This window comes from Anguilla anguilla, chromosome 15 (genome assembly GCF_013347855.1).
Source record: "Anguilla anguilla isolate fAngAng1 chromosome 15, fAngAng1.pri, whole genome shotgun sequence".
In the NCBI taxonomy this organism is placed as follows: domain Eukaryota; kingdom Metazoa; phylum Chordata; class Actinopteri; order Anguilliformes; family Anguillidae; genus Anguilla; species Anguilla anguilla.
This window is the reverse complement of record NC_049215.1, coordinates 6,133,697-6,205,785: the sequence shown is the minus strand read 5'-3', so window position 1 is coordinate 6,205,785 and position 72,089 is coordinate 6,133,697. Positions and strand designations below refer to the sequence as shown.

The 72,089-nt window shown below is 41.2% G+C and overlaps 2 protein-coding genes and 1 long non-coding RNA gene across 7 annotated transcripts; 1 reads left to right on the top strand and 2 right to left on the bottom strand.

The window, feature by feature from the left end:
- Positions 1–409: 409 nt before the first annotated feature.
- Positions 410–21,245, bottom strand: LOC118213922 (collagen alpha-2(VI) chain-like). 5 transcript variants are annotated; one of them, XM_035393154.1, is made up of 28 exons: positions 21,138–21,245; positions 18,171–18,289; positions 17,088–17,695; positions 14,239–14,259; positions 13,806–13,871; positions 13,649–13,702; positions 13,371–13,415; positions 13,235–13,261; positions 12,940–12,966; positions 12,781–12,825; positions 12,635–12,688; positions 12,340–12,402; positions 12,038–12,100; positions 11,597–11,650; positions 11,444–11,479; positions 11,261–11,323; positions 9,729–9,791; positions 9,385–9,447; positions 8,503–8,565; positions 8,180–8,230; positions 7,925–8,023; positions 7,493–7,555; positions 7,287–7,322; positions 7,130–7,175; positions 6,827–6,979; positions 6,162–6,617; positions 6,000–6,038; positions 410–1,766 (listed from the first exon to the last, which is right to left on the bottom strand). In XM_035393154.1, the coding sequence occupies exons 2-28, from the start codon at positions 18,268–18,270 to the stop codon at positions 1,165–1,167; spliced, it is 3,060 nt and encodes a 1,019-aa protein (XP_035249045.1). In that variant the 5' UTR covers positions 18,271–18,289; positions 21,138–21,245; the 3' UTR covers positions 410–1,164. The 5 variants fall into 5 exon arrangements, with proteins under 5 accessions (XP_035249045.1, XP_035249049.1, XP_035249046.1 ...); XM_035393158.1 differs by having other exon boundaries at positions 18,171–18,284; positions 21,138–21,225; XM_035393155.1 differs by having other exon boundaries at positions 21,044–21,197.
- On the top strand, positions 1,708–6,209 carry LOC118213925. Its single transcript, XR_004762552.1, has 3 exons — positions 1,708–1,787; positions 5,367–5,510; positions 6,126–6,209. It is a non-coding gene; the product is annotated as an uncharacterized LOC118213925 (long non-coding RNA).
- Positions 21,246–39,795: 18,550 nt separating the features above from the next.
- Positions 39,796–69,538, bottom strand: LOC118214208 (collagen alpha-1(VI) chain-like). The gene is made up of 35 exons (XM_035393922.1): positions 69,256–69,538; positions 65,048–65,177; positions 64,648–64,848; positions 64,047–64,206; positions 63,743–63,856; positions 63,604–63,624; positions 63,486–63,506; positions 63,230–63,274; positions 63,057–63,110; positions 61,892–61,936; positions 61,767–61,793; positions 61,038–61,064; positions 60,878–60,922; positions 60,521–60,574; positions 59,576–59,638; positions 59,242–59,304; positions 59,033–59,086; positions 58,872–58,907; positions 58,653–58,715; positions 58,369–58,431; positions 55,770–55,832; positions 55,352–55,414; positions 54,456–54,506; positions 54,294–54,329; positions 53,839–53,901; positions 47,071–47,136; positions 46,066–46,101; positions 45,749–45,785; positions 45,102–45,110; positions 43,569–43,702; positions 43,349–43,458; positions 42,852–43,038; positions 42,589–42,763; positions 42,046–42,075; positions 39,796–41,509 (listed from the first exon to the last, which is right to left on the bottom strand). The coding sequence occupies exons 1-35, from the start codon at positions 69,338–69,340 to the stop codon at positions 40,908–40,910; spliced, it is 3,033 nt and encodes a 1,010-aa protein (XP_035249813.1). The 5' UTR covers positions 69,341–69,538; the 3' UTR covers positions 39,796–40,907.
- Between the last annotated feature and the right edge of the window lie 2,551 nt (positions 69,539–72,089).

Below are 72,089 nucleotides of genomic sequence, written 5' to 3'. Positions count from 1 at the left end.
GACTACAGACTGAGTCTCCTGAGATTTCTTTGATGCTTGTTCATGCTTATTTGATCTACGTTCCTAAAGCATGTTTTTGTTGCACAGGGTCTGTTTAAAATACTAGTCTCTCACACCAGGATTTGCCCTAACCATGGACTTCAATTGTGTTTGACGCATACATCTTAAGGAGTATAATTTGGTATTCTAGGGTTCCCAAAATGAAATATTTGAACAACTGAACAGCACTGTTTTTGCATAAAGCACAGGAGCTCTAATTGAGTCACCCAGTGCTAAGGGATCTGCGTTCACTGTTATTTTCAGTTACCAAAGGATTTTTAGTCTCTCTCTCATATATTTCTCAATACACTAGTGAAATACTAAATGGGGTAAGATATTGATATCACAATAAATGTGACACAATAAGTTCAACACTATGACAAAACAACACTTTATTACCACAGATCATTTTATTAAACTTACAACTGGAATCTGATGTCAAAAGGACTTGGTCTCACTGTCCAGACGCATCAGAAAAAAATCGCTTGATATTATTATAAAGTTCCAATTTGCAAGTTGACAAATTCAAATTGATAGTGCTAAGGAAAGTGACTTGTATTACTGTGGTTACATTTTGTAAATCCTTATTTAAATGTTGTTTGACAACACTCCATTACATTCTATTGTGTGTGAATGCACCAGTCTTCAGAATAGACCATTAGTGTAACAGTCCCCTTAATGACCTCATTAAAAGCTAAGGACGTGACTGGTCTGTTTCAGTGTATACTTTAAATCCATTACTGTTAACTAGTTCATTTCCTGCCTAATGGCAACTTTGACTTGAAAAGTGGGTACGGTCTCAAAACTCTTAGCTGAATCATCAGCAGCAAAAGGTATCGGAGCTGTATATGATATGTCAAATATAGTTGTGTGTTCACCTTGCCAAACAGATTATGTGCAATCTATGAATGGTTCTTACAAAGATATAAAGGTAAAACTCAAAAATTCCCCTACATTAGCACCTTGATGAGGATACATTATTCAACTGACTTTCATAACCCCAGAAAGTCTTTGAAAAAATAACAAACAAAAAAAGACCCCTTGCTTTGCAATTATGTAGAATTTAAACATACAAAAAAAGCCTGCCCCCCCCCCTCCCCCTCCTGGTACCCAATAGGATCTTCTTTAACATATCCACCTGATGAAGCGCTCGAAGAAGCTTTGCTTTGAGAGGTCCGAGAAGTCTTGCCCTGTAAAAATGGCCGACTGGTCCCCCAGCGCGAGCTTCCTCAGTACCTCCTGATCCATGTCGCTGCCCAGCGCGATCACCGTGGGAACGCCCTCCGCCCTGCGCATGGAGTTGATGCCCTCGTCCAGGCTCTTGCTGCCCGTGATGCCGTCCGTGATGAAGACGAAGGACAGCTCGGCGTTGCGCCTGGCCAGGCGGTTGTTCCCGCCCTTGACGATGTTGTTGACGGCGTAGATGATGGCCGTGCCCACGTTGGAGGAGGAGTCCATGTAGGCCATGCGCGACAGGCCATTGAGGATGGCGGTCATGTTGTAGGAGAGCGGGAAGGCCACGCGCTGCTCGTTCTCGTTGCCGTACTGAAGCAGCGCCACGCGGGTGTGCATCGCGTCGTCGTTGCTCTCCGCCAGGATCAGGCGGTGCGCCACGGTCTCCACGAAGTCGCGGGCGCGGCGGAAGTTCTCCTCGCCGATTCGCTCCGAGCCGTCCAATAGGAAGACGAGGTCCACGGCCCTCTGGACGCAGTTGGCCACCGACGGCTCTGAGAGGAGACGGAAACATGGTGAGTTTGATCGTGTCCGTTAACCACAAATTAGCGCTTCTGTCTAAACGAAGCAAAGGGCGTGGTCAAAACTTTTATAATTATAAAAGCAACTCTTAACAACTGTCAATAAGAGTAAGACATTTCATGGTAGAATCACAGGCAAATATTTGTACCTAGTTATGTCGTTGTTAGTCCACCCTTGTGTGATCTATGATGCTACCACTTTTTGAAGACTACCTTTGATTTTTGTATATTTTGTTCCCTTCTTACTTATTTGTGAACATTTATGTTGGCACCAAGTCAAGTGACCCCAGAAATGTACAAAACACAGTGGCTCAAGCTTGGTTTATGCTAACATTTATTTCATACAGAAGGTTATTATACAAATGTGGTTAGAAATGTACAATTACACATCTGCTTGGGCTAAATATTTGTTGACTGCTATGGACATTATAGACCACACAGTAAATGCACCTTTGATAATAAATGCCAGCTCCTTTCAATGTTGCAACATGTTTTCAATAAAATATGTTTCACAAACATGGAAATTAAAATAAGGGATTTCTCTAAGATTTAATGTCAATGTAAACATCATAATACTGATAATTTGACCAGATGCATAACTTACAGTGATGCAGTCATTGGCATTTATTTTTCAACACATAGACATAGCAAACTGCCACAAATAATAGACATAATGTATGCTTTTATTGTTCATTAACATTAGCAATATCCTTAACCAGTAATCATTGCCAGTATAACACTGTTCAAAGAATCAGAAACTAGCAGCCTCTGAAATATACAAGGTTGTGCAAATTGCAAAACTATAAATTATGGCTTCGGACAATCATTACGCTGATGTATTACGAAAACAGCCATATGTTATTTAGATCCTTGAGATGTTTATTTACAGTTGAGGCCAAAGGATGAATGACTCAGCATTCATTTCATATGTCACATGATAAGACTGCACATGTTACTGCAAGTATGGAGTTCTCAGGTACAGGACAATTTTGTACAATTTTGATTTTGTTCTGTACTCCACAATATTATATTTGTGATCAAGCAAATCACGTGTGGTTAAAGTGCACGTTCTTAGCTTATTTAAGGGTATTTTTATACTTTTGGTTTCACCATGTAGAAATTACAGCACGTCTTATACATCGCCCCCCATTTTAGGGTACTATAATGTTTGGAATATATCCATATTAAGGATATGTAAATGAAAGTAATCATGTTTAGTACTTTGTTGCATATCCATTGAATGCAATAACTGCTTGAGGTCTGTGACCCATAAACATCACCTAGTGCTGATTATCTTATCTGGTAATGCTTTGCCAGGCTTGCACTGCAGCCATCGTCAGCTCCTGCATGTTTTGGGGACTGATTCAGATTGGGTGAATGACTTGGCTAGTCAAGAATAGTCAAGTTCTTGGTTTTGGAAAAACTCATTTGTTTCTTTAGCAGTATGTTCGTTATCATTGCCTTGCAGTAGGATGAAGCACCATCCAAAGAGTTTAGAAGGATTTGCTTGAACGTGAGCAGATGCTTCTTTACAGTTCAGAATTAATTCTGCCATCAGCAGTTATCATCAATGTAGACAAGCCAGTACATGTGTCAGTCAAACATGCCCAAACCATAACTCCCCCGCCACCACAGTTCACAGATAAGGGGGCTGCTTTGAGTCTTGTGCAGTTCCTTTTAGCCTCCACACTTGGCTCTTGCCACTCTTGGTTTCATCTGTCCACAAGGCATTTTTCCAGAACTCTGGAGGCTCTTTTAGGTACATCTTAGCAAACTGTAACCTGGCCCTCTTGTTTTTGTGGCTAACTAGTGATTTTCATCTTGTAGTGTAGCCTCTGTATTTATAGTTGTGAAGTCATCTGCAGCTAGTCACTGACAAAACCATGCCTGCCTCTTGAAGAGTGCTTCTGATCAGTCAGACAGGTGTTTAGGGGTTTTTCTTTATTATGGTGAGAATTCTTTGGCCATCAACTGTAGAGGCCTTCCTTGGCCTATCAGGCCCTTTGCGATTACGGTGCTCACCAGTGCTCACTTTCTTCTTCACGATGTTCCTAACAAATGCTTTTGTTATGCCTAAGGCTTGGCTTATGTCTCTGACAGTTTTTTTTATTATTTCACGGCATCATAATGGCATCCTTGACTTTCATTGTCATAACTCTGGTCCTCATGTTGATAAACCCCACTAACAGACAACAAAAGGCAATCAAAAGCCTAGATTCAAGACTAGATATTGAAAGCTCTTACCTGCACTAAAGAAGCAGTTGAACAAACCTGACTACTCAAAAACACTTGTGAAGCGATTTGTTCCAAACATTATGATGCCCTGAAATGGGAGGCTATATATAAAAAGTATAATTTCTACATGGTGAAACCAAAATGTATAAACATGCCCTTTGATGAAAGCTGAGATTCTGCACTTTAACATCATGTGAATTGTTAGATTACAAATCTAAAATTGTGGAGTACAAAAAGTATGTCTTTGTCCTAGAAGTTATGGAGCTTCCTGTAAAAGGACCAAAACCGTTTGGGTGTTAACTAGTGATACCCCATTATGAGCAGACGTAATGTTTGTCGTCAGTCTCTGACTGGTATGACATTTATGGACATTTGACCTGTGACAATAACCATCCTATATATGACGTCTGTTTGCTGGGGGCCACTGACATTGGATGGAGACAACAGCTGTTTGTTCTGTGCTCTGCTAATTTAGCACAACCCCAGAGCTCTGTTGGGGTCCTCCACTAAATTGCCATACACCACTTTGAAAGAGTCAACAAACAGCTGAGTCCACTTCTGCCTGTCATCCCCACTGGCAAACTTGGCTCGTTGGGCTGTGTAAGCCAGGCTGGCCAGGGCCTTGCCGTAGATATCGGGCAGTTGCTCATCCTTCAGGAGACTGAGCATGTGTGTGACACCCAGCAGGGAGCTGGGGACAGGGGTGTGGATGCCCTCCTCCGCCAGGGTTTCAAACAAGGGGTACCCACTCCAAGGGGGTGCCACATCTGCAAGTGAGCGTTAAAACAGTAGTTTAAAGTCTCCAAGCAGCTGGCTCCACCCACAGAGTACAGTGGAAGCTGGCCATGTGGTTTTTTTTTTTGTAAATTTTATGAATGGAATCTGTGACACACCAAACACAGTGTGCTGAGGTACACCCAAGAGGAGGATCAATATTAAATTATTTACACGGATGAAAATTTGGTCACAAAGTGCCCTTGGCACACACAATTCTCCCTACACATTACATTTTTGTAGATAAAAATAACATTGAATGTGAAGGACACTAATTTTTCAGCTGTAGGACCGACATCTTGTCCAATTAGCCAGGGCTAGTGATATTTAGGAGCATGAGACTTAAAGCTACAGCCCAATTCACCCAGGTCAAACATTACTCTTTTTCTAAAGATGCCACTGCCCGAATTTTAGTCTACACTTGGTGCAAACTGAAAGAGAAGTTGTGCTTTGACGTTTCTCTGATCTCTGAACCCCCTTTCTTATCACCACAGTGCACCGTGCTGCATGCTCTCACTGTTGCTCGTGTGTGGTGGGCTGTTGTGTCCTCTGTGTTCTCTTCAGGAGGGCCCACACTGACACTCGTGCAGCTCGCTGCTGCTCCATCCCGCTCTAAACTCCACCAACTCAGCTAAAGTTATTGTGACACAGGACTCTGCAAAAGGCACAGTCGGCACAGGCAGAACACAGGCATCATTTGGCCTAAAGGTGATTGAGTGATGGGGCAGGGACCCAGCTAACGAGGAATATCTCAGGAACGTTAGGGAAGATCCAGACATACGTTAGCAAGGAGTTGTCAACCCAGAAAAACAGAAAATGAATACCTGGCAGTAAATGATAGATGGGGAATCTGTATTGTATATTGGACTGTGTTGTATATATTCTGTACTTTAATGTATGATAGATTTTGTGTATGTACCACTACCATTTTAACGTATTATACACTTTGCATATGTACCACTACCATTTTATGAGGATCTTGTGTTCTCATGTGACCAGCACCAACAAGTTATGTAATCAAACCCCTAAAAAAATTAACCAGTGAAGTACAAACAGGCTTGCAGCTGACTTGACATTCAGAGAACTAAAGTCTTCCATTATGTTTAGCGTTCCCAAATAAAAATCAGACAGCGCTTCTGTGCCCACCGAACGATGTGTCGCAACAAAACAGTTATTGAACCACACCATACTTCTTACCTGTTGTGCAGGGGAGATCAGGACAAACGGTTATGGGATCTAGGATGCAAAGCAAAGAACCAGTAAATTTCCCACACAAGGTTATTATTGATAGTGTTGTACATTTACAGCTTTTTTGTTTTGCAGCTTTACTGGCGATGGTGCTGAAGATCGACGGCTCACCGGGGCAGAGGACGTCCTCGATCCTGTCGATGAACTCCTCCGCCACCAGGTCGGCGAAGCGCCTCATGCCCATGATGCGGTTGCTCTTCTGGCAGGCGATGGACTTCAGGCTCTCGTTCTCCTCGGGCTGGTCGAACATGTCGCCGATGCCGATGGCGTTGACGTCGACGCTGGCGTCGTTGCAGAGGTACGTGAGCAGGGAGTCGTCGTCGCGCGGGTCGAAGCGGCCGTCCGTGATGACCACCACGGTCACTTGGGCCTTCGAGCGGCGGCTGTCGCGGATGAGGTTGTCGTAGGCGAACTTGAGGGCTGAGGGTGTCCAGGTCCCCCCCGCGATCCACTCCAGCCGCTTGACTGCGTCTTTGAAGGCCGACAGGGAGTCTATCTTCGAGTCGTTGAGTCTAATGGCTTGGAAGGTTCCGCTGTGACTGTACTGTACCACGCCCACACGGGTTCCTTAGGGAAGACACCAGCAGAAAAAGAACACAGCTACAACTTGCACATCTACATGCTCGTCTCTCTCTTCTCTGTCAGCCGATTCATCTACATCCTTTTTTCTATGCAAATTTGTGTTCAAATGTACATATCTCATTAGGAAGTATCTTAAAGATACGAACACAGATTTACTACTAATATACTAATGTGTCTGTTTCCTGGAGTCAGACCTGTTTCAGAACTGGGGTCTTTTGCAATGGAGCCCATTCTGTTAATGGTGTTGATGACAAAGTTCTTCTCCAGAGTGAAGTTAGTCAGCCCCACGCTCTCTGAGCTGTCGATGACAAAGACGATGTCCAGAGCTCCACATCGCTTCTCGCAGTCTTCAAGAGGAGACAGCAACACAGTCAGGCGTTAGGAATGCGCAGCAGCCTAAATTCCTGAAACAATTATCTAGCATGCTTTTAATCCCTGTATTTTTACATTTCTAAAATAAATGCCGCCCACACCAACTTCCTGACACCAGTACTCACCACAGCAACCACAGGTTTCTCTGATGTAGTTCATGACATCACAGTCCTACGAAAGAGAGCACAAAGACCTGGTGAGCTTGAAGAATGGTGATTTTATGTAAGATATATGACTAAGTTTTCTATGAAAAGGCTGTATTCTTAAAAAAAAGAGGCTTACAGTAAGGCCGGGGTCACCCTCAGGACCAGGACCACCCTGAAAAGCAACATAACCTTAAAATGTACATAATGTTCACAATGTTTATGTTCAGTGCACATAAACAAAATGGGCGCTTGCTGTGATGTCATATTATCTCTACATGAGATGAAAATATATGTAGAATAAATGTTTCAGATAATATTTAAACCATCAAATTAAGCACATACATCTTTTCCACCTTCTCCTCTGGGACCTCTTTGACCAGGCTCACCATTAGGTCCTGGCTCTCCCTGGAAGACAACAGCAGATTTTTTTTTTTTTTTTCTTTTCTTAAATGGTACATTGGCTAGGCTAAGTAAGATGACACTAAAGGGAGCTTGCTAACTCACAACATAATCATAGTTGTACTACGGGACATACATGAGCCAGGGTGGTGGATAAGACATCATTAGATATTCATTCATAAAACCCATGTGGACCAACTTGCATTGGATAGAATGCTTTTCACATAAACTCAATTTCCATAGGAGATAGTGGATAGTTAATTGTGACTGCAATCCTCCCATATGACGGTCATTCTTGTTTCACAGTGCAGACTATTTTGAATAACGACGCCTTGTTGATCTCAGTTTTAGCCCGTTGGGAAGGCAGTTTCTCACCGGTTCACCTGGTTCAGCCTTAACACCAGGTTCTCCCTTCTGCCCACAGTCGCCTCTGCTCCCTCGCGGTCCAGGGCCTCCTTTGTCACCCCGGTCACCCTATTAGGAAAAACTAGCTAGTCATGGGTCCAGTGAGATCTTTTTGGGATTACTGTTCCATTCGTGATGTTTGATTACATCCATAATGGATATACAATGGATAATAGATAACTTCAGTTAGAAGTTAGCCATTAAAACAATAAAATGAGGTGGTACCGTGGGTCCCCTTGGCCCAGGATAGCTGAATCCAGGTCTTCCTGGGTCGCCCTACAAGGAGTGAGAAAGAGAGGATGGAGAGCAAGACAAAGATTTACTTATTTAATAATTTACTAAATGTCAGATACCATTGAGGCACTTGTTCTTGGTACAGTAATGCGCCAAGTTCCGTGATCCCTCAAAAGGATGGAGAATGCTGCAGTTATGGGATTGGGCCTACAGCTGCAAACAGGAATTCCAAAATAGCAGGAAGAGAAAGATTCTGAAGTGTGGACAGCCTTGCATTTCTTGCCTTGAGATTCACTGTTCTTGTGTCACCTTACCTTGGGCCCTAAGGGGCCAGGATCTCCCCTTGGTCCTGCATCACCGGGATCTCCAGTAGTACCCTAGGTGAGAGAAAGCACACCCATATGGATCATAACATACTGTAGCTCTCTCAACAATACAAAAGTGTGCCGAATTAATCCCCTTTCATGTACTTCCAATGATGTTTATGGCGTCTAATTAGTTCCATGGTCCATCTTTGATCAATGTGTCAAGTTTAGTTTTTAGTGTGCAAGTGTAGGGCTTATACAGCACGTCCTGACCAAAAAAGCTGCTAACCTGAGTTCAGAGAAACAGGTAGTCCTCTTACTCTGATACTTAAAAATACTGAGGGTGAGTTAAAGGGTGTGTGAATTATACACGTATGAATTATCATCTTTGTTCCCATGCCTCATTAACTGCCTTAATTACAAATCAAATAGGCAATGAGGGAGCACAAATCGTGCCAAATCGCATCTTCATTATTCATGTTCACTTGTATGCATTTAATTGCATCAATGCTTTGACTCAAGTTAGTTCTACTGTACATTGTTTGTACAGTACACTGTGTGACATTGTCCTAGACGAGAAGTCATTTTGCTGTACTTTATTAATTGATTTGCTGTAATTTATTTCTAATCCATGCACAAATTCCTCAAAATGAAAATAATTATTACTGTAAAATCAAGTAATTTGGAGGTCATAATTCAAAAGTGTGCTCATATCCCCTAAAATAAAAAACAATTACTTAAGAATATACTAGAATAACTATCTGCACAAAATGGGTCTTTTCTGTTATATCACCAATTAATCATAATACCAAAAAACGGAATAATCTCCAGAATCTGTTTCCAGGTTGGAACTGTATTTTTAAGCAGAAAATGCTTTAGATTTCTGCTCACATTTCTCCCTGCCTCTCCTTGGCTTCCTGGGGGACCCCGTGGCCCTGGCAGCCCAATGTCTCCCTACAGTAGACCACAGAGAAAGAGAATAATTAAATGCAGGGATACACATTTAGAACAAACTGACAAATAAAGCCATTATAAATGGATTTAACACACGTTTTAGGTGCGGATCACTTATAAAGAAGGTATTTCAGAAGGTTCAGTGTCTTCACTGACCTTGACATTCATCTATTACATGAAAGAGTGGCTGTTCTTTACATTCAAGAAATAACTCACAACTGCCTTTCTGTGGTAAACACCAATCTTCTCTCAAACTCTTTTCAAAAGTGAATGATTCTCACCTTGGCTCCTTTGCCTCCAACTTCACCAGCTAGTCCCCTCGGTCCCTCGGGCCCAAATTCACCCTGTAAAATGAGGGTGATCAATGTGCGTCAAACATTTGTTCTCTTGAACAGGCACAATAAACACCAAAATAATATTTAATCTGAGGAAATGGGGTTTGAGAATAGTCTACCAATGTGTCATCTATCTAAGCCTGACCTTATTTTAACCCTATTCGGTCCACTTCACAGAAATGACTCAACTTCAGGTCCTGCAGGCTGCAGTGTCTGCAAGTATGTGCACTATACCACCAGATTTCATGAGCTTACAGTGGTGGTTCCCTTACTGAAAATGGATGAGGCAGACACCTTTCCTTTAAACTGATAATTGGTCTCAACCTGTTTTCATTCATTTTCATTGATTAAGAAGTGTGCCAACAATTTGAATAGTTCTTTGGTAGGTCTGGTGGTGTAGTGTATGGTTGGAGCAAATACTACAGACACTGCAGCCCACAGGACCTTGAGTTGAGTAGCGCTGCTATGAAAATTGAGACATTGACATCCCATCACCAGATTTGAGGGTTAAGCTATTTCAGTCTTACAAGTCACCGTAAAATCTTGCCAGTCTTACCTCATTTGGTCCGTGCTCCTATCACAACATACGATTAGGATGCAATTGTTACAGACTATTAGAGATGTCTTAATACAGTACATTTTCTCATCTTGACCGTCCCGACAAAATCAAACATTTAATATTATCATTATCAAGTCTTTAGTCTTGGCTAAAAATGTTTGTTTCTGTTCAAAGACAAAACCTATAATTCTACAACTGTCAACAGGCAACAGGTGCACGGTTGTCATCTAACATGAGCACATCGGCAGGGACAAGACTGTAGTAGCAAAAATGGCCATGCCAATGGGAAAGCATCTTTTTGGCTACTTTTAGCTCAGACCGTTGCACACACAAGCGCGGCGGTGGCCAAAAGCCGTTACTGCTCCACTGCCCGTTTACTTTCACACTGTACTCTCTCTCTCTTTCCTTGTCTGTGCGGGTTTCCGAAAGTAAGAGGAGAGCTGAGATAAAACAACACATCTACAGAAGAATCCTGTTGAGAGTCTTATAACACGTGACATGATTCCCAGTCTTTGCAGAAAGATGTGTGCACCCCTAGGACTACAAACCCTTTTGACCTGAGACAGATTGTTGTTAAATGTGAGGATGTGTCTGACTTATAGTTTTCTAGAAATCTTCTAATGTATGGGAGGCCTAAAGAAGCCCAAAATTGATTTAATTCACATTCTGTCTCTGTGATGCCAAGTAGGGATTTTATACACTATGAGTGTCAGAATGCCCTGTAGTGATTAGCCTAATAATACATATTTGAAATTCTCCATAGGGATATCATTCAAAATGTATGCCTCAGTAGCCTGGAATGGATTTCTTCACAAAGTGTATCAGTGATGGTCTATGGGGAATGGCCTTCTGTTTGTCCTCTACATTGACTTGACACAGTTCATAGATTTCATTTCGTGAGATTCCCATTAGAGAGTACCTTATCTCCTTTTGGTCCGTTGTTTCCAACTTTTCCCTTTGGTCCAAAGTCACCTCTTCTTCCCTGACAAGACATGGCTTTCACTCAACCAAACACATTTACACTGAACCAGAAAACTGAAATCACTTTTCATTAGAGTGATATTTTCATATATACACAAAGTATTTTTAGATGATGTCATACAGGTTCGCCTTTTGGTCCAGGTCTCCCAGCTGTCCCCTGAAAGGCAATAGTGAGATATTCACCATATTGATAAGCTAGCCGTGGAGTAATTAAAGAATGGTTTTTATTAACAATGAAAAACAGAAATATGAATTAGACGCATTAGGTACTTACTGCAGTTCCTTTTGCCCCAGGAATTCCGGGTGATCCAGGACTTCCATTGTCACCCTGAAAGACAGAAGCTTGTCTTGCATTATTTCAACACAGGACACAAACTATACACATTAAGAGGGAGGTTAAGAAGAATCTATAAACTTAAGCAAAGACAAAGTGTAGGAATTGGCCAGTTTTAAGATGGAACCTGAACTGAAATTTAGAAATGCACATCAATAAAACAAAAGAAGAAGACTTATTTTTTAACTTTGACTATTCACAGTCATGATATTCAAGGTTCAACTTCTTATCCAATGTTAGCATGGCTTTCCTTTGTTACAAGGATCAGACCGTTGTGAACCTATCAGTGCTGTGAAAAATATTCCTTGCAGTCATCTGCAAAGGAAATGGCCCTCATCAAAAGTGGAATGTTCTGTCCTGTGGTGTCAGTTGGTTTTATACCGAAGGTCCAGGTTCTCCATCCGGGCCGGTGGGGCCTGATCTTCCAGGGCGACCAGGATCTCCCTGCAACAAACAAGTGTGAAATCCGACGTTCTTATCTGGAGCAACTTACGAATTACTGTAGGTTGTAAGGGCAGATTTATTAGAAGTTCAGACTTATTAAATACAACATACACTCGCACACTGAGTGCTAATTCCATGCACAAGGTGTTTACAGATATGACGCAGGCCTATTAGAGCTATAGTGTAGCTACATCATTTCTGTGTGATTGGAGGTGCAAGGCTTGCTTAAGAATAAAGACCTTTTCTCCTTCGGTTCCAGGCAATCCACTGTCACCAACATCTCCCGGATATCCGTCAGGTCCCTTTTCACCAAGAAAACATCGGTGAGGTCACAGGTGACATCGAATATTTTACGCCATTGTGAATTTCTGACAATAGGTGATCTCAGCCAAACGGCAGATGGGAACTGAAACTAACGGCAAAGAAATCCATTTCTCCTGGACACCTCAATAAGGTGGGCCACCGCTGTTATAGATATGATATGTGTTTTTGTTTGTAACAAATGGCTGGCCTTTGTTGATAATTCTCACACACCTTGTCGCCTGGGTCCCCTTTGCAGCCAGGAGCGCCAATGCGACCTATCTTTCCCTAAAAAGGAAAAAGGAAAAGATGTTTTAATCATCACCTGTCGCTTTCTGTTGGACAGTGTCTGGTCACAGTCTAGCGACGCTAGGCCTCACCTTTTGACCGTCAGTCCCGTTGCGTCCGGGGAGACCAGCCACACCCTAAATTGGAAATAAAAGAAGGTGTCAGTCTGTACTTTGAACAGAGTATCACATCAGCAACACACATTGACTCTTAGAACTGCATTGCATCAACCTTTTAGTAAAATGCCTTACCTTCTTGCCTGCAGATCCAGATTCACCCTATGGACAGAATAAAAATGAGAAATGGACAGAAAATATAAAAGCAGTACAAAAAAAAAAAACTTATATACTATATTCACTATACTAACTTACTTTGTTTATTGATTTCAACCACTTGTTACTAGCTATTTATATATCTATACTTGTTACTAACTATTTATATATCCTATCCATTATAACACCCAGTCAATCGCATACAGTATCACATTTTTGTGGTATTACTAGATATGTCTCTTCTTTGATTTTAGCATGTCAATAGACTTCTCACCTTTTCTCCTTTGTGTCCGAATTCACCCTAAAGCGGTAGAAATAAATAATCAGTTAATGTAATGAAAAAAAACAACACATAAATAGCTGTGAAATATATGAAATTTCTGTGAATAACCTGAAGATGAAAGGCTTACCTTTGGACCAGGATGGCCAATAGGACCTTCGATACCAGGATCACCCTGTAAACCAAATCATACGTAATAATTATATCATTCAAGAATGATTTGATAACTTAGGCAGTACATTATGAATTTTTGAGAGCCAAGATGTCACTTACTGTCTTTAACTGAAACTGTTTTGTACTATGATTTAGTGGCAAATTTCAAAGAATTGGGGACTGACTGTGTGTCAAAGCACAAAATGAATTTCAGAGATTTTTATATCAATGGCCAATTTATGACGATTGACCTACCTGTCGACCTCTTTCACCTTTTGGCCCAGGAAATCCACTGTCACCTTTCGCTCCCTGAAATGATCAGACCAGTCAGAGATTAAACCCAAAAGTCCTTCAGACATCCGAGACAGCGACAGTAGCAATACGAGGCACACACCCTAACGCCTGAGCTCACCTTGTTTCCTCTGTGGCCTTTCGGACCGGGGGGTCCCTCTGTTTCCAAACACTTCAGTGCGTAACACTGTGGGGTTGTCGAGTGAGAGAGAAGGTTAGTACAGGTGAGAAAAAGGAATTAACTGTCAATACTCTAACTAGGTCCTCTAGTTTTCTAAGATTCCCTATATCAGAGAGATACTGTTCATAATCATGCTTTATATATAACCATGGTATATAACCATACTTTAACTGGTCCATAACATTGAGAATAAAAGAGAGGTCTTCTTAAAAATGAGGGAAGGATTACTACCACTTCCATGTTGTATCTGTATACATTCAACAACAAGCACTCATACATCATATACAAAAACATTCCACAGACACAGGCAAGTGTTTTTATAACATGGGAACCCGTATATTTCACACCATTTTGAAGGAAGCCGGTTTCTTACCTCCTGGAAAGCCTGATGCGTCTGGAAGTGAGACCAAAGCAAAACAAAATGTCACCTATTGTTGAAAGTCATACTACACAGACTGCAGCTGTTGTTAAAACTAAAAAGTTATTTAAATGAAACAAATCAATAAAAATGTATTGTATTTTGAAATATATTTCTATGGATCAACTTGGGGCACACAAAAAGTCCAGGATGATGATAATAAGAATAAGCCTGATTACTTTTTCACACTTCAGAGCTTTGACACTCAGATGGCTTTCCAACACACAATATTTCTAAAATAGAATTTGTGAACCTTCTTATATACACTATCAAAACGATAATAATATTGTAAGTATTTTTGTACAATATGCATAAGTCCCATTCTGACTTATGTAGTTTCCAAATACTGTAATTGACATCCAGGAATATTCTATCTCATTTATTTCATTTTGAATTACATTTAAACCCAACTGATAATAGACAGGAAATGCAGTGTAATTGTAGTTTAATTTAAGTGATGGGATTTTAAGTGGGGAAAAGGCTTCTGACAGAAATAAGAAAACCACTGAAATTTAAATTATTAAAATGTATGTTAATGACATTTTCTGTAAACGTAAAGTATTGCATCTGTTTTTGGAAGACATACTTGCATTTCTATACTGTACCTTGTACACACATCAACAAAAGCTACTTTTTACATTTTCCACATTTAGGAGGCCAGTTTTGGAGGACAATTTTGCAAAGGAAAGCATTTGTTCGAGAAAAATGAAACTGAGTAGAAACAAGTGGGATTTACCAGGTTGCCGGGCAACTAAACGTTTGTTTGTTCTGAAACGAACTTCCGTTGTGTTATCATTCAATCAGCATTACAGCTCCCAGCAGCAAAACCGGAAATCAGTGCACTTCTAGTTCCATCTTTCTCCGTCCTACAAGTCTATCTGCCATCAGGATGTCACTGAAAAAAACTGTCTCCCATTTTTTTGCTACTGTTTTGATGTTTCTATTATGTTTACAATATTTAACCTTGTTTTTCCCTCTAAAAAAAGAAATAAATAAACAACAACATTAAGACATTTGTATATTACTGCAGAGCTAGAAGGGTGCTATTCATAAATGCTGATACATAGTTATTTATGAACTATATTATAAACTGCTCCCTGAAAGTGATGTCAATATAATGACAATTTACAATATGAATGTCTTATAAAAGTTAATTTAACTATCTACATTAACCTCTCAAGTAGCACCCTCTTTTTTAACACAAGGCCGAAAATTATATAAAAAATATATAAAATATTCTGGAGCCCTTTCAACTTCAGGCATAATCGTGGTCTTTTCTGAAAGGTAACGCATGGAGTTTGTTTTCCAAGAGTCAGAATTACTATAAATATTACTGAAAGTAACAGAAGCTCAAACACAGTGGAAGTGGAAGTTCCACCTAAAATATTTTTTTGGTGGATACAGATGCTTGTGGCTGTGTCTGGTGGGCTTAGAAACACAATGCCACAATGAAAATCTGGTTCAAATTTGATGACAATACCACCAAAAATGAGCATTCTGCATTGATTTTTCTGAGCCATGGCAAGGCAGGTTTCCAAAAAGGCCATTTGGGGACTCCAAAAGAACACTTTGTAGCCAAATATTATGGGTCTTTGGAGGTGTAAAATTCTATAGATTGTATACTATATGCTCGTGGAAGAAGTATGCTTAACCATAGCTTGCTTTCACTTCCCTCTCCACCTCCTTCTCCTTGCAACCTCTGACAGCTTGAATACGATTGTAGAAAATAAATTTATCAGCTATTTAGCTGACTGATCCATTGATTGAGGTCCACTGATTGATGTTTTCATCAAGTACCCAACCCCCATCAACATGTCAACTCATTCTCAATTCTCAAAATATTTTTATTTATTTATTTATTATTAAGTATGCCGACTCCTAATTTATAGGAGTTCTGAATAATAATTCAAATATGTAGTGAATGTATTTAGATGCTCACCAATGTAAAATGGGATCAAGTCCTTCAATGAACATACACTTTGCTGTGGAGTCAAAGTTGTTTTCACTGTCCTCAGAAATATTCACTCAGATGAGTGATTTCTTCCAAGGCCTCCAAATGCCGAGTCTTCTGTTTAGATTTAGCCATTGCAAACTACATTTTTGTCATAAAACAACCTTTGTTGGTTGTAGGTTTCTCAGTCATCACCATAACACGTGCCAATAAATGGTAGTGGACTGGGCAGAAGTTATACTGTCCATGCTGAGTCGTTGCAGGTCCCATTGGCTAATTTGAGGGACTGCTTAGCCAGTACTGGTCAGAGAAACTTATAGGTGGGCTTGTTTTGTTCCAGATAATCTATACAAACCAGAGATGATAACATTATTTTGTACACAAAAGTTTTGGCGTTTATGCAATGGCGAAATGGACAACAATGATAATTCCTCCAAATTAGTATGTTTTTGGGACTAAAAATGACTATGGATTTTGTTCTCTTTACAAAATAAGAAACCATTGTTGCTAAAACATTGCCATGGTAAAATAGTGTATAGGGATAGAACTGTGAGTTTTAACACTTTCAAATGGTGTATTGTGTGACCAGAGTGTTTGATTGAAAATTTCACCTTAAAAAAAAACAGATTAAATGCAAATAAACCCACTCCGGCCCATATCAACTTAAGGGGTTAAGGAATGTTCTTTGAACAGATGTGCATTTCCCACAGTTGTCTATTTTAGCTAGCATTTTAAGAAACAGTCACGCAGCACCAGTGGGCCATATCAGATGGCAAAACACAACTCTAAACACAAATAAGTATTTCTCTGAAAATTGGGTTGTTATAAAAATGCATAAACGATAAGTTCGTACCATGGTTTTGATGATGCGGTCGATAGTCGATGTCATAATTTGGGGGGGCGATAAGCTGAGGTCGACTGCCAAGAAGTCGTTGCGATAGAGGTCGGCCGGAGAGCTGGCAATCTCCTTCATCCCCGTCTCGTCCAAGTTTGTGGTCGCCCCCACGGCGAATATCTTGATCCCATCGTCCCGTGCGCGCTCCCCCGCCACCTTGATCCCGCCACAGGGGTTGCCCGTCACATGACCGTCGGTGATCACCACGGCGAACTGGATTACTTTCGTCGTGGGGGTGGCGCGAGACATCTCCAGGGTCATGTTGGTGAGGGCACAGTCGATGTAAGTGCCTCTGCCCAGGTAAACAATTCTTTGCAGGCCATCGATGAAGTTGTCCCTGCTGGATATTTGACTGAAGATCTCCCTCCTCTGGGAGAAGTGTAGACCACCCAGGGACCATGTGATCTGCACCATGTCCTTGTATTCTATATCGTCCAGCTTCCTGGCAAACATCTCAGTGAACTGCTTGATGCTCTCCACCAAGCTGCCAGGCGGGGACTCCTGCAAGGCTATGGTCTCCGACGTGTCGATGACAAAATACAGTTGGATGGGACACTCAATCTTTTCTAGAGAAAGCAGAGAAACACAAATCTTTTTGACTGCAACTCCAATTCATGTCACCAGCTGTTATCTGTTATCTCCAGCTGTTGACTTTAACAGAAATCATCTGAACTGTGGATGCCATTCATTGGTCTTATTCAAATATATTTTTTGTACATTATTTTACGTAATGTGTAAATTTGACAAATATTGACTACATTTTAACCTCCTATTTTTTATAAGTTCAGAACTGAAGTTGTTACAGCTTTATTTAATATTTGTAACTAGACCTGTTTTTTTCAAGTGGCATTCCAAAGGTCTTCATAAAAAGTACTCTTGAACAATTTGAAAAACATTTCAGGCGTAAAGCAATAAGACATGGCTTAAATTTAACTGACATATCACTAGCCGTCTAAATGGCATCACAGTCACATCTTTATTTTATATAGTTCAAAAATATAAAGGTCAGAATATTCCGAGAAGCATATGGCCAGCGCTCACTGTTGCATTCTGGGGTAGGCTGAACCAGCGGCCCACTGTATGGCTGCCCTTGCGTGACCACTCCATACAGGAGGCCCAGAAAGATCACCTTTGATATCATGGTTGAGTCTTCTCCTGCTCTGGAAATAAAAACAATTAAAAGACATTTAACAGATAATGGAGGGAAAAAACGACATTCTTGGTTAAGCTATGATACTACATCCATGGTGCAGGGGCTCAAGCGACCGGCGATCATTAAAATCGACAGTAAGTAACACTTTGATGAACCAGAGGCAGATTTTTTGTTACTATAACATTCTTCACTTGCTTTAAACCAGAATATTCTTAAATTTTAACACCACGATACCATGACATGCAAATCAAAAATGGATAGCCTATCAAGTCAATGCCCGAGAAACCATTTAACCTCTTGCAAAATTGTCAGCACTACAATAAACTTTTATTCATACAATCTTATGTAGCATATTTTAGTAGTGATAGGATATGAATCAATAGTCTGCTCTACAATCACCCAACCAGAAGAAAAAAAAAACTGGTTCTGAGGTACGTTTTATGATGTTACAACAGTAGCTATACTTCTAAATCCTGAACAGCTTCCTAAACAAAACTAGAAAATTTGTCTTAGCCAAGTTTAGAGCTCAAAGCTATGGACCAGATAACCATTCTTTGCTCAGAATACCATACAGCTGGACATGTAAGATCACAAAATCAAAAGATTATCAGATTTTCTCAAAGGGAGTAGAATTTTTGCGAGATGGTAAAACATATTTAGCTAATTTTGAAAAGTATTTCAAGATTACATTGGGCTGTCAAATGTCAATTTGTGTGGCATTATTAAAGGCATGCTATGCATACTAGCCCGTGTTTACAATCAAAGAAGTCTCCTCCTCTGTCTTCAACCCCACCCACTCACGCCGAGTAACTAGCTAGCTGGATAGCTAAAGGTAACCTTAGTACCAGGAAATGATTGACCATGAGCGAAAGTAAGAAGATTTTGATTTTAATTAATTAATTTCATTATATTGAACTATAGTGGTTTTATCATTGGAACTTTAAATTTGAGGGACCCTCACGAAAGTCTTTACTGTCACCAGCTTCACACTGCCGGTAATGTTACTTACAGGTCCAACAGAAAACAAACCAACCCCGCATCACTTTTAATCCCTTTGGTGAACTTCGACTGACGCCACTGACGAAAAGCAATTCCAAGGTTAACGTTCTTGAAGGAGCCTTGTCTTTTTGCTTTGCTGTATCTAGCCTTATTCGCTAGCTAGCACCGCAGCTACGCCCACCCCTCCCCACACAGAAAACGCACCCAGAAATGTCCCAAACACATCTTAGAATAGCAAATACAGGTAAAGGTGTGAAAATTTGGTGAAAGTGCCAAATGTATGCCTTAGCATGGTTATTTGATAATAATTTCAAGATAAAAATCCTGCATCGTATACCTTTAATACATTTTGCTAAATTGATTTTGGGGATGACTCTGGACTTGCATTTTCTCTATCTGATAAGATAAACAAAACAATAGCAACTTAATATCTGAAATCTGGGCACTAGCCAAAGTTCTGGGAAATAGAAAACTATAAACAACTAAAAATGATCAATTATGAATAAAAACAAATTGAAGTTATATTATTTTTTAAAGATCATCAGGCTATACTAAATGTATGGCCTACATATTATATGCAAATATTAAATATCTAAAACATGGTAGCTCAAGGAAATGAATATATTTTTGGCTGGACCGCAACAGCGGGCCAGCCCTACAAACGCGAATGTCTGATGTGATGAAGTTACACTATTGGTCGGCCGAGTTATGAAGTTACACCATTGGTCAGCCGGAACACGTGTGTTAGGTCCAGCCATATACTAGGTTTTAACCTGGTCTTGTTTGCTCACACTTTGGACAATATTATACATAAATTTGAATGTACAAATATATTTAATCCAAGGCCTGTAATGAGGGTCGCTGAAATGCAGGCCTAAAAGTAAACCTTATTGTAGAGTAGGCAACAGATGACATCTTTATTTGTCTACGAAGAGGTGAATTTGAATTTGCAATAGTGATGTTTCTTAATGTTTTTCAGCTCCATAACTTTGTTTTGTATGTGCTTCATATAAAAATTTAATAGAAAATTTTTCAACTTATTCTATTTCAACATTAGAACAATTAGTACGGTCACATAGCTGCAGTGGCCGCCGCTCGAATGACAAACAACAGCTTTATATCATCTTGAGTTCTTTTTTTTTTGTCCCTTAAAGAATATACCTGTGTTATAATAACTTGAATCGTTTGATTTCACGCCAAGTATACTTCCACACATTTTGCAGAGATAAGTCACACGATATGAATGAAATTTGTACATTTACACTAAACGGTACATTCTCCGCCCCAAAGAAGAAAAATAAAGTTTAATGAAATTAAACTGTTTTGATGTAGGCTATAGATAATCCATCTAAGGTACAATGGAGTAGCGGAAACGATGCCACCCCGAACAGTGTGTGCAGGCACCCCGATTATTAATTTATTATGTATAATCTTTAACTTTATCATTTACGTATAAGACTGAATCATGCCAACACATTTTCTGGAATTAGTCGGATGAAATACAGCACAGTCGTCTAGAAGCTAAATCACATTTAACATAATGGAACACATCTTGAAATGTCCATAAACCCGTAAAATGTTTGCAAAAAATGCGATGCAAAAACAAAGAATACCGCCGACTTCGTGCGATTTGACACAATTTAAACAAACATATATATATATATCTTTTTTTTTTTTTTTTTTTTGAAGCACGGATATCACTTCAAACCACACCGTTGTTCATAAGTTAGTTTTTTATGTCCCAATTTAAATGCACACTTACCCGCAGAAGAAAAATAGACCGAATGTTTAGAAACAGTAACCTGGACGCGTTTTCATTAAAACATCCCTCAAAAAATCATGGAAAAATCACTTACTCCAGAAAACGGGAGTCCGGGAGTGGTGCGTCCCGCAGCAGGAGTATTCTCTCAGTTCCTCCGCGAGACTCAAGTTAGACTCTGTGGTCCCTCCTTCTCTTGGACCCTAAGAAAATGTAACCACACATCTTTGTGTCATACCCTTTCTGTCCACATGGCGATGCTGTGGATCCACATCTTTACAATTTTTTTTTCATTACATTGTCTGCTGTTATCGGCATTTCAAACAAGGAAGGGATATGTTAAAATTACAGACCCTAGTCTGTGTAATAATGGTATTTGCAGACCTCTGATGGGAACACGCAAAATTAAACCGCAGAGTTTTACGTAACTGTATATGAGTACAAAGGTAATTCAACACACGTAGGGGCAAAATAACTTTACAGATAAGCGTTGTGTTAATAAATCAGCTCCGGTCCTTGTCAAATTAAAAAAAAAAAAATTTTTTTTTTGCTGAGTTAGCGGACAAGTTTCTAACTCAAATAAGTTATTAACTGCAGAATAAAAGTTATACTGTACAGACTGTACAGAGATGCATATCCACATCATAATTTTCTCCCAGATACACAAACATTATCACTGAAAAGAATAATATACGGAAACAAACAAAAAAAATTTTTTTTTTAGATCATACAAAACTCAATGCAGGTCACTCTGTACTTTAAAAAAGTTATTATATTTATACAGCGGTGCTTTGATATAATTCGGTGTTAGTTGTGATGTCAAATGAATATTGCATATCATAAACATTAAACATTGGCACAAGGGTGTATATTTTAGGAGCTACACATGCATTGTCACATGGGGGGCTGCAAAATCAGTTAATTCCATCAAAAGTACATTTTTCAAAACATAGATCGAGATGTGAGATTTCTAGCTGTAAGCACATATTCCCCCGAAAGGGACAGTCATATTGAAATATACTTTAAAAATGAGGGGGCGATGTCTAGAGATGGGCTCTCTTCCAATGGGACCGAACAGCGGATGTTTGTTTAACTTGCTTAGACAATTGACATCTGAAAAACTCCACAAACCGGTTTCATCTGTCCTGCACTTGTGGCACCCTGAACACGTCCGAAGTTAGACTTGATACATGCAGTGCTTCTCAAGTCAAGTTGTTTATTCAAAGTTGCACCCCAGCTGAACTCAGTAACAGAACCAGTTGCCAGTTTGAACCGATCTGGGGCTGTAGTGAGAACATTGGAACACGCGGAAGTTCCAAGGAAGGTACTTCTGATGTTCTTCTCCTCTCCAGCCCCATTCTTCCAGTGTAATTCACCATAATAACTGGGGTTCATTTCCTCATATCTGGCAGCCTGCATTTCTCCAGTCAACAGCACCCCAGCGCCACCACCATCCCCCTGCTGACATGCACTTTCAGGACACACATAAGCCACAAGTATACGCACCACAACTGAGTTCCTGATGATGGCAGTGATAATGCACTGGTTGTATTTGCACAATCGCTCTCACAATTACAAAGCAATTGACAGTGAAAGGGGGGGAATGCTGAAAGCTCACATACCCACCACCGATGTGTATCACCCATGATGATGCATGGCAGCCTTTTTGAGCCTCGTATCAGCTCAATGTCGATGGCCTTCTTTTGGCAGCTGTGGAGCCGACTTGCTCTACAGCACAGCCTGAGGACAGTTTTGGCACTCTGCTCATTGTTTATAGAAACTGTTTTGCTCTGCAACGGATTATTGTTCTGAGAGCTACATCACTAACAGAGCGAGAGAGCAGCCAGTGGAGTGTCTTCGGGCCGTAAACGCATTCGGCCATTTTGTGAGTTCCTCCTGTTGACATGCCTGTGGCTTCTGCCTATAAACTTTGCCCCTGAGTGTTTAACAGGGCGCCGTCAATCACATTTTCTGTTTAATAGCACGATCACCTGCCCTTTTCTGACCTCTGTAACTCTGTTCTATTTTTTTTTTTTTTTTTTTTACATCTGCTGCATGCTGAAAAGAAGTGATTCTACCTTTCCTAAGTCTTGAGTTTGTAAGCAGTTGCCCAGGACGTTTAGATTGAGAGGACATTTCCTCTGTCATTGTGTGCTCTGGGGAGTCTGTATTTATGGAAGATGGGGAAAATGAGCAGATATTTGCCGCATGTTGCAGTGCGCTCCGCGTGGGTGGTTTCACCGAGATTCACCGTGACGAGTAAAAGGAGAGTAAGCAAGCAGAGACGATGGGAAGAGTCCATCTGTGTTGAGCACGCACCACGCCATGGCTCTGAGGACTCTCAGACATGCACACCCAAAACAGTTTAGCTTTTCTTATTTTTTAATGAGTCTTATTACTCTTAGCAGTTTAACAGTTTGTTTTGTTGCCCAAAAATCATGAACCCTTGTGCTGAACGCCAAAGTGAGTTCTCTGTCTCAAGATGTGAAATACACAACAAAGATAACCAACACGTGCAACATTGCGTTTCTGAACTAATTTTTAGGGCTTATTTTCCTGTAGTATGGGACCGGCTAAGATTTAACGTTCCAGCGTTTCTGAGAAAGTTTACACTCAAGATCAACGTACTGTTGACTCAGGACAGGCAAGACTTTCCACATTACTGAACCAGAGTGGGCGGTGGGGGGAGAAGAAATCCAGCTTAATGGTTGATTCATAAAAGCATGATGCTGTGGTGATTCTTATGGTCAGCATCATCAAAAAATAATTTTGGCTGTTTGGCCGTTACCATAGCGAGAGGAAAGCCGCATGAATTGCACCATGTTGGCATGTGGTATCCTGTCAGTACAATCAGTTTCTTGTGTGGGCTATGTAGCAATGCTTTGGCGCACTGCACACACACACAGAAGCACAGGAACATGAAAGTGCACTTGCTTGTGCAGTGCATGCGCACATGCATGCTTTCTCCCTCAAACATGCATGCGTACGCCCGCTATTCAGTGCATTCACAATATCGAGTGGAAAACTGTGATAATAAAAAATTGCGATTAAAACTAAAACTTTTTTTGTCTGACGAAGGTGCAGGATGCACTGTAGAAGTGCCTGTGGAAAGTATATGCAAACACAAAATCATTTTTGGAGGATTATTATTATTGAGATTAACCACTAAAACAAGGGATTGATTGTATTCCCTTCAGAAATATAACCCTCTTGGTAATATGTGGTTTACCCCTAACTTGTTGGATGAGATGGCACTCAGTACCATAATTACTTCCAGATAGTAAGTTCATGGAGCAGTTTAAGCTCACTGTGGTGATCTCTGGTGATACCCACGCCTGTTCCTGGTCAGACAGAATGAGTCAGGATGAGAAAGAGGTAAACACATACACCAATATAAATTACTCAATAAGTCACTATTAACATAACCTAGAAAAATAGAATACGTCAAAGATGATCTGTCACAGGAAGCATAGAGTTCCAACTACTGCATTTAATCTAGAGACAGAGTAAATTAGGCAGCAGTCTAACACTCAGGGTAATGTTCAATATAGGAGTAAAATGTTTTTTTCCTTAATTTTGACGAAACATTAGAAGAAAATGTAACATGTACTGTATGCATTACGTACACAGCATGTTTAATTGACCATATGACCTCGTGTCTAAGTTTTGGCTAAAGAAGTCAGACTTATTTAACTTTCTATGGGCAAAGAGTACTGCAGACCACACAACTACATCTTGCCTCTGTCCTGGTCATAATGTAAAATTTAAGAAGTCTTTTTTTTTAATGATTATGGCACAGTTAACTTCTGTCTACTGTACAGCATACAGGTATTTATCTAGCTTTACTTCATGGACCGTTAAATGAAAGTCATTTTTAACCAGGAAGTTAAAAAAAAAACAGTCATCATTGTAATACCTGTAAGTTGCATTTCATGCAACCATTTATTTTGCTGCGTGGAAGGATTTTAATGTTTAATAACAGAGGTTTTGGGATTTAGTTTTAGTTTGAGTGTGAACTTGTGAGCTGGGAAAATCTATCACAGCCATCAGAAAGAACGTGAGCAATGGATTAAAAAATAATTTTGCTCAGGGAGTTGCTGCAATCCCACGCAGATGATGTACATTCCATATGGACTTCAGTTACATAACATTGAAGAAAAAGCCAAGGAAATAGCTTTTTTTTTTTTTTTGGAAAGGAACAGTTTCCCAAAATCAAAGGAGTACAGAGGAAATTGATATTCGACACCAACACAAAGCATCGAGCTGCCATTTCATCCTCACGCACCACAGAAAAAATGAGAGAAATAAAATTGAAATATATAAAATGAATTACACTACAAACTAACCATGTCACAACCCTATAATAATAGCTGGCCATACGGTTGCATACAATTATTTACTGATATTTTTCCTCGTTTGTGTCTATCCAACAGTAAATGCACATGAAACTGAGGTCTTATAGAGCCTTTAAACAAAATAGGAATTAAACAAACACCAAAACGGGCAAAGGAATGTGGTCCGGCCCGTCTCCCCAGCGCAGCTTGAGTCTTCTTGGACAAGTCACCGCTGTTGACAAATGAGAAGCCGACTGGCGTAAACATGTAGAGGCCCATACAGGGAAACAGAGCCCAGCTGTGATGTCACGCTCCCTCATCACCTCACCTGCTGTGCTTAGGTCACCTTTTCTGGCCTGCCGCCCCAACACCAGCACATGACCATTCACCCCAACACTAGCACATGACCATTCACCCCAAGACCAGCACATGATCATTCACCCCAACACTAGCACATGACCATTCACCCCAACACTAGCACATGATCATTCACCCCAACACTGGCACATGACCATTCACCCCAACACTGGCACATGACCATTCACCCCAAGACCAGCACATGATCATTCACCCCAACACTGGCACATGACCATTCACCCCAAGACCAGCACATGATCATTCACCCCAACACTAGCACATGACCATTCACCCCAACACTAGCACATGACAATTCACCCCAACACCAGCACATGACCATCCACCCCAACACCAGCACATAATCATCTACCCCAACACCAGCACATGGCCATCCACCCCAACACCAGCACATGCCCATCCACCCCAACACCAGCACATGACCATCTACCCCAACACCAGCACATGACCATCCACCCAAACTCCAGTGCATGACCGTCCACCCCAGCACCAGCAAATGACCATCCACCCCAACAGCAGCACATTTACCATGACTATGTGAGAAATTGATTTAGGTTTCATTTATTTGTGTACATCATGTGCTTGACGTGTATACATTGAGTGTGTGAGTAAGTGTAAATGCAGTAGTCTTTTTTTCCCCTGTACTTGCCAGGTCTTCCACTTAGATGCGGGAGGTTCTGGGTTTCTATGAGGCAGTGACTCACTGCAAATGTTTTTCCCCTTTCTTTTCCTTATGCGCTGTGCCAGACTCTGAAACTTAAGCAGGGATCGTTTCTGCTACTTCACTTCAATTTTGCTTCCTCAAAACTGCAATTTTTCAGTTTCCGCTCAAACAAGGGTGTAAGGTTTTACCATAACTGCGTCTGATGTCCAGCCTGAAGTTGCAAACTGGTCTCACAACCCATTCATATCTATCCTTCAATCTTCCAGCACCCTGGAATTCATACTTTGTACCTTCATACTGATCTGTAAATCGGTCTGTTAATAAAAGTCTGTAAAACCTAAAGAGGCTGCTGCCAAAGTCAAGTTAAAAGTAGTCCAGAGGTGCAAGAGCTGCTGCTGTGTTTCTTCCATTTTCTCTCACTCTTGGCAAGAACCACAAGTTTCCTTAAAAAGAGAAATTTTGAGTGTGTCTGTGTGCGTGCGTGCGTGCGTGCGTGCGTGTGTCTGCGTGTGCGTGCGTGTGTTTGTGTGTGTGTGTGTCTGCGTGCACATTGGGGGGCGGACTGTGTCTGCGTTCTCTCGGGAGTGTTGGGATGACTCACTCATCAGGAATGACCCTGCTGCTTTCCTCTCTTGCTCAGCTTTTATCACACAGCTTTTACTGCAGCCTCACTATTTCAGTTACATTTCTCTTTGTTACTGAATATCAATGTAATCATTTGTGAATAATGTAATTATTAGTGCGCACACCAAATCCTAACTTGTTATCTGTCTGGTTAGTGCCAAATTTTCTATTATATGCAGCTGCTTAGAAAATGCTATGATGACCATTTACATGATCTTTATGGCATAACGTGCTGCCTCTTAATATTTCACCTTACACACAAAGTTTTATCAAATTACTTCTGAGAAGAAATTTCTGATGGGGTTCGTGCTGTCTTCATAAAATAAATAAATGTTCACATGGGCATAAAACTTGAACACACAGTTTATAATTTGTGATAATTCATAGCACACTGTTCTTCCAGTCCTCCAGTCATTCACTACTGATAAAATTCCAGGGAGCTGTCACCGAGAGTTTATTCCTAATTATTCAAGAATTAGCCATAACCATTGCTGCTAATGAAAATGCTTCATAATGTTAATGACTTGGCCTTTGTGACTGGACGTAGGAGTGTGCCTCATCGTGAAGCCAGACCTGTTGGAATCCGCAGGTGTTTATCATTTGAGATCGACGGATTATTTGCTTGGCCGGTGCTTTTTCTGGGGCGTGAAATCGTTGCACCTTTTCCTCTGCATTGCGTGTAGAAATGAGCTCTTCAGTGGGGGGGGTCCCCATCACCTTTAAACTCGGCGTCTCTCGTGCCACCAGCCGCTCCTCGGAGTGAGTGATGTCACCGTTCCCGGTGAGCTCCCTGCTGGCCCAGTGGAGAAACGGACGAATGGAGGGATAGAGGCCTCTTTCAGAAGCTGCCCCCATTTTTCTCCAGAAAGAATCGGGGAGGGGAGAACAAACAGGGCTGTGAGCCACCGCCCGCATTAATTCAGTGAGCAGATGGTTCCACTGAATCACCCGCGGAAACGAGCGTTGGCAAAAATCTATATTTAAAAATGTTTCACTCAATGTCTCAGTGCCTTGTTCCTTCTGTGCCACATGGAAATCCATGATATTATCCCTTGCTTTATTTATTTTTTCACCTCGAGTCTTGACTTGCGCTCTGGGTCTTTGGTTAGATACAAAAGGAGGACAGTTATTTGAAACAGAAAAAGGGGATCCTTCTCTTTACGTTTAGGCAATTGCAGGTCTTATAATATTGAACTGAACCAATGTAAAACACAACTTCTCGCTGGATAAAACATCTGGAAAAAATTTGATTGCTTTATTGGTGTAAAAACATATTAAGATACCTCTTGTCTTGTGCAATCTCTCTTTTTTCCCCACTTTTCAGCTGAAGGTTGAGATTGCAAAGCCTATTGGTTGGTTCCGATTAGAGCCGCGGTGCCAAACAGTGTCCAGCAGACCACAGCTAAGCTTTTCCAGTCGCAATGAACTTGCATGCCATTATCCAGCACAACGGCACCTGTTAGTCTGCAGAATGTGCCCGCTTTGGACACAGCTGGGCCAATAACAGGATGCAAGAGGAAATGGAAAAACTGCTGCGAAACATTAAACTGTAAAATGATTCCTTTCTTTCTGTTGATCTCTTTATTTATTTCTCGATATTTCTTTCTCAGAAATCAGATCGCCGGTCGCCATGTGCGCCTTCTGCTCCCGCGCGCACGGGGGGGGGGGGGAAATGGGCTGCGAATGTCAGCGTTTTGGACGTGGGGCCGAGCGCAGCTGGGAGTCGTTAGACGGGCGTGCGCTGCCAGCGCGCCCCCTGCCAGCGGCGGCTTCCTCGCGGGGGCAGAGTTTCCATCGCCCCGGCCCTCCCCTCCAAGGAGGGCTCGGGAAGCGGAACCGAGGAGCCAGAGCTGCGACAGCCAAAAGGTACGCCTCCGCACTGCAAGATGGCTGCCTCCCTCTGCTCAGTGATCCTGAATTTCTGACCTGAACATTTTGGGGGGTGGGGGGCGCGGGGGGCGCCTTTGTTAAACAGTTTAGGCAACAATTGTAACTGCTGTAGGTTATAAGATAAATGGGTGTAGAAAAAGAATGGGGTTTTGCAAGGTCCCATCTTTGCCCTGACCCTCTGTTACAAACACAGACTTGGAAAATAATCTCTGCTGCTGATGTCTTCATCACATTTATTTTCTGAACTAAAAGTGATGCTGTATCCCGATCTTGCAAATCTGTTCTGCAGCAGTAGCACAATTAATACATTCAGTACAACGAACTGAATCCATAAAACATATTTTTTGTTTGTCCTGGAATCACCCACAAAACCTGACATACAGTGAAGGAAACATCAGAGTAAAGAGGCAGCTTGGATCCGACCTGAACCAACCTCCTCGGGAAAGCGTATTGACTCCACATGGGGGCACAGATGCTCAAACTTTAGGACCTTCGTGCCATTGACTACCCAACTGCAGAACACTGTGCAGCAGACTTGGGATGAAATCTTTTCAGTTGAGTCAATTCAGACAACCAATTACATTTCATGTCATTTTGTGATTCGACTGAACTGAAATGAATTTGACCCTAAAGCTGCTGGGCACAGGTAGGGGCCAACTTAACATAAACCAGTCTTGTCCATGTCCAGCTTTACAAATCAAAGGCCATAACCTCAGGGACCCTCCAATCGGCTCCTGAGTTGTACAAGGACCTTTCCAACCCTCCATCCGCATGCCTTAAAATTGTGCATGCCAATATGACCGAGACCATCGTGCACAGTAAAAACAGCGGAGGCTCGATGGCAGCATGAAAGCAGCCACATTACTACCAGGAAGAGCCAGTGCCTCATTACAGATCCTTACATTCCGCCCACGGTTTCCGGACTGGTCAAGGCCAACGTCCATCAAACCAGTGCAAGTGGTCTCAGTGGGAACCAGACTATGGACGAGGCGCAGTTCGACTGAGGACTTCCTTTGTTGAAGGGAACCTCCTCTGAAAATAATAACAATTTTTAATTCTGGTGTGCTCAGAAAACTTAATTTAGCCACCAAACAGGCACGCCTGAATTATGCCTGCATGATGAATATAATACACTGAATTAATAAATAAGTAGCTTCTGTAGTTAATCCAAGCAGAGAGGGATGTGTATCTCGTCTGAAAAATAACCTCTGAGAAGAGCAATCAAGATAAGTGATGCTTCAGTGTTGCCAAGCCAAACAGATGGGGTTTCATGATACTGTAATTGGCACTTAAAATTGAGTATAGTCTCATTATATTTATTTGTTTAAAGACTCAGTTTCCCTGAAGGTCCTCACTGAGAGATTTTTTAAAAGCCACTTCATTAAATGGTACATCACCGCCAGCATGGATAATGATAACAGGTACAAGACAGTCTGCAACACTGAACATTAGCATCACGGTGATAAAGAATTAAAACACTACTTTTGAATTTAAGTTGTTGGAAATAAACTACAAAGAGGTCTGCAACCTTTGTTACATAGAGCCACCAGGTGTGCTGGTTTTCATAGGTGCTTCGCACTTACCTGGTCAATTAAAGAAACTGATTACACAGTTAACTCACTTCATCTGGTTTCTTGGGTCTGAATTTGTTTCTGATTTGTCGGGTGAAAAAAAAACAGCACACCCTGTAACATTCGCAGGATGTGTACTCAATTTTCATACTGAACTTAATATTCTATCAGAAATAATTGGTATTTAACAATGTTATTCAGTAACAGTTGTAGGAAACAGACGTGAATTCAGGCTGCGATGTTTGAGGGGAATAACTGCAATACAATTTCTGGTTCCTGAGTAGCTCTACAATAGAGGTTTGCAGTTGCTGCTTTGGAGGCCAGCTCCTGTGACACCTTTATGTATAAGGTGTATCGTAACATGACATGACAACTACGCACCTATAGTGAAGAAACTACAAGTATAATGAATTCAATGAGTATGTAAATATTGTGTTGTTTTTTTTCTATTGAGTGTATGAGTAACTCTGAGAAACAGGTCCCGTTGTTGTAGGGCCGATGGGAGAGCGTCAGTGTGATAAAAACCCACGTTTGAGTTGAAACGTTGCTTCTGTAGCCTGAGTGCTCAATTATGGGTTTGTTCTGTTTAAGTTTCCTTTAGCGTGTTTATTTCAAATTTTTTCTCAATATAATGAACCAACAAAAATATGCTCAGATGCTTATAATCACTGTGAAACATTTTTTTTAAAGAAAAGATTGAATCACTTTTATCGAAATTCAGCAGAACTGTAATTAATTGAACAAACAAACACAGATGTAGATCCATGTTTTTGATTCTCGGGAAACCATGGAACTGGACATTCATTGAGGTGCATGATTGCCAGTAATGGCTATTTTGCGAGAGATAAATCGCTTTGCTAACAGGTCAGATAATTTCTTTGGAAAACAATAGCGTAGTTCTCAGGAAGACATGGGTTTTGCAGCTGCAAAAATATCACAAAAAGAACTCGCAGGAACAACAATTTTGTAAAGGGGATTCAGTTTCAGCTGTCTGTTGCACATAAAAAATGAGGTCTTACAACTGTTTCTTTAGAACTGAGTCTTTGACAGTCATTAATCAGGAAGTGGAGAATGTTGACTAAAGCTTTGCCAGTTGCAATATCTGGCAAACAACTGTTCATTTCTGATGCCTTTATCTCACTTGACTCCTCAGTGCATCTTTATTTTCATTTGAAATACATTGCAGGGCCCTAAATTATTCTTTTTCTGATGGGTAAAGCTATCGTGTTATCAAAGTCTCACTGACCTGAACAAATCATCAGGTTTTCACTCCAACCCTAAGAATAGACACCTCACCTGCTAGTTAGTAGAATCATGTGTGCCAAATTAGGATTGAAATGAAAACCTACAGGCTGGTAGATCTCCCGAAACAGAGTTGGGCAGCCCTGATTTAAATGTATACAGTATTTTTTGTATTCTACACCTGACATGGCTCCATCATTGGAAGAGGGTTGGCTCCTGAGTGGCTAAGCATGCACAGATACTTACCGCAAGTACAGTCCGGGTTCTACAGCCAGATAAGTATTGGCCTTCTTACCAGTTGCCTGCAAGAAATTCCTGTATGACATTGTGGGGTTAGCATCATTCTGCCAGTGCTGGATTGGGTTTAAACAAATGTATGCATATTTACATTGCATCTTTCATTTTAGGATCTCTAAGTGCTTTACTGTATATGGAAGGAAAGACACTCCTGAATGCAAGTGAGATATCTGAGGTAAGTATAGCAACCACCTGGCTGTTACACTGCAGCCATTTTGTGCCAGAGCAATGTCACACAGAGATGCAGAGGTTTATTAAGGCAGGTAGACTTGGGGAATGATTGGGTTGCCAGATTGAGAAAGATAAACTGGGAATTTATCTAGGATTCTGTGAAACTGCTAATTCTTTTCAGAGAGTGTCATGAATTCTAAAATGACAGGGAAGCAAGGGCCTCAAAACTAATCTACCTTCATGGCTGTACATGAGTGGTACCACTCCCGCTGCCTGTAGTTCTCTGTCTGCCTACCATTATGCCTTTACTGAGCATACTATGATAACGATTAGCATTTTGTCAATATCTGCTGGAGTTTCTGTGCATTTCTGTGTGTAACTGTTTTCGTGAAATTATTTGAAATAATAGCCTTCTACATAAATTCAATTAAAAAGTTTCAAATTAGAGTAACCGCAAACAACATCCATTCAGTTACTATAAAGAGATACCCTTATAGTGTCCCAGCAGTAGTGTTATTAAGCTGAAAAGGGTTGTTCGTGTGGGTTGCATAGACATTGTGTAAACTTATTCACACAGTTCTGTTTCGATAAATAACCGTGCTCCATGCACGTGCAATAGAAATTCACACGTCTGCTGAATACATTGATCTGGTAGCTGCTGTTCGTGTCCAAAACAGCCTGTCTGTGTGCATCAGTGTGTGCTGTTTGCATTAGCTAACAGTGGCCTGTAGTTAAGTTTACAATGTCACTTCTCGATCCACAAGTAAAAGGTTGCAACCTCGCTTAGATCCTTTCTTCCTGAAAGGAAATCGTTCCAGCAGTATGAAGTCAACATTCATTCAAATGACCCCTCTTGTTTCCAGCTGTGTGCCAGATGTTTGCTAAATGGCCAAACGTTTACCAACATTAAAATCGGTATTAATAAAAAGTTGCAGGTTTTCCAGTGATTTATTGTAAACATGCTAACTAGTGAAATCTCCTTCATGAATATATTCTCTGGCCATTCAGGGTCCTAATCCAAATAAAGACTTACCTCCAACTGAACAAAACGTTTCATTCAAAATACACTAAACACATTTTCTAATAAATATCTCGGACTGCTGATTGGCTTGTGCAGAGGCCACAGAACCAATGGAGAGGACCTTCATGCACACGGTCCCTTCTGTTCAATCCCTTAGTACCATATCCTGATGAAAAATACAAAACTTCAATGATGTCAATGTTCACATACTATGTATGGATTAACAACAAAGTTAAATTGATCACCATTGCATTACTTTTGTACTTTTGATCACGATAACATTTCTTTTGACATACACTCCATTTGCACAGCTGCATGTGTACTGGAGAAATTCAAGTTGAGTGCCTTGCTCGAGGGTACAACTGCAGCAGGGCTTGAAAACAAAAATGGAAATGAAAACAAAGCCAGAAACGAATTTTTAAAGAACAAAAACGAAAACAGAAACAAAATCAACGTTACTGTTCCTGAGCAAAAACGTTAAGTGAAAATTTAGGAAACCGTTAATAACATTTTTTTCTCTGTTCTGTGCAATTTACCAATGCTTAGCCTACACTTTCACTGGCCCAGCTGCTAAAATAAATAACCTTTCTTTTTTTCAAGAGATTACAGACTGCATGCATTCAAAGGTGTCCAAATGCCGATCTACAGCACTGGTAAAAATATAGTTATCAAACATGAAAATCTGCCAATTGCCTTCGCCAAATTATGGGTGGGCTTCACATCTTTCTGAGTACCTTCGGAAAATGGCAGATGTGGCTATTTTGTCATGGTGCTGTATTAGCCAAGCCAAGTTATTCAGTGCTAAAGCAGAGTGATATTGCCTGCCCACTGTGTTTTTCATCTTCCGTAGGGTTCTTTTTCTAAACTGGGCAGGCGGTGTTGGGGATGGGGCTCCATGTAGGCAGTCGTGATTCCTACCACAGCCAAAAGCCACTTGCATCTCATAGAATTACTGCTGCACAACTAAAAAAAAAACAGCTCAATATTTTACTTTTGTGTTTAATATTATTTATTATTTAGGCTGGTTTCGACATTTGCGAAGTGGGAGAGAAGGAACAAAATTGTACACAAAGTGCTGTAAACAAATTTAACCAAAGTTTATAAAAATGCCCTTTAATAAAAGCCGAAAATGTGTACATTGTGTACATTAACCACATGTGGATTTTCAGATTACTAATCTAAAATTGTGGGATACAGAGCCAAATCAAGAAAAAATAGGTCTTTGTCCCAAATATTTTGGAGCTCGCTATATGTAATAATTTTGTTGCTGTGAAGAATCATGATAGTATTTATATCGATGAAAGAAATGTTAATTTCCTTTTAATTATTATTATTTAAATTTTTTTTATTTATTTAAGGGCCAATAATCAACAGCAAGGGCCAAAGTCAGTCTTGGAAAAGTGAAAGAAAAAAATGAATTGAGCTGAAAACATAACTGCAACTGCGTTATACTGCGAATTGGTGCATAGCACATGAAAAAGATGCCTTTTGTACTTGTATTCAAACCACATAATGTTTTGTGTGTCTGACAAGGACTCATGCTTAATATATACCTATACTGTTCTGTCTCAATTGTTGAAAAAATGAGGATTTTATTTGCCCTCTTCCCTCAATGTGTGATTTCGGATTTCGGATGACGACAGATGATGAGCTTTGATCTCATTGGAGGGTGGCCCACCCAGCTCCCACCAATTATAACCCTGTACTCGCATAATGCTTACAAGTATTTACACATGTAATTACACATGTAATTACACATGTAATTACACTGCTACGAGTCAATTGGGAGCTTTAAGTGTTACCCTGTAACTTTCTCAATAATTGAGGCATTTGGCTATTTAGTGTAAACACTGGTTTTGCTGCAGGTGATCTGTGTTTAGATTACAGGGCTCATGTGAGTTACTGAGAGTCAGAGAGGCGTGTTTATATAGCGGAAGGCTAAATGATCTTTCCGTGGTCTGCGCCATCCTGACCCTGCAGCTCAGTGAATTTCTATTAAACTCGTCAGCAGCTGTGCGCAGAGATGTATTATTGTAGGAGAGAAGCCCGTCTACGTGACAAAGACACAGAGCGTAGGCACAGGCATGTTCCTAAGTTTTATCGCACAGCCTATATATCATATCAGTCTTTATCAGATTTATTTTTGCTGACTGATGTATGTTCTGTCATTTTGAGAAAACACACACGCGCTCACACACACACACACACGAGCACACGCACACATACACACAGACGCACGCACTAATCAGTTTAAACTGTTTAAATTGGGAGACCTCTCCCTCTGTTACCCACTGGTTTGGAAGGAAGATCTGACTCACGGCAGTGAAAAGCCTGCATACATAGAGAACACATTTGTAAGCTAACAGACTCCAGTCTGGGCATCTGTTTATTAGTCATCATAAGATGAGAGCTTCATGGAACAAAGTCCAAATGTCTAACCTGCTTCTCTCCCGCTCAGTTCGCACGACCTCATACTCTGAAAGAGGATACTCTGTACAGGGTTCCTTCGCCAGTCTCTCTCGAGATCGCAACAAAAACGCGATTTCAGCATACAAAAACGCCAAGTTACCCAGGCATGCAAAGCACTGGCTGTAAGTCATTGATTCAAACTTGCAAAATCTAGGCCTGCCTTTTAAACATATTAATATCGAAACGAGGTTACAGCAAAGTTACAACAAACAATACTGGCTATCTTAGCTCACACACATTAAACAACCTAGATTATTTCATGTAAATTGGTCCTATGTTTTTTCATCTTACCATCTAAAGAGAATGTGGTCATTCAAACATTGTGCCACGTTAAATTGTCAAATAACAAAACTTGCCTCATGGAAGAAGACATTTAAATGAATGTTTTAAACAACTGTTTAACTGGAAACGTACACTCCAGAAAGGATATGTTTATACTTGGTTGTCAAGTAAATCTTACAATATGTGCAAGTTCTCATGTATTCTTCAAATGAATACCGATTGTAATATACTGTACACACATATATAAATAGATAGAATACTTCATTAGCCCCATGGGCACATTGTTCTAGAATCATGTAACATTCACATTTATCTGCCTTATCATACCTGCCATCTTCTATAAGAACTTTGGGTGAGTACATTTTAACTGTTTTCAGAAGCTACAATTTAGCTAGTTCATTTAAAATGAATTTCCTTTCATACACTTTCAGTCCTTGAATCACCACTGTTTTTAATGATTGAATAATTTTTGGTACATCGATCAGTTATTTAAGCCCAAAATGTGCAGTGATAGGGTGTAGTAATTGTGCTTTTATTCCAGGCACTTTTCCACAGTCATGAATACTTCCAAGTGTACCTTAAACAAGTAGAAAGATAATATGATTGGAGTTATGGCCCTTTCTGGAAAATAAAGCAGGCATTAATTATCCTTCTTTTTCATTTGTCTTGGTAGACTCATTTATCCATGGTGAGGGAAAGGAACTGTTAGTCGCTGGTGGCCAGGGTGATATTCCTCTTTTCCTGCGAGTTCACATAAGCCTGACTACAGTTGGCAGGGCGACAATGGAAACTCTTACAAACATATATCATACAGTCCCATCATTCTCACGGAGCTCATCCCCCAGAGATGGCAGTCTGGTGACATCCGGTGTCCTCGTGTACGTACGTTTCCTCTGAAAATTTTTTATTGTATTTCTGATTAGGTTTTGGACTGCGCTCATGCCTTGGAGTGCTGCTCGCAGACGACCTTTTCATCGCTACCATTATGTCTCCGGCTTGTTCCTGGCTCGGAGCTCCGCGAACAGATGTGCTTCTGATCTCGCGATGTCACAACATTCACACATAAATGGCAGAATTATGAGTTGAAAAATAGTTTGGAACGTCCACCCCCTGTTCAGGCCTGGTGCCCCGCAGACAGCAGTAATCCGTACCTTGGCGTTGACGCACCACGATGGGCAAGCGGCCCAACTTCTCACTAGGTCCATCTCAGGAGGGAAATGCCTTTTACCATATTATATTTGAGTCTATAACTCTGGTGGTCACATTTGCATCTTGCAGCATGCAAGTAAGTATCACAAGTCACATGCATGAAGTGTCCAGGAGATGGTTGCATATAATTTGGTCATCGGAAGCCTGACATCAACGTTGGTTGCACTAGCTAGACGCCGGCAGGTGCTATTTACCATAGACGTTCACATACAAAGTCAGTCAGCATGAACAGTGTGAGCTTCTGATCTGCTTACCATGGAACTTTCTCAGATTAATATAAAATGACTGAGGCAAAGTCTCAGGGGAAAACCATATTTTACAGATAGAGAAAATCCATTCTCTTACTGGTTTGTTTGCTCAAAACAAAAATATATATTATTGTCCAAATGTAATAATCCAAACACAAATCAAAAGAAGAAGAAAGCTTGTTTTGTAATTATGGCAGCAGTCAATGATATGCCTGGCTTGGGCCTATCCCCTGTTAAGAGTAGAGTTTACTGGTGAGCAACTTCAGATGTTTATGCTTCTAAATCGTGCTCCAAAGTTGAAAAATTTAGTAGCATAATACTGCATCGCAATTAGTCAATGTTCTCCTAAATTATTTTTCCAGTTAGCGCACATCAATTTTTAGGAGCAAATGCCCCTAAAATGGAAGCACTGCAGAACCCTGACTAAGTCCCGGGTGTAAAGTTGTTATGCAACCAGCACCAGGTGTTTTTGCTATTCTAGAACTGCAATGTAAAACCACAACGAACCTGCTGCAGTCATTTGACTTAAAATGTAATTTCAAGCAAACGAACATGGCGGTGCTTGTGCTCTGTCCCCACTCTTGATCCATTTGTGTGTTCATTCAGAATTCTCTTCCAAGTAAAATATCCTCAGTTGTAACGCTGAGCCTGCTGAATTCATGATGCTGTACTCAAAATGGGAGAAACTCGTTTAAGTTAGGCAGCCGTGCAGCTCTGTACAACCATAAAGCCATGGAGAGCCCTCCAGATAGTCTTTTGCACACTACAGTGATTGCTTGTAGATGTTATATGGTGAAATACGAGGTGAGAATGGATGCCTAATGAGGTGGACTTCATGGAAGGGGACAGGAAGTGCAAAGGTCAAGGTGATAGGCTGGAATGTAAACTCTTTATTAGCCTCACTTCTTCTCTTTCAAACACGCATAGTTGGACATGCATATGATTCAGGCCAATCCTACCAATGCAGCCCTGACAAAGCAACTTTACCTTTGGTCCCAATGCACTGAATGGAATAGCTGTATTTCCAGCAGAATGTCACAGAAAATTTACGTCAGCATACCATTTCCAAGTTGTGGGTATAAAGCACTTTGAACCAGCTCCACCTGTTGTGGTCAACAATAACGTAATTAATCTGTTACAAGGTTGACTGAAATTGGGTATGGTTGAATTTTTTTGATCCAGCCAGTGAACATTACATTTTACTCCTCTTTATATTTGTGTTCAGTCACATCACAATTGGATTTAAATATAGGTCTATAGGAATATCTGAGACAATACACAATTTGATTAGGTATGCTGCAAATAAATTGTAAGCTAAAAAAAAGTATAGCTACTGACTGACTGCCACATCAAGCTCAGATGCTTAATGTTCATTTTACACCTCCAAAATTGGGGCCTCAAACATACATGTTTAATTGTAAATTGTGTGTGTACGATGAAATCCAATGTTGTGATTTTAAAAAGCTGAACTTAACACAAAAATGTGCTTACCTCTAAGGAAGGTTCAGACCATGCCTATATGAACTATCCCTTGTGAATTATGATTGGTCAAACATGGATGATAGAATGGAAATCTCAATTCGTTTTACTGTATTTCAGGCACTCTCCGATTCATTGTTTATTCAGAATAAGAGGCTTGCTTATATTGTCACCTGGTACTCGCAGTCAGCCAGCATAAAACTTTTTGGAAACATTGAGGAAAACTCTCCAGCTTGTAAGAAGCAATAGCTTATGCAATTCAGCTTTTGTTTCTATGCACTATCCACAGCTTGTGAACTCCCTTGAACTACCATCATCACTGCTAATACTTAAAACAGATGACGTCCATGACATCGAATAACCTAGCCAGACAGTTAGTGCACGTGGCAGTAGGCCAACAACGGACATGTCTCCTGCTAAATAAATGATTGCAGCTTAACTAGACTGGCTATAAAAGGGCAATAGTAGCCACTGCATTTTTGTTGATAATAATTAATATTTAGACCTGCGCATTGGCAATGAGCAGGCTTCTCTTTTACACACACTGTGGCTCATAGCAGTGAGATCCCTGCCTATGTGATCCTTTGGTTCATACATACGCATACCCACTTTTTTTTAAAAAGCCTGTTTCTTGTCATACACGTCAGATGCCTTAAAAGCTGCTCAAGACGACACATTTCAAAAAGGCCGTGCTTTTGACGGTTACAAATTCAGACTCGCAGAGCTCGTTCCGGCCTTGCCACAGTAACGACTCTGTTGGTTTTCTCATTACCGGTCATCCCCTGTGTCTGTGCATGTGAAAGGCATCAACCCAAACCCCTGATGGTGGAGAGCGGACAGACACACACCGCTAAACTGCCACAGGAAACACACCGCTCATCCTGATTGGTGAAGCACCCTTTATTGAAGGAACATTCCCTTACAGTAGCTCTGAGGCTGTAATTGTCTCCAATAGACGAAGAAATCTTTACAAAAACCTAGTGGTAATGTCTTGTTTTTTGAGAGATAGTTGTACTTTCTTTTCCATGACAAAATATATAAAACAAACCAAAAAAATAAACGAAGAAAATAAAAATAAAAAACACAGGAAAGCCTGAGTAGGCTCCACTGGAGACAGCACCACTGGATATAGTTACGTGATATGTAATTCAATGCTAATAAGAAAAATTGAATAAAGCACAATCATTGTTTTTTGCTGTTCATTATTGTAAAAAAAAAAAATGAAAACAGATAAACGGGCAAAGTGTCTTCAACAAATTAAAACTTTGTCAGAGAATAGGTAGGGCAAACATTTGTTTAAGGCAAACAAAGTGATTTAATGCAATTTAACAACAGGTTCTTCTATGGTACAATATTGCTAGCGTCTTTTCCTTGAGCAACAGCGGAATAGCTCAAGGAACCAAAGTGAGAGGGAAAATCCTTACGATGCATAATCCTGGTAAAAGCCTTTTTAATGGGCAGAATCTCCAGTATATCCACATTTGTATAGATCATGTGTGTACAGTGCAGTCAAATAATACCCATACCCTTGCACACAAGTATTATCTTAATCAGTACATTTTTAGGCAGAATTGTACACCACCTGTGTGTTGCTGATAGGAGACAAATATACCAAAGACTGGCGTAACTTCTTGATTCAAAGGCAAACAACTGCAGTTATAGCGATTTTATCCTACGTGGCATGGCTTGCCTTCAAAGTACAAATTTACCCCATGACAAGTAGATGCTCAAATTGACCTGACAAATAATTGAAGCCTATCATTAAGATAAAATGGTAATATAAGATAAGCACCCAAAAATGATCAAGGAGTTTAAAGTATGTATCACAGAAAATCTCTGTGCTGAGTTTGCCTACCACCCTATTCTCAGGTGTAAATCTCTGGTGTAAGTTCTCCTGAGCCCTCCAACCCGCCCCCTGCCCTCTACACTACCCCTCCCCTCCCCTCCCCCCTCCCATTGCTTGCTTGTCGCCCCGCCTGTCTCCAGACCTCTCAATCTAGCGAGACTTTCCGGGACACAGTTTGGTAGAAGACGCCCCTGAGCAGAGACGGGTAGTCGGCGGCCCTGAGGAGGTGGCGCTGTGCGTAGATGACGTCGTACGCCCGGCCCCGGCTGGCCAGGAAGCGCAGGTTGACCTCGTTCACCAGGCTGCCCACGGCCAGCACGTACATCTCCACGCGGGCGTCCTGGGCCTCCCGCACCTTCTTCTCGATGAGGCTCTCCGTCACGCCCTGGGACCGCCCGTCCGAGAAGATCAGCAGCTTCCTCTTCTGGTTCCCGGTGCTTTTGCGCTTGAACTCTTGGATGGCGAAGTCCAGGGCGCCTGTGACGTCCGTGGCGGCGTTCTGGAAAGCGAAGGAGTCGATCTTGCCGGCCACCTCGCTGTAGCTGGAGGTGAATTCGCCCTCTATGGCGGCCTGCCTGCTGTACTGGCCCACCGCCACGCGCACGTTCACGCCGTTGGGCGAGTCCGACGCCAGGAAGCGATCCGCCAGGCGTTTCACGAACGTGCGGGTCACCTCGAAGTTATTGCCGCCCACGCTGGCCGAGCTGTCCATCATTAGGATAATGTCGGTGTCTGCCTTGAAGACGACTGCAGAAGGGAAACGGAGGGGGAAGTACTTATTATGATGCTAACTATCGGAGGGTCTGCTAACCTTTTAAGGTGTAAGATCACAAATATCTGATTAGGATGTTCTTATCCGCATCACTACCGGCAAATTAAAGCAATGGAGATCTAGAACACTGAATTTTAATTTTGGAATGTTCATTCCAGAAAGCCTACTCTTCAAGGGGTTAAGTGAGAAAAGTGTTCAGTCAAATCCACACACAGACTGCTGTGGCAGCTGAAGGAAGATTACAGTCTAATTGTATTATAATGACGGTAATAACGATAAAAGGAAAATGGCAATGGTTATGATAATGATGACAGTGGTGATAATGGTGATGCTAATAGTAATGAAAATACTCATTGTAATAACAATGCTGATAATGAATCCTCCAAAGAGGGGTGCTGCTGGGATTTTTTAAAAGAAGGAATTAGAAGTTGCCATTTCCTGGGTCTAAAATGATTATTTTAACAGATGAGAGGAAACAGTGATCAGAAATTGACATGGATTTAAAACTTACTTGGACATTTGTAATTGGGGGCCTTCTTATCTACAAAAAGCAAAAATAAAGAAAAACACAAATGAAACAACAATCAGTCCTATCAGCAAAGGCTACGCCTAAAGGAAATGCTTAAAGTCTCTTGAGAAAGCCAATAAAAACAAAGAGCTTTAACTGTTTAAAATGCTTTCAAAGACTTGACTGGTTCAGCAACACACAGGATGTGGAGGGAAAAAAACCTTCCACTTCCTGTTTATCCTCAAATTAACCGAAATTTCTATTTGGATTTTTGTGTAAGCTTTTTAGCAATCAAGAGTATTATCATTTAAAAGAAATCTTTGTTATATTTCAAACCAAAGTACTACTAAAACTGTTTTATAATACATTTAAAATAAAATCTGATTCCAGTCAATATGATCGACTCGAGAGAGAGAGAGAGAGAGAGAGAGAGAGAGAGAGAGAGAGAGAGAGAGAGAGAGAGAGAGAGAGAGAGAGAGAGAGAGAGAGAGAGAGAGAGAGAGAGAGAGAGAGAGAGAGAGAGAGAGAACAAGAGGAGGTATATACCTTGGCAGATCTGTGCTGTCAGGTTCTGCAGGAACGTATCATCCAGAAGCTCAGCATAGTTGTTGAGCACAAAAGAGAACCCGGGCTTTCTGAGGTCATTCTGACAAACCATGCCTTCAATCTGCTCCTGATTGGGCACCCTCCCGGTGTAATCTATAACGCCGAGCCCGCCCACCTGTAAGACAACGCAGTGTGAGATTTGGTTTTTTTGGCGCGACGACGCGCTTCTGCGCGAGGAGAGGCGTCCGTTTCCCTTCGCCTACCCGGATCCCCTTGTTGCAGAGCACGTTGAGCGGCACGCTGTCCCTCGTGATGTCCGAGCGGCCGTCGGTCAGGACCAGCACCACGCTGTTCTCCGCCTTGATGCGGCTGATCAGGTTGGTCAGGGAGTACTGCAGGGCCTCTCCCGTGTACGTGGCCTCAGCAAGCCACCTGAAGTCCTTAACAGCTCTGAGTGAACAAACACAACGGTTACCTGTCAAACACTCTATGGTAATCTGTGGGTATCTAGGAAACACTCCATGGTTATTTTGCTTTATTTTCCCATCTTGGAAATTTGCTTGATTCTCCCATGAATTAGTAGCTCCGGAGGACTGTTTCAGAGGCTAACACCTAGGAAGAGATTTTTATGGGAATTTTATTTTTTTTAAATGTGCACTAAAGGTAGGATATATGGAACACTGTCTTTGGATAAATAGACTTAATGCATCAGACAGTGTCTAGTGTAGTGTATACAGGATCGGTCACAAAGGCATCGTACTGTTTGAGCTCTGTGAGGGTGTTGATGTTCTGGTCACCCAGCCGCACCACCTCTTGGGCGTTCTCCCCGCTGTACTGCACCACACCCACCCGTGACTCGTTGGCGCCAAACTGGGAGACAAAATTACATCACAAGGGCCCTCAGTGACTGACCTTGGCCCAGTGGCGAAAGTTCTGTAACATTAAGGTGCCACAGGCAGTTTTTGTGTAATCGGACTCACCCTGACGTGCTGGTCTTTCATCAGTCTGTCGATTACGGTCACGATGAAGTCCTTGGAGAGGGCAAAGTTGGCGGCCCCGATGCTCTCTGAGCTGTCCACGACAAACACAATGTCCACCGGGCCACACTTGCTCTCTAAAAAAACACGGATAGAAGACAAATTTTTCAAAGCCCCCATTCTATTTTAGTATTTTGAAAAATGTTTTACTGCCCAATACTAATTCTAGCAGTGCTGATTTGGTCATGGTTTTTGGTGATAACACCATTTATTTTCCATTCTGCGTCATTCCTTCGTTTATTACGGCCATTGGTTTTTTCTGCGGCTTTTCTTCATTTATTACGGCCATTGGTTTTTTTTATGCGCCTTTTCTTCAGTTATTACGGCCATTACGTTTTTGTAATTTCCTTGATTGAATTATACGCGTGCAAATCTCTTTTTACAGTTTGCACCTGTTGGCTTTCTATTTAAACCTCTAGCTAGCCGATAGATTTTGCTTCAGTGTCACTTACGTTACACGAGAGCCGGTAATCTGTCAAGTGTGGTAAAGGTATAGGATTGTTGTAGCTACAAAGTTAGCACAGCAGTCCTTAGCCTAATGGGTTGTTGGCAGCAAGTTAGTGCCACAACCTAAACTCAGAATTATTCTTTTAGTGTGTTACTTTTTCAGCCTCGGTTCGTTTTTTACCCAGTACGTGGGTTGTTTAGAGCTTTTATTTGGGATACTCTCCCTTAATACGAGTGTTTTTCTTTTCATTCTTTTTCCCGTCATTTTGTCTCTTGAGATTGAGGCCCTGTCCACACGTATACGGATTTTTCTGAAAACGTAGTTTTTTCCCTCCATTTTGGCATCCCTTCCACACGAAAACGGCGTTTTAGGTCACTGAAAACGAAGCTTTTTGAAAACGCCTTCCAAGGTGGAGATTTTTCAAAACTCCGGTTTCTGTCTTGGGTGGACAAGAAAACGGAGCTTTATGAAAACTCTGACGTCAACTCGCGCATCAGTTACCATGGCAATTGGTGTATTGCGCTTCCGGCAATCGTTCTAGCGTTCTCCTGTGGACGGAGTTATTTAAAACGCCGGTCGTGTGGATACGATTTTTTTTTTACGGAGGGGGGAAAACTACGTCGCGTTTGGTCTCCAAAACCCCCACTCCATCACATTTCTGAAACCTCTGGTATTGAATCAGGAGACCACATATCATTTCCCGTCCAGTTGTGACCAATAGCCCTACAGGCTAATGCACAATTGGCTCTTGCATTGGCCGGAGACTGAAAGGCAGATCATATACCATGGACTATATGCACTTCTCCAAAGTGTTGGAGCCAGATTATCACATCACAGTTCACAGGTCAGGTTCACACAGACATGAGCTGGAGGAAGGCACTTCATGTGAAAATGATATGATCCATGCACTAGTTCTGAAGCCTCCATTCTAAAGTTAGAAGATTACATTTGAAGGAACAAAGATACAGTAGTCATTCGTTTAAAAAATGTATTTTCCCATGCATTTCAAACAGGGTAAATGTACTCACCACAGCAAGCTGTTTAAAAAGAAATGAATTGCATTAAAACAATACATGAGTGTGTGTATATATATATATATATATATATATTACACAACAATATTATATAACATTATACACATGATTTAAAGCATTACATTTTAAGTTGGAACTCCTTTGTGGCACAATTTATTGCTTACTGTTGTTTGTTACTCAACTAATTTATTGTTTTAGTAGATAAGTAGTTGTTACTGGTTTTAAAAATACTTGGCCATAACTAAATAAATCTCTTAGCTGCCTGTTGTGAAGTCCATTGCCCTTGAAAAAGAAATTGGGGTTCATAAAGTCCATGTTCTTTTAGCATTCCTGTACAGTCCACTCCCAAGATTATTTGTTTTCAGAGCCCCAAAGGCCTACTGAAAATAAAACATTCTTTCTGCCCACCACAGATGTTAAGCACAGGGTAACACGAATATTTTAATTTCAGCCAATTGGTTGTATTGCTTTTAATAACATTGTACTATGTTTTATCCTACTGTAAAGTGTAATTCATTTTGAAGTTGGAGCAGTTTAAAAAAATGTTCCTTCTGTCCATCCCATTGTGGACATGGTGGGATTTGCTGTAAATGTATTGCGACAAACTATGAAAGTCATGAATAAAGAGAGCCAGTACTTACAGCACATCCTCATGATAATATCCAGGATTTCACATTCCTATCAATCGTGATGAAACGGAGTACAAAGTTACACGCAGCTAACATCATTCACACAGGAAAAAAAAAAAAAACGTTTCATTTTGGTTTTGAGATTATTTTGATAGGCTTAACAAACCTGAAGAATGCATTAATGCAAAAATTAATTTGCAGACCTGTTAAGACTCTAAACTGCTTGGGAACTATCTGCGCTTTATGGGCAGTGTTCAAGTACAGGAGGTGTCAATGTACAGGGGAGTCTTATGGTACAAATGGCTCGATTTAATCATTATCAGGCTTACATCAGCCCCCGAAGGTCCAGGTGGCCCAGGTAGTCCCTAAAAAGCAGAAAAAAACAGGTGGGTTAAGGGGACCGAGAGTCCTACATAATATACAGTTATGATCAACAGTCCTAATGTGGACAGTCATAACTGCAGCATAAAAAAATCAGTACCCAAGTCTTGAGTTCACTCTGTACATTACAATATACCATAAAGAGTATCCTGGAAATCATTGCCTCCCTAAAATTAACCTACGATGGTATGATTTAGGATTCATGTCAATCATATGGTAGATCTCAGTTGTCAAATGTAGGGACCACATAAAATAGTGTCTAAAAAAATGAATCTCGCTCATGATGTGGTTACAGCTTAAGAGGAATGCACCCATTTTCCAAACAACAGGAATTAAACAGATGAACAGGAATTTCTCAACAGAATTAAAGGCGTAAGTCTGAACCAAACTCCTCCTTTTCTTCCTGTCCACAGGATCAAAGTTGGCACATATTTCTGCTGACGCCTGTGTTGCAGAAGTGCTCTCCCTCTGTGGAGGTCATCCAAAGCCAGACCAGACACCAGGAAACTGCAATCCAACTTCAAACCACGCACCACAGGCACATAAATCAAGCGCTCTGTTTACTGGGGAGAGGGCCGAAGACGTATGACCAATTCCTCTGGGAGTAAGATAACATTTAAGAGGGAGGGAGGAAGAGGCTTCTAATTGGTTGGCTTGAAGAATTAAACTTTTTTTCCCCCCCCTTGATATTGTCCTGATATGCGTTTTGTAATAGGGATCTGAAAAGGAAGCAATGCACATTTGAACACTCTACTGGTGCTTAACTATCAAATATAGATTCAGGTTATTGGATACTTGACCTTTGACCAGAGAACACAACAAGCAAGTTTTTTTTTGTCTTCTTTTTGTCATACGGAAACCACGCAGGCTCCATGATTGCATTTTTGCAGGCTGATTTTGTCAACAAAATCCCTTGGCCACGCCCGAATCACAGAGATGCCCCGGTAGCTCACCGGCTTCCCCTCCGGTCCTCTGTGGCCTTTAAGTCCTTTCGGGCCGGGATTTCCAGGCTCGTTGTTCTGCAGGAAAACAGAAACAGCTCACATCTCAAAATGCTCTCCTACTCGCATAAAGACCAGACTACCTCTCTGAAACGTGTCAATAAGTACAGGGTTCATAGGACACCTTGGCCTCCCTGATCTATGCAATTCATCTAATAATTATTTGGTTATAAAACAAAAATACACAACTCAAAAAGGACTTGAGATGTAAATAGATATTACTTTTTTTTTTTTCGCAAATTAACGCAGTCACAGTAATAAACAACTTGGCAGAGAGACCGCAAAGACAAAAAGGTGTAAGCCCTGTAAGTGGTGAGACAGTGTGAAAAAAACATGGAGCAATTATCATGAGGTGACTTTGTTCAAGAGACATTTTTGCACAACTCTTTCCCATACCCTGCTAGTTCCAAAAAGCGACATTCTAATTCTTCATTCCAGCAATAAGTTAGTATTGGACATACAGCACAGCCTTGTCACACTTGTCTTGTAAAGGGTTCAGATGTTTTGACTTGCGACATGAGACTGCTGATTTTGCAGCATTAGGACTACAGCGCTTAAAATAGAAGACGGGAAAGCAGACAGCTGGCAAACACGATTGTCGCCTTAACACAAACTCCATCTTTTATTTTAGCTGTGCAAACTGGCTAAATTGACACTTCAGTTTTTTGGGTGCACCAGTTCTTCCTGGGTCATGCAGGGTTGCCATGCATGTCTACGCTATAATGCCAACCACATGGTCTTTTAATGAGGGGGTTTCCAGACCAAGAATCCCCCCCGTCTTGTGTGCTGTTTAAATTACTTTCAGATTCCTCACTTCACAGGGCTCTGATGTCACAGACAAATAAAGCTCTTCCAAGGAAAAAGGGGGTAGCTCGCAAAGGAATGGTGTCATTATTTGGACTTAAAAATGACCAGATTTAGTTGCCAAATCACTTAAACTCAGTTCAGTCATAGATAAGCAAGGTGCCAAACTAATAAAAACATAACAATAATTCAAAAGAAAATTGAACAAAAAGCACTCCAATTGTCAATGAAACAAATGAGTGGAGCCGAACATGCCTGTAAAAATGTGCAGGTGCTAATTTTAGGTCACCCACCCTACAGGAACACAGCTCTGTCCCTTTCGCTAAGCTACAGAAGTAAAAGAAAAAAAAAAAAGGAGTGACAACTGCAACAATGCAGAACATCTGGCACAGGGGCCTGCAGGGGGCCCTGTCCCATAGACTAGCAGCAGGACCCTGGCCAATGCTTGTATATTGCAGAAGTACAGTTGCCAATGTGGATTAAACGGGACTGGTGTTAAATTATCTGCTGATTTGCAGAGCCCTTTGGAGCCTTGACCACATATTTAATCATCACGGCTAAATCTTTCATTAGAACTGTTTATTTGTTATCCAATCCCACAGAGTCAGAAGATCAAAGTCCCCTAGTCCAGACACACACACACACTTCAATTTGAGAGTATTTACATTCCATATTAGGTGGTCCGTGTATGAAAAAAAGTAATTGGACATAATATGAAACTGAACTGTCATATTTAGTACTTGGTTGCAAATCCATTGCATTCAAAGACTGAAGACCTGAAGTCTACAGTTTTTTTCATGTACTGTTCAGTAAACTCTAACTTAGCAGTTCTTGCGGCTTACCAGAGGTTTGCATCTTGCAGTGAACTCACTGAGGTATTCTTCTGTCATCCATTGGTCTTCCGTGGCCTACCAGGTTGTTTGCTATTGCTGAATTGTATTGTGCGTTCTTGCTTCCTAACAATGTATCAATCAATTGATTTTGAATGATGCAAAGACACACAGTTGCCCAAGAATCAAGTGAGCAGGCAGTTGTCAAATTATTTTTTGTTCCCTATAATGGGGGAGACTATTTATAAACGGGGCTATAATTCCTACACAGATCACCCTAAAAGGATGTAAACACCCTCAAATTAAAGATGACAGCCTGCACTTTATGATATTCATTGTTTTATTTCAAATCAAATGTGCTGAAGAACAGAAAAAAAAAAACACAAATTGTATCGCTGTCCCAATACTTTTGCATTTACAGTTTAATACATTTAAATTGGGTATATATACACATTGTTTTTATAGGCACAATGTTTCTATTTTTGTATTTATATCTCTGTCACTACCACAAATATGTTGGCCCACCTAGGTAATAAACGGCAGCCATTTTTGACTTTGTCAGAACACCAGGTGAACTCCATATTCTTGTGAGTAGGCATTCTGGCTTAGACAGCACCTCCTACAGTACTGTGTCCTCAAGAACAGAACCTCCAGGCTGCCATACAGAGCTATACTGAATGTTTAGCTCAGTATCACAAAGCAGAAGAGCCCCTCCCCATCACCATACAATCATTCAGCTTACTTTATGTGAGGCAAATGTATTCAACAGTGGCATTTTTAAAGGAGTACCATGGTGGTTGAACGTGACACTTCCCAGTTGTCTTCAGGCAACAACAAAACAAATGTGCATAATTTTATTATTCTTCAGTCATTTCAATGTACTTAAAAACGTATTTTTCTAAGCCTAAATTTCCCACGATAAAAATTCACCCGAACCGTCTGGGCGTGGTAATGAGAACTGTCAGTTAGCTATGATTGACAGACCGTGCCCCGTTACCATAGCTACTCTCATGATACGCGCTCTCTTTGGGAGACTGAATTTTCACAAGCTAGCTAGCTTAGTAGGCCTAGTATATCAAGTATCGGTAGATAGCTAAGGTAAGGACGTTGACTTATATCCAATTATAATTTTTGCTATCTAGCTAGCCAAGTTAAGATAAAAGCACAACTCTAACGTCCTCATAAAAGCAAACTAGCAAGCTAACGTTATCGATAACATTGCCTTATGAAAGCAAACCTCCTAGCTAACGTTAGCTAGCTAGCTAAATGAATATAACCAGAAATAATCTAAAGGCACTCTAATTTAAGTGAACCTAACGTTAGTCAAATATTTGCATTGTCTGAACAGCAGAACGGTGTGTCCTGTCAGATTTCTTTACGGGGCGTGGAAATGGGAGTGGTTACTGTATTCGTGACGTAGCAAAATGACAACTTTCTCAACCGGTTGAAAATAGGACGATGAATTTAAAACGCATATTTCTCCAAAAATACAGAACGGACATATTTAATACTTTGCTCATTGTGTTTCTTCAATGCCTCTTGTGCAAATAGCACATAAAACCGAGAAAGTGTGAAAATCACCATGGTACTCCTTTAAGTTCTCTACTACTGTAAATAAAAAGCCACAATATGCCATAATGCTTCTCGCGCTAAAGATTCAAAAACATCTCCACAAACAAACGCATCTGTAACCTGCTATTAAACAGACAGAAATGTAAACAGACCTGAAAATAGTTTACAGGAACAAGACTTTGCTCCTAGCGTTCCCTCTCTCCATCTGGTATTTCCAAAGCTCCCTGTTTGGCTGTGCTGAAGTCCGAAGCTGACGTAATGGCTAAACTGATTCTCAAATGAATGCTCAAACTCTCTCGCCAAAGCCTGAAATCCACTCACGGATTTGCCAGCAAATTATAGGGGGCACCTCTTTAGCCTCATGTTAAACAGGCAGCACTCCAATAAATTAAAGCAAGAAGCAGCCTCTCCTGACTCCTGATCTTGCCAAGTGCTTGCTTACACTTCGCAAGAAAACCACAGCTTGTTTATCTCAATCAGATGGCTGTCTCGGACAAAAAGCAGCCAGCTTAAATGTAAAGTAAACTCAGGCTGCGAAACAGGCCTTGTAAATGTGTTTACATATATCTTTTATTTTATAATAAAATTATTATGACTGTGTGTATAAACTTAGCACTTCCTGACTTACTGTACAACTCGACAGCTGCACATATCTGGGGAAAACTTTATGTGTGTGAGTGACTGTAGCTTAAGGCTTTATAGAAGGTATAGATGTTGTGAGCTCATGTGGATTTACATTACATTACATTACAGGCATTTAGCAGACGGTCTTATCCAGACTGACTTACACAACCTTTGACATAGCATTTCCATTGCATCCATTTATACAGCTGGATATATACTGAAGCAATGCAGGTTAAGTGCTCAAGGGTACAATGGCAGTGTCCTACCCGGGACACATTACACTATACTGCTGCCTGATTTGTTGGTAAAGGTGTTTCTCCCCATAACAGCAGTTGTCATTAGTGAGAGATATGACTCCTCTGATCAGTGCTAGATCTCCTGTGGCACTGTGTGGCCTGTAATGTGAAGGATAGCCACTATTTTACGCAATGTCTGCTGTAGGGTTACGTGGGGCACAGAGGTAGCAAAGAGGCACAGCCGGATAAAATCAGGCCCACAAGTATCTGAGAGTTTAAAAACGCATCCATTCACAATAAACATGCCAACTACATTCACATTACGGGTTGCGATGGGATTAAACAAGTTGTCAAAGGGAACTACAGGGAATCACATTCTATGGTATGACCAATGGATGGCAAGGCACTTTTGTGGCTGTGAAACGCAATACCGAAAGCATTACAAGCTAATCCGATCAAACACAGACTCGCTGTGGACCTTCCTCAGCAATCCGATCAAACACAGACTCGCTGTGGACCTTCCTCAGCAATCCGATCAAACACAGACTCGCTGTGGACCTTCCTCAGCAATCCGATCAAACACAGACTCGCTGTGGGCCTTCCTCAGCAATCCGATCAAACACAGACTCGCTGTGGGCCTTCCTCAGCAATCCGATCAAACACAGACTCGCTGTGGACCTTCCTCAGCAATCCGATCAAACACAGACTCGCTGTGGACCTTCCTCAGCAATCCGATCAAACACAGACTCGCTGTGGGCCTTCCTCAGCAATCCGATCAAACACAGACTCGCTGTGGACCTTCCTCAGCAATCCTGAAAATTCCATGACCAACAAAGGCAACCGAATCATTCTCTCCGCAGATCTGTCTGATTGCACTGTGTGATGGAACAGCACATTCCACAACGGTTTCTGTGCGAAGAGGATGTGAAAAAAATCAGGGGAGTCACAAATCAGCCCAATTTATGAGTCAAGACAGTACGAAACTTCCCCCCTATAATCACAAAACCAGGTCTGGGAAAAGTGGTGGAAGCCTACGATGGGGAACATGGTGCGTTTTAGAATTAAAGCTGCGTTAGGCGACGTTCTCAATGGTCACAATGTTGCGAAAACATTTTGAAAATCATAAAAACCCCGTTGGGCCTGCCCACAGAGAGAGAGACGCACACATCATAAAGCTTGAGAGTGGTGGTGCGGCTGGCCAAACATGCCGCTTGCCCAGTGTTGTAGTTCTGGGCTGGTTTTCATACAGTAACCGATAAATGAAGCAGAAAATAAATAAATGAGCTAACCTTTCAGTGAGACAGTTCAACTCAAACACTGCAACTGACAGAGATGGCTACCAGAATGATTTAGCTTGCCTTTCTCAATGCATCTAGCTATGTGTACTGTTATGTGAACACACAAGGTCAGTCTCATTTTGATAGGTTCACAATCTCTTTGATTAGCGTTTTAAACCTGTTTTTGTTTTGAGAACTAGGGGGCTGAATCCCTGGTTTTAGAACACAGATTCTGAGGGTATAAACACAGTATACAGTGCTGGATTTCTCTGCTAATCTATACCTTTCTAAAAAAAAAGTTACCTACTACAGCAGCCATTCCATGTTTGTCAGGAAGTGTACAGTACTCTTATTTTAAAATATAATTCTTAAAAAAAAAATCACAAGCAGAAAATGTGTTCAACCAGGAGTTTCCAGATCCCCTCTAGATTGCTTGAAACGATTCGTTTCTTGTATATTAAACATATGGGAGCAATTATGGGCTGTGGGCCTTGTTGATGCAAAATAGGCCCCTCAGCTCCATAAAAGAGCATTCTTGGCAATGCAAGACTTTCCAGCTGCATCTACAGTGACAGCATACACAAGTAAGGTCGTTTTAGTACAACTGTTAATATGTTTCTGAGCAGTTTTAGCAAAGCTGTGCTTCTCACATGAATCATATGCTATAAATAGAAAACAGTAAATAAATCCATAAAATTTGGGCGTTAATCTTAATTTCAATTGATTGGCCAGTACAGCTATTGCATATTTGCATAGATTGTTGATAATGAAATAAACTGTATTCCACATAAGTATGTAAGTAAATGTAAAATGTTGATGTTTCTGTGTGAAAGACCAGCTACTTCCCCTTATCGTTTGGTAAGAACCTTACATTACTTCATAATTATCTCTGTAGTTGTACAGTAACTCATTGAATCTGGTTTCTACAGCTTACATTAGGATATGGTGTCCATTTGAAGCCAGGTGGCTTGTTTTTGCATTCTTTAAGTGTTTTTATAGTGTGAGAAATGTTCAGACATTTAGCGAGAAAAAAAAGACCTTGTAAAAGAAAAGTCTTGAAAGATCATTTCCTGTCCCCCCTCTGAATCCCACTCCCTTGTTTCCACAGCAACGAAACATACACAGCTGAACGAGCTCAAAGCAAAAGGCTGCAGGACATCTTACCTTTTACTGAGGGACGTAAAAGTAAAGAAATAAAATGATCTGCGCCTTGTTTCCAGTACTCTCACTACACTTTTAGAAAAACCGAGTTTGACCTTGTTCATTTATTTAAGACGTCTTGAAAGAGAGGAGAGACACAAAGGAAGGATGAGAGAGTTTGAGAGGGTGCATGTTTTTCCCATCAAGTTAACAGAGAAGCCATTTTGTGTGACTCACGTCTGCCCCAGGATCACCAGGCTCGCCGTCGTCTCCTTTGGGCCCAGGAGTACCCTTCCCACCCTGAAAAGGAAAGGCAGAGGGGGATCACCAAATCAGCGTGCTGCTGAAAAACCGAAGCTTCCCGACTCTTACTGCTTGAGTCTAGAACACTTATGTCTTAAGATACTCAGCCAATTTGGCTTCCTTCCAGCCATGCTTCCCACTCAAATCAGACCTTTATTTTCCATTTTCCATTTTTTAAAGATAAATAATACTTTCAATTATTTTCTCATTTTTACAATCCAAGTTAAAGTGGAAGTGAGGCACACACTTCCAATACTGTATATTCTGTCCTGACAAACATATTCCAGTTCCAGGTATAATTGTACAGTACAGTGGCAAAATTAATCTCCATAGCTTAATGTGATAATCTTTTAACATTAAGCTTCCACAGTAGCATATTAACAACATACCGGCTCTCCTGGATCTCCTCTTGGACCTGGGTAACCCTGCGAAAAAATAAATAAAATAAAAATAAAATCTATTCAACCAACACAACTGTCTTTTGTTACACAGTAGCACAGTGACATGGTGATATAGATTTCTGCTCATTGTCACACTGGAATTTAAATTACTTGGAAGCCATGGCATCCTGCAGTGCCATTTCCTGGAGCTCCATCTTCTCCCTGAAAAATGTAAAACAAAAATTAAAGTCTGCCATATAACCTATAGTTTTTTTCTCAGATGGACAATCTGCAATACCATGTTCCTGAAGTCAAGCCAGACTTGAGATATGTTTTCCATGGCCTACTAATACAAATTGATTCAATTACATTGACAAAGGTAGGAGGAAGAGACAGACTAGTTCTGACATGGAATTGAAAATATTGTATCCAGCTTGACAGAACAGCAATATTGCTGCATTTGTACAGTGTGAAAACCGAACACGTTCTCTAACGTTCTCAAGTTATAAGAAAGCTCAGTAAACAACAGAACTATACTCATTAAAGGATTGACATCCAACCAACATAACTATTAATTTGTGGCTTAACTACAGAAATGCTGAATGAGAAAGCTGAGAAATACAAGTGGCTCAAACAGACGGAACATTTGGTTGTATCCCATCAGCTCTGTTGTGGTATCATAAATGGTTTGTCAATGCAATACCACAAATCTATTTTAAATTATGTCATGACCATCTTGCTTCATACCAATCTTCAGAACTGCGGCGTTGAGCAGACTGTGATATTTAGCTGAGAGCATTATGTGCCAGATCAGATGAAAGCTTTAACCTATCTCTGAAAACTGAGTTGGCCGGAGATTAGGGTAGTGTAATGGAAATCTAAATCAGCATTTCATACTTTAAATAGTCTTTTATTCGATGAGATTAACCATGCAGGTGCAAATATAACCATGCAAATATGGTCCCATGAAACACAGAGCTGAGACATCCCCCACGTTCCCCGTGTTCCTCCCACACATCTTCCGTCCACGAGTCAGCTTTTGAAGAAGAGACGGGGACGTGACTCACCCTCTCACCCATCACGCCTCTGTCTCCGGGGGCTCCTTTGATTCCCCTTGGCCCTTTCACTCCCTGAAACAGCAATGGAAGAACAGACTAAGAAAGCTGTAATTCTTAGGAGAGATCACTCCACAGACTCCACAGTGCACCCCAGTGAACGTCTAAGAGAATACGGAGGGTTTTGAAATTCTTCGAGGGGACATCGGTAGGATGTTAATTTCATCGATGGCAGGCGGATATAGCTGGAGAAGTTGCTAGTAATGCCAGTCGAATTTCTTCATGATCTGAAATTGGGAGGAGCTTCAGGATATTCATTTATTAGTGTTAACCTAGAGGGTCACATGTCCAGTGAGAAGATCTTGAGTTTGATTCTTCAGTCGCTTTCCTGGGCCCAATTCCACCCATTCTGAAGTGTCACAGTTCTCACCTCAGGTCCTATGGCGCCCTCATCTCCCCTGTACCCAAGTGGACCAGGCCGTCCTATTTCACCCTAAAAAAAAGAGAGATCCATTTGTTGGCCTGATGAAGAACCTGTTGTGACCCATTCAAAGAAATTTGATCAAAGAAGTCATCATTCATGAACAATCAAAGAAACTAGACCCATAAATGATTTCAAATAAGGCAAGGTGACTGATTAGACATAATGCAAGTAGAATGGCTGTACAATTATTTAGGAAGAATAATGCAGGTCATTTGTAGTGTAATTCTAGCGTGAAGTCCAAGCAATTGGAGAGGATAGATGAACCTTAAACTCATTTTGTTCAACTGTTTTTTACGTTTCATTTTCTAATCATGAAAGCACTGATTGGCAGCAGAAGAAAAGAGACAGACGGAAAGTTTGAGAAAAAAAGTCCTCAAGGTATTAAAAGAAAACGCCTGAAACTAATTCAACAAGTAAATATGACTAGCACAGGGCTGAGTAACTCAAGTTAAATATTGTTTCTTTTTATTTCGTAGGCGGTAATGCCTTTATTTGACCAAGGGGAACTCTGGAACTCTGAAACATGGAAGAATTAAGTACGTGAGCAAGAAAAAAACCGAAATCTTTGGCTAGAATATCAGTCTATTCATGATTTAATTTGAATTTCCCCAGAATTTCCACCAAACTGGATATGCTTGGAAGCAGACCATTTCTAACCCCTACTCCTTCTGGAAAAAATGTCCCTGCCAAGAAAAAGGTTTTTCAGTTCGGACATTGACTCTATGCTCCAAATAAGCAATTCTATCAGAAACTGCTCCTTGAAGATTTAAGAAAATTACATAAATCAATTGCCAAAATGAAAAAAATATGGTGGTCTTTCAAGACCAAAAAAAGCCATTCTGGTCAGTATTGCCTAGAGAAAACTCTATAACATGGTCCAGTGCATCAACTTAATAGAAATGTCCATTTCTGAGATGGAAACTGAAGAGGATGCATGCATAGCTGATAGCACGTCATAGAAAATAAAGAACTGAATCTGTTGCCAGAAAGCCGCTGGTTTGATTCCCATGTGGAGCACTGCCATGGCCCTAATAATCTTCAATGGACATCCAGCAACAGGCAGTTAATGAAAAAGGACGGACAAATATGTACATGCAAAGCAAAAGCTACCGCAGGAATGGTTCATCTACTAATTAAGCAAATTACATCCCAGCATGCAGGACCTTCAGCAACCAAAGCAGAATAAAGCAAAAAATACAACAGGAGGGCAGCCTGTCTACCCTCCATAAAAAAACTATACTGTACCTTCATGACCATGCAAAGCTAAAACAAACAGCCTGCTAATTCTAGAATAATCATGAGAGTCAAAATGTCCCATTCTATTCCAGGCAATATTCAAGTAGATTAAGTTCAGTTTTCCAAGACTTACGACAATACAAACATACCCGACTAGACCTATTGTACTTCACACTTCAGAGAACATCCATTTATCAATTTACCATGGCAAAAAAAGTGAATGAATGTGCAAGAAGCATTGATGACGCTTCAACATTTCGATGAAAAGGAATCATATCTACTCTTATTTGTTGTTTCTATAAAACTCCATTGTTCTCATTACCATGCATAGCACTTTAATTATGCTGCTCTCAGCATGATTTTTCCTGTTGTTGGTCATAAATTTAACTGTTGTATGCTGGCATTTCGCTTTAAAAAATGACGTTCTTATTTTACGAGCAAAGTTTTTGTCTTCTAAAGTGCCTTATACGTAAACACAACAAAGTACACGGTATGTATTACAGTACACGGAATAACTTCACCGTTCAACATGCAAACTCTCAAAAGGCATCAGTTGGTCGATATAGATAGCGATCTCACTCTAGTGTAAAAACAAGCACTGATTTTCGTTGCCAGTTTTGCCTGACGTCACTCTTGGCCTCGCAGAGAGTGAGACGGGGCGGTGAAAGCGCTGCGGCCCGAGCAGCAGGATTGCTTCAGTAGTGTGTAATTGTGTAGCTGGCTGAGGCTCTGGTTCTCAGAGTTAACGCGTTTCCCTTGGCACGAGGCGGTCTCTGCGATGCCCGCCGACAGCCCCCGGCACAGTGGCACACTCAACGCGGCCAGCTCTAATGGAGGCCACCTGGCGCCTCTCTCCACAGCCAAACGTGCCCATAAATCCTGTCCTCTTTTACTCTTTCGCTCTGCCCTCCTCTTTTCTCAGCTATATCCTGCTGAGAGTGGACGTGATGGTCCACCATTATGGCTCTGTGACCTGTGACCCTCCTCGAACTTGTCGATTCGTTTTACTCTTTCTCGATGTGTTAACTGTGGACTCTGGCTTCGTACATTTCTTCGAAGTGATGGTGGCATTTAAAACTCTGATCAGATGTGAATCAGCTCAAGACAGTGTCACTTATTGTTATTATTTTTTGATGCTGCAGTAGAATGGTCAAATATGACTGGAGAACATCAGCCCGTTATGATGTTGTACTAACATGCACTACAGTCTACATCAGAATCCGGTTTAGATTAGAAGACTAGGTCACTGGTAGCATCACATGAGTCTACTTCAGAGTAAAATATTAGGCCACTGGCAGGATTGTCTTACTGGTTCTCCGTTGGGTCCGGCGGAACCCTCTCGTCCTTGCTCGCCCCTTGGGCCTGGATCGCCCTGCAGAGGACATTGGGACATTTGTTAAATTAGCCAGGGCTTGCTTATCACATCAGGGTATTCGCAAACTGTTTAGTTCCACACAATCCTTCCTTACTGCATATACACACAGGCATGAACAAACTTATTATAAATTAGCTACATTTACCATTACCGACTAGCCTCCTTCAGTCAGTAAGGAAACGATAAAGAAGCTGATGGCTTTGTAGAAGGAGACTCACCTTGTCTCCCCTGGTTCCTCTGTTTCCACGAGAACCTTGTTCACCCTTCTCTCCTCCTGTTCCCTAGGAGTACACCACATATTATGTGTTATCACACTTACAGAAATAATGTTGGTAGGAAATAACAGGAATTCATTTGTCCTTTTAAACAAATCCTGATTTGTGCAGTTCTAAGCACAATTTAAGTTGTAGTTTGAAGAACCTGAAGAGCAATGTTACCCTTTCTCCACGAGGTCCATCTGGTCCTGGTTTTCCCTGAAAGATACATTACATACATTGTCAGATTTGCGCCCACTGGACGGTCTTAACAAGCGAAAAAATTTTTTTGAATCAAACAGAATTCACGGGATCCAATGAAAGGAAAGAAGAAAGACAATTACATCATCGCCTCTCTCTCCTTTGTCTCCATTGGCTCCCTTTACCCCCAGTTCACCCTACAAAATACACAATGAAAAAAAAACTGTTATGCATGCACCCAACACCAAATTCTGAGACAAATGAACCAGATTTTATCTCCATCTACGTTTCAAAGCCCAGCTAAAATTGCAGCAGCTCATTTAGCTGGCCATACTAATCACTTCCTGCTTACCTTTCTTCCAGGTGGGCCATATTTTCCTGGTCTTCCTGGCTCCCCATCTTTCCCAGGCTCTCCCTGAGAGGGGAAACACAGGGTAAGTGAGTGCAGGAGCTTTATAATCAGCAGCTGATCTGATGACAGCACACATACACACAAAACATGGGAAAATGTGCGGCAATAACGTCTGTTCTGGTCATGCTTTCACTATGGAACCCACCCTAGCTTAACAGTGTGTTTACAAGTTACTTTGTTCCAATGCTCATGCGTGCTCGCTCACCATGGACATGAATAATTACTGAAAGAAGAAATTATGTCATTCACAACACATTCACTGCCACATCCTTACTTTTCCTCCTTTGGTGCCATAAGGCCCAGGATCTCCTTTTGGACCTGGTTCTCCCTGTAATCCCTGAAAGCAAAGAAGAACAAAATATTTTATTTTTGTATCCTATATAACAACAACAACAACAACAACAACAACAACAACAAAAAAGACCAAAACAAAACAAAACAGTCTTAATATTTCCCACAGTAAACCATTTAAATAGAAACTCATCAGCGGCTTACTTATAAAAATATAAAGAGGCATGACAGAACATGAGCAGAATGAGAAGAGCCTGTGCTAATTAAAGCATGAGAGCTTTAGCAGTTCTGAAATCCAGGTTTTGTTAAGACTCGCATTTTACACAAACAAACATGGATGCCAGATGCTGACTGACGGCAGCCATCTTGCCTGAGCTCAGCTACAGCTGCAGCTGCCTGAGAACATCAGAAGAGCCTGACAGCCCCAGGTCTCCCCCCCCCCCCCCCCCTTAATGAAAATTAACACTGCAAAAAGTTACAGGGCACATTTTCATTCTCTACTGGGGATTAATGTTCTTGTCTCAACAAAAAATAAAGGCATTCCCCTTGAAGGGCTGCTTTTTCCCACAGTACTATAGAAAAATCCCCCACTGCAGAGTCATTCAGCTTAAGGCCAGATGCAAGCAATAAAGTGACCACATAAACAGACAACAGTTCAGCACTCAGTCACCCTACCCTTCCTGCAGCACAGCTTTGCTCGCCGCTTACCTCAGCCGCGCTAACGGCTCGGAGCAGACAAACGGATCAAACATTCTCGACGCAGCGCTCCTCCCTCAGACGCCACATCTGGAAAACCGCGGAACGTCGCGCGTCCCGAGGCCGAGCGGAACCGCGGAGGGCTAATGCGTATCGCATCTCGGCGCAATTCCCAACCGTAAACGCAATGAACCCGCAGGTGAAAGGGCTGCTCAAAAAACATCCAACTTACATCGGGCCCGGGGGATCCTTTGCAGCCTGCGAGGCCTGGGAATCCAGCCTCCCCCTGCGAATAAACAGAAGACAGCTCATTGTATACAGCCCTACAGGGATCTGACCCAGCCCACTCTGGCCCAGGGAACCCCACGTATCGCAAAAACAGCTTCTCACGTCAAAGATTTTAGATTTTTTTTTTTCTTCCACACAAGCACAATGAGGGAGATAATTAGAGAACATGTTACCAAGAATCCATTGGTTGCTGCCTGTTTATGAACAGTAACATAGGTGATACTACCATTCAAACACTGTCAAACCGTAGGAGTGGAATGTGCAAGCGGTGTGTGCGTGTGTAAGGTTGCCTGACACTCGCCTTGCGTCCATCAATCCCATCAATCCCGCGCAGTCCTTTGTCTCCCTGGGGAGGAAGTGGTGGTTTCATCGATTAGGAAAAAAGACTGACTGGATATGACACAGGTAATAAAGAAAGATAATTCACCAATCGGATTTGAGCTGTGCATTTGGAAACGTACCTTGAATCCTCTGTGACCCCTCTCACCCTGGATGAAAATGAGAAAAAATAAAAGCATGAGAAATTTTGCATTCCAATAAAAAGGCATCCCTGTCATATGATTACTGTGACCCACAACTTTAAATTGGACTGGTGTATGGCATGCAAGAGTGGAAGCAGGGTCAGTGAACGTTTCTCCCTAGGAGGTTGCAGGTTCACATCCCAGGTTTTGCTGGGCACTGCTGTTGGACCACTCGGCAAAATACTAAATCACTTTTGGAAATATCCAGTCTAATGGACATGCATACATTTGAACCTGTGTAAGTTACCCTGGGTAAGAACATCTGCTATACGGATAAACATTCAGCAGTAAACCTGCCATTTTGTTTCTGACACCTCAACTCCTGTCACCACCCCATGGAGAGTTTGACTGGATAATGCTAACAAGGAGCTGATACAATGCACGGTGTTTATCTGACGTTGAAGAAGACCAGATTGGTCAAAACGTCCTGTTGCAGACTGTGTGGATGGGCAGAGTACCCAATAGCCATTGCTGTTTGTTCACCATCAACCAGCACAAAGTGCTAATTATGTAGAATTTTGTTGTATCTAGCACTGGTTTATAATAAACAGGTGGCATGCTTGTGCTACGTGACATGGGTTCCTCGCCATTATTCTATTCCATCACCATGCGCCTTTCTTAGTGGTTCTGTTAATATTATGAGAAGCAGAAGAAAGATTCAGCCCTTACCTTTTCACCCCTTGTCCCTTTGTCTCCCTGTAGTAACACAAAAACAAGTTCATTTCACATTTCTTAGCCAAACGAGCACAGAAATATATAGACTAAATAAAATAAAGACATGACTTGAACAGCACCTTCATGCCCTGGTAGCCGACAGGACCTGGGTCACCTGGACTTCCCTGTCAAGACAGAACAGTTGAAATTATGTTACTGTATAGCTGGTGACCCTAGAATAATACATGTCTACAGAACAGCCACCCTTACTCCACAGATCAGCTGTTTTTGCATGACTTCATTTCATGATCATATATCTCAAAACAAAAGGTAGGGTCAAAGCTGAGAGCCACAATGCTAGCCCTGGACAGCCTAATTTCCCTCTCTGCATACAGAACACACATCCAAATGGGTCTGCTGGCTTCAGCTGTGCAGGTGACAGTTGTTTCTTTAGTAATTTTAAGGGGAAGACACAGTTTACAGTAGGTTAATCTGTACTCCAGTCTCTTCATAAATCACAGCAAAGACCAGAGAGAAATCCAGCTTCTAATTCCGGTCACTACTGACCGAGCCGCACAGCTGGCTTCAAGTAAAGAAACTAAGGACGTGCGAAGGAGTGATGAGTAATGACAGTCTTGCTGCTGTTTGTCACTTCCTGAAAAGGGATTATTTGGTGGGGGACAGAGCGTAAGCATCTGGATGGGCACTCTTGGCAGTCTGATTAAAATGCAGTTGGTGCCTATTAACCGCTCACTGCATGTGAACAGCTCCGGAAAAGCAGGCAGCATGTTTCACAGATGGAACCTGAGCTACAGTGCAGACACCGAAAGACGGAATCGCAGAATGTGTACATCTGGTTGAGATTTCCATTGTTTCCGACACGTGTGGTAGGTCAAAGTCAGGACAGGCTTGTTTTGTTGGATAGCTCCTGCCTGGGAACTACCCGCACTTTAGAGGCCACCTTCTAAAAACTGGAGGTCCATGCCTCCAGGTTCTTTAAACACAGCACATTAGCTGACCCAAACTTGTAAAGCTGTGTACTTAAATTAAATATTATGCCAGAGCCAGTCATATATGTGCTGGACCGGTGTGATGTTACGCATTTAACGGTAGCACGTGCGTAACTGTCAAAGGACTAAATGATAACAGTAATAAGTAGAGTCTATTGAATTAAAATGGGACCAGCTACACGCAATACAATAAGGTGTGCAGTTATCCAACATGCAGCTATCAGGAGCTGACTGTAGTGAGTACAATGATATGTGGGGAGGTGGAGGATGCACAGTTTCAGCCACAAGTACTCACCACGTCACCAAAGTCTCCCTTCTCTCCTGGCATCCCCGGTCTGCCGGACTCACCCTAAGGGGCAAAGAAGCATTAGCATCATTAGCATTGTGATTGGGTATCAGGCTGTGGCACTTTGTAGTAAATTAATATCCTCGTCTGAAAGCACCTGTCCTCCCAAATAATGTGCTCACCTTAGATCCATCATCCCCACCAGGGCCTCCTGGACCTGATCTAGCCTGAAAACACATTTAAGGGCAGAGCGCAATGATGTCATTGGTATTTATATTGCATGTGACACATTGTGTCAAAACAATAACAAGGTTTATTTTTCATCTTATTTTTCATCAGTGAAAATCTGAGTTTCCTCAAAATCCAAATAGCAAATAATGTCTAAAATTTCAGATTTTAAAAAAATGTTCTGCAGCTTTTACCACTGGAGTCACTTACAGCACAGTCGAAGGAGCAGCACTGGAAAAACAAAGGGAAAAGAAATTAGTGAAGTAAATGCGAAAAAAACTTTATTGAAAGTCGTCAAACATAAGGAAATTAACGGAATAATACATACCACGTCCTTTGTTTCATTTGTCTGGAATGAAAGGAGAATCAGAGTAAACAATATCAGTAAGAGTGCACATGTCACTTAATAATAATGTTAAAATTCTACGCGTACACACACATGATTTTTGTGGTTTGATGGCACTCACAATCATGTTGATGATGGTGTGGATGGTTTTGAGCTGGGTGGACATCACTCCATCTGCGGCCGTGAAGTTCTGTCTGTAGTTCGTGTTGGTGGCGATTACAGACAGCCTGGTGTCCTGTGGAACAGGGAGACACACACGTGGAAACACTGCGTCCTAATCCATACCCATTCATCCCCTTTCACTGATCCACGGAACAGGTTGGACCAATCATGCGAGACCGCCCAGCGTGTAGCAGCCACACACCCTATTTGTCACACCTTACAGGCAGCTGCTGCCCTGTGTACCACACTCCGGAAGGCCATACCTCCTGGTCAGGTGTGACGGCCACGGAGAACACTTTGATGCCGTGTTGTCTGGCTTCGTTGGCGGCCTCTTGCAGGCCCCCGCACGGCTCCTTGTAGCCTGTGACGGGGTGTCCGTCCGTCACCACCACTATGTACTTGTTCTCATGGTAATGGGAACCACTGCAGTCAAAACAGACAGCGACAATACAAGTCATGATTAATGATATATTGCTTACTCTGGGCAAATAACCGCACATACAGTGGGTTACATGTTACACTTGTTTTTATTATCTACATATAATCCATACAATTATATAATCTATATGGCAAGTACTGTGTCTTGTTCAAAGGGTACCACTGAATCCCACCAGGGGCTATTTCAAATCCCCGTTGGCTGCAGGGTCTAAATAGAGCAGCAATAAGCTGAGAACCAGGTTGTGGCATGGGGGAGATTACATTCTTCATCACCATCTTGGCCGGTGGAAGGAAAGCCACAGGAGTCCTATTATTGCCAATCAAAATGTAACTTATTTAAATGTTGATGAACACTGCGCGTGCGTACAAGTGTGTGTGCTCGTGTGTGTTTGTGTGCTTGCGGATGCGTGGGGGATAGCCTCTAACCCAATGAGAAGCTCGGCGATGCCCCTCTTGATGGCACAGTCGGTGTACGTCCCCTTCCCAATGTAGGAGATTCCATCCACGTCTTTCTTCAGCTCATTTCTCTGTGTATTCAGCTCACTCAGTTCCCGAATGAGGATGATGTCATCGCTGTAGTGCAGTGCACCTGAGTTCCATGTCACGAATCGGTCACATGGTTGACGCCTGCCAAACAGACAGCAGAACAATGACGCAGTATGACAAAATGCTTAACTTCACTTTGATAGACACCAGTAATCAAATGTTTCCTCAAGTTTGTATTACTTTTTAAATTTTGCATATCAATGCTTGGGATGCACAACTAGCTACTGGTTAATGTTTATGATGAAGAGCAAGTAAAATAAAAGTCAGCTTGAAACAGTACGTGTCTTTGAGCGCATCGATAAAGTTCTTGGTGAAGGTCTTAATCTGGTCGATGTAGAACTCCGGGGGCTTTGCCCTCAGTGCCACACTCTCAGAGGTGTCAAGGACGAAGAAAAGATCCACAGGACACTCTGGGGGGAAGATATGTGCATGTAAGACATAGACATAGCTCGTAGACAAGCTCTGCATTACACAGTTTGATCAGGTGAAACGCTGACTGCCTCCAGCACATGGCACAAACAGAACTCACATGGCTCTGTTTCCATTGCAGACATGCTGTTTCTGAGTTGTCATGTTCATAAACTTGGGTGGGATGTAGGGCTTGTACAATGGGATGACTACACAGATTCCTACATGGATCGCCTGACGTGGATGTAAATACCCTCAAATTAAAGCTGACAGTCTGCACCACTGCTGTTCCAAATTAGACAAATTCTTTCGAACGATTCATTTTGAAACTCGGTACGTACTGCACTGTCGATGGGACATACTGAAACTAAACTGCAGCTCCTCGATTGATTCAATTCACTAAATTAACTAAATCACTCATGAAGACAGAGCAGGAGCGCAAACCCTTAGGACCGATCTTGTGTTGGGTTTGTTCAATTCATTAATGTACTGAAAGTCTGAAAGTATCAACTCACATGAAATGTACTGATTGTACTGAACGTACTGGAAGACTCAATAAATGAAATGCACTGAATGTACTCATAAGATATGTACTGAAATATTCAATTGGCATGAAAACTCAAAAAGTAGCCTACTGAAAGGGGAATGAATCACTGAGTGTATGTAGCCTAATGCCTGCCTGCCTGCAGCAGCAAGACTAACAGAAAGACAAAATGTAATGTTTGGCAAAAAAAGTCTTTAGGTTTATGAAAAATAATGTCAGTGTGATTATTATTAGGAAGATAATGACAAAGTTGATAATAATTGGAACTTGCAACAGTCCTATGAGGGCATATTCTCCTCATTTGGTAAAAAAAAAAATTAGCATATGAACCATCTCTTCATACAAAACCCAATCGAGGCAGCCAAGCAGGCTATTATTTCACTGTTCCAAATGGCATTGTCCTTATTTACGTGATACAAACTGATTGTAGCCATTAAATTGGACATTTCAAATTTATATTAAACAATTAAATAACGTAGGACTGAAAGTCTTTCTGAACAACAACAAATCAAGTAGAAATATCTGAATATAAAATATGGATCAAATCCCAGTTGAAAATATAATAAAGGTAGCATAAAATACAGAAACATGAAAATAAAACAAAAATGCAAAACCCCTCAGGGACTTCAGTTGCTTACACTAACAAATGTAGGATAAAGTACACTGCCTATTTATTTTACATACCGAGCAATTTATTGCAAATTGGCATTCAACTTTTGATGCAACTGTGCACAGCCGTGACCTCATCGCCACTGATCGCCAAGTTCAAGTTTCATCCTGTAGCGCCCACTGCTGTCATAGAGTTAGCACCGCCCACTTTCCCAGAGTCCTGAGTGCTGCAGCTCAGATTAAGACTCATATTGCAGAATAAATGTTGTTACAATGTTATAGTAGTAAGGTATGCTTAGCAGTAGCTTCTGTGTACAGTTATTCACACCATGTCAGAATTTGCTGTGTGTAGGAAAGACCCCCTTGCACTGTGCCAAATAAAGATGGTTATCCATTTTTAAAGTACCTTTTCTAAAGGAAAGAGCAATGCATTCTCTCCGAACTACTACAATACATGTACAATACATACATAAACTGTATATATATATACATAGCAAAACATTGCATGTGTCAATTGTTAGCTACATTGTTAAGAAGAAAGAACACACTAGTGAGCTCAGCAATAGTAAACAACCTGGTAGACCACGGAAGACCACTGTAGACAACCTGGTAGACCACTGTAGTATATGACAAAAGAATATTTTCAACTGAACTTTTCAACTTTTTAATGGTCAAACAGATCAAGAACACTGCCCAGTACATGTATATAGACATAGATGTGTCAAAGATTGCCATAAAGAGAAGACTACACCAGTATAACCTCAGAGGGTTCAGTGCAAGACGCATACCATTGGCAAGCTGCAAGAAAATAACGACCAGCCAGGTTATAGTTTCCTAAAAAGTACACTTAAAACTGAAGTATTATGGACAGATCAGACAAGTATAATCTGTACCAAAGTGATGGAAAGAAGACAGTGTGGAAAAAAAAGGAACTGCTCATGACCCAAAGCCTCATCTTCTGAAACCTCCTCTTCTGAAACATGGTGGAGGTAGTGTTATGGTTTGGGCATGTATGGCTGTCACTGGAACTGGCTCATTTGTCTTTATTGATTATATGAATGCTGATGGCAGCAGCAGGATAAATTCTGAAAGTGTAGAAAAGCATCTTATGTACTCAGGTCCAACCAAATGTGTCATTGGATGCCACTGACGACACTTCACCTTGCAGCAGGTGAAGTGCAACAGGAGTTCTTCAGGGCCAAAAAGTCGAATCTTCTTCACTAGCTAATCCTGATCTGACTCCAACTGTGTTTCACTTTCTGAAGACTGAAGGCAAAAAGCCCCTAAAACGAAGAAGAACTGAAGATGGCTGCAGTGCAGGCCTGGCAAAGCATCACCAGGGAAGGTACCCAGCATCTGGTGATGTCTATGTGTCACAGGTTTCAGACACTCATCGAATGCAAAATATTTGTAACCAAGAACTTACATTACAACTTCATTTAATCATATATTACTGATTTTTGGTCCCCTAAATGGATAGGATCCAACCAATATGGATAGAAGTACCTTCAAAATACAGCTGACAGTTTGCATATGTATACGCACACACACACACACACACACACACACACATATATATAACAAATTGAAGATATGGTCAAAATATGAATTAATTCCTCAAATTCCGTTATTGGTTATAATATTTTTACATGTCTTAAATTTTCATTCATCCTTACATTGTTTGTCATACTGTTTAGAATACCATTCTTCCGCATGAATCAAATTTGAACTTATCCAATAATATTGTTAGAATAGTGGTAATCTATGGACTGTGTGCATTCTTTGCATTCCATGTGTACTGTTGTCAGTAAGTTCCCACGGGGAGGTAGCCCTGGTACAGCAGGCAGAATACCCATGAGCCACAGCAGAGAGGGGCAGCATGGGTAATGACACACAGGCCCTCCATTCTAACTGTGCCGCTAGAGGTGGGCACACAGAGATGCCATTCAGCTGCTACAATATGGCCACTCCATGCAGCGGCACAGATTTTCTGTCATGGGAACTCCCAGCCCTTACCATGTTTCTGAAATATTCCCGAGTTGATGAGTCCCTACTGGAAAACAAGCTGTCTCCACCTGCCCAGTTCTGGGCTCTGGCACCGGGGGAATGAGACACGCCGGTGAGGAAATGCAGAGGCTTCTCGTGCGATGCGTTCTCATTCCTCAGGTGGCCCATACTACAGCTCTTGGGCTTAATCCCAGTGACCAAATGATGCCACAAACACAATTGATACCGAATTTCTCGAATCAGTGCGCATATAACCTTGGTGAACTAAATGCATTTGTTGCCGTTTACACTTAATAATGCACCAAAAAGACCCACAGTCACTTCATACCAGTTGAAGGACAACTTAGTTCCCTGTGTGCGTAAATTTAAAAAATAAAATAAAAAAAGACCCAGAAAAAGGGGTAACTCGAGGTGTTGGATCATGGCACACTTATTTACCAGATTTTCGAAATGATTACCAAGTTATATAATATAAAAGTTAAATAGCATTTTAAATGATGTGCGAATGCATTCTTGTATGTTCACAATTGTGCATTAGTGTTTGCATTTATATCATTTTGATGCATTACTTCAGTTAAAATTGTCCTGGTGTATGAATGCAGCTAAATAGGCTACAGTATTTACTTAACAGACCAACAAAATGTCTGATACGTAATACCGTATTTGGATCGTTTCATTAGTATGTCAGATGCGTAAAATGACTGCACCCATTATCGTCTGTTGCGCCTTTTCCCCCATTATTTGAGTTATCGTCACGATATAACTCAATTCACAATACCAACAACAAAGTATTTTCAAGCGATCAGAGTTCAAAAAGTTACTAAGTTCGACCACAACCCATTATTATAACTTACGGGTGTAAAATGAAATATTACCGAAGTAATATGGTTCCACTAACAGCAATTAAAATTTGATCTTACCTTGAAACTTCTGTCTAGCCAGTTGAGCTCGTGCCCCTACAAATAGAGAGCACAGAAGGGCTAAAATAGACGCACTTAGAGCCATAATTCCGAGATTGTGTTCGTGCACGTTGGTCGTGCACAAACGCTTTAAAAATCAAACAAAAACGTTTTTTTTTTTTTTTTTAAATAACGTAATGGGAAACCGATTGAGAAATCCAGTGAAAGTTTTCCCCGTGAGCAGCAGAGAGAGGATGCACTAGAGGGAAGACGCCCGCTCAGAGGCAAGTGGGCTGGAAGAAATTGCAGACCCTGAGAGGGCGGAGGAAACCTTACTGAACCCTTGGCAAATTTCTTTCTCTGAAAATACAATTTCAGTGAGACTGGATGAGTCAGAAGCAATCCTATATAGATATGGTTAACGAAGCGACTTACATGATTGTGTATACAGTAATATATATCATATATTGCCCTTAATGCTTATAGTACATGTTAATGGTTGGTTTTTGTATGTTATGCCTATTGAGAAATATTTATGTAACTTAAGTTTAACTACAAATAAAAGAGTAACTGCAAGACAGCGAGTAAAGACTAAGAAAATCAGTCAAACAATATTTTGTTCATGATAAAAACTATCCTTTATCTATTCTTAGTGCTTTGTGCTCTGTTGATAATGGGGTGGGGTGATTTTGATGTATCCTGAAGTGTTAGAATTAGATGTGGTATTTCATCTTACCAGCCTACCCATACTGGTAATTTAAAAAATTCCAGCAGTACCTCTGCTCGCGGTCTCTATAGGTATGGTGCCTCTAGGAAGTATAATCACGCAAATACTGATGTTACAGCCTTTCTTGGGCTTTGGACAGAATCAGGACTTCTCTTTGACTAGTTTAATTGTGGGATTTGTGTGGGTTTGTGTGGGAAACTCATGTCTCTGCTACCATAATGCAGCCCAATTAGACAGAATAGTTTGAATTGGCAAGCAGATATCTGCAGTCTTCATTCAGCTTAATGGCTAGACAAACGTTTCAGGCAAATTGTCTGAGCTTTGTGTACTTTCACTTCACATGAAGAATGAAACAATAGGCTAATTGAAGCCTAATTTATCTATTAACAAGTGTTGTTTTTGTAATAGTGTATGTATAAATGTGTAAATAGTTAATGGTCTAAATACAAAAATATTAGCCCCAGTAACAGAAACTGTCGGTCATAATCTCCATCGCTTCCTTCCATTCACACATGTTGCACTTTGGAAGCTGGCCTTTCTCTGCGAACAAGCAGTATCAAATGGAGACGACCTGCAGGCGGCGGCAGAAATGTGCGGTTCCTGTGTGGCGGGGGCCCTTCTCTCCCTCCCCACATCTGTCTGAGCTGCATCGCTGAGCCGACTGCGGGGGCGTGGGGGGAGGCGTCCCCGGCACATCTGCATCGCCTCAAGAGCGGCAGCCAGACCAAAAGTATGACCCCGCTCCCTGCCAAAACCGACACAAAGAGGGAAGGCAGTATAAGTCCCCGTGGAAGAATGGGCGGGGGGGGGGGGGCGGGGGAGGGGGAGAAGAAAATGATTCCTCCTTCTTTCCTTTTGTTTTCGAAAGGGGAACAGCGACATCTAGATTCTGAGTTCTTGTCTTGCCCGTACAAACACACAGAAAATGACTTAAGCCTTGCAGCGGGTCTATCGGGCTGAGAAACATTCACTGGAATGTTAAGTGGAAACTGATCAGCTCCTGTGTGACCGCAGGGTTCGAACGAAAAGAAAGCAACAACTGCCAATAGAAGTCAGACGTCTTCCAGTGAAACCCTCGCAGAAATTAAGCCTGAATAAAAAGTTATTCCTTGGAAATCCTTTCAAATAATACACCGTGGTTATTTCCAAAGAATATATCGCCCTTGTTTCAAGATAGTTTCATGCAGCGATGTCACATTGGTACTGAATGTTCAAAATGGTCAATTTGACATTGCAAAACAGAAAACATGCTAGGATTATATGAAAACAAACAGAAGTATTAAAACAAGATGGATATGTTGCATAAATCACTAAGCAATAGGTAGATAGTTACAAAAATTTGTCAACAGATTTTAGAGCATTTATTGTTGCACACAGCATTAGCAATAACTGGTGGCTACAGTTGTACTTTGTTTACTCTTCCTGAACAATCATGTTATATTGTACGTTACAAGATAAATGTGATAAGTTAAAAGTCAGTTGTACTCCAGGATGACCATTGTGATCCATTATACAATTCCTGCATATTGTGTGTTCATTTCTACAACTGCAAAATAAATCAATGTGGACAGCCACTGTGGTGAAGTAATAAAATTATCACGATTAGGTATACAGATCATATGTTCTATTTTATATTTCTTAAAAATGGGAAAGTCAGATATGTCATTTTAGACTGAAGAACAAGAAAATGCTGTGTCTTCTCCTTTCACCTAATTTGCTTGTGACAAAGCTTGTCCAACACAGCAACTGTAACCATGTGAGTCTTGGCCTCTGTAGAAAGGTCAATTCAAAGCTCCAAGTAAGGAAAAAAGGAATTGAAGGAGCACTGGGATAATACAAACAGGATGTAAGCAACTAAATAGGATCACAATTCCACAGGATAAATACCAGCACAATCCACATTCCACAGTATGAAATTGAACTGTTTGCAGAAGAAAACTTGTCTGGAGAAAATTTAGCCAACAGATTCATGTAGGTGAAAAATCCCATTAGATCAAAAAGCAAATATGAGGTGAGTAAAAACTCACTCAGAGAGGAGTAGGGAAAAAGAGTATCACTACCCTCTGGCCAGACTTTGATCCGTGGTCCAGATCATGCTCTGATTTTCCACAATTTTCCAAAAATCGGT

Bases quoted from the DNA above. Each gene is read 5' to 3' on its own strand.
- LOC118214208 (XM_035393922.1), bottom strand. From the start codon at position 69,340: ATGGCTCTAAGTGCGTCTATTTTAGCCCTTCTGTGCTCTCTATTTGTA. The intron at 54,330-54,455 runs GTAATTTAAATT...ATTTTTTCGCAG, and splicing joins CAGGATGCCATGGCTTCCAA to GGTTACCCAGGTCCAAGAGG. The intron at 43,039-43,348 runs GTACGATGCCTT...TTGTTCACTCAG, and splicing joins ACCCTCACAGAGCTCAAACA to AGCTGTTAAGGACTTCAGGT.
- LOC118213922 (XM_035393154.1), bottom strand. From the start codon at position 18,270: ATGATATCAAAGGTGATCTTTCTGGGCCTCCTGTATGGAGTGGTCACG. The intron at 7,556-7,924 runs GTGAGAAACTGC...GTTGTCTTCCAG, and splicing joins AGGCTGAACCAGGTGAACCG to GGAGAGCCAGGACCTAATGG. The intron at 7,323-7,492 runs GTATGTGCTTAA...GTTGCTTTTCAG, and splicing joins GAGGAGAAGGTGGAAAAGAT to GGTGGTCCTGGTCCTGAGGG.